Source organism: Nuphar pumila, chromosome 5 (assembly GCF_984573655.1).
Source record: "Nuphar pumila chromosome 5, dmNupPumi1.hap1.1, whole genome shotgun sequence".
In the NCBI taxonomy this organism is placed as follows: Eukaryota; Viridiplantae; Streptophyta; class Magnoliopsida; order Nymphaeales; family Nymphaeaceae; genus Nuphar; species Nuphar pumila.
Genome location: NC_143253.1, coordinates 17,508,164 through 17,569,111, shown reverse-complemented (window position 1 = coordinate 17,569,111; position 60,948 = coordinate 17,508,164). Strand labels below are relative to the sequence as shown.

Genomic DNA, 60,948 nt, shown 5'->3' with positions numbered 1-60,948 from the left:
AATTCAATCTTGATTTCAATGCAAATTTTAAAATCAATTCAAGATTTCCAAATTCAATTCCAATTTTCAAATTCCCTTCTGCTTTCAAATTTCAAGTTTGAATTCAAATCTTATTCTCAATTTCAAAATCCAATTTCAATCTTAATTTCAAAGTTTAAATTCAATTTCAATTTCCAAGTTCCAAGTTAAAATTCAATTTCAAAACCAATTCAAAGTTCCAATTTGAAATTCTATTCAATTTCCATTTCAAAATTTTATTTCAAATTTCAATTTCAAAACAATTCCAAATTCAACTCTTATTTTCAATTTACATTTTTTAAGATTTCACTTTATTTTCCAATTTCATTCTTTTCCAAATTTCATTCTCGATTTAAAATCTTTCTTCTTCAATTCAAATTTTAATCTATTTCAAATCTTTGATCTCAGTTATAGTTTCAACTTCAAAATTTCAAGTTTTCTTTTCAAAATCTCAAATTCATTCCAAATTCCAAGTTTAAATTCAAAATTCAGTTTTCAAAAACAAGTTTAACTTTTGAACCACTTCTTCAAGGATGTTTTTAAACTTATTTCAAAATTACGTGGAAAAATCCAAAATTTCTGAAACATTTCTCAAAAGTATACATCTTTACATCTTCATAAGCACAAGCATGATTCAATGTGTATCTAGGATTTCAGAATAATCACTTAGATAAATTTAGGTAAAGTAAAAGGCATTGATTCGATCTTTGGTTCAATTACCCCTCGTAAATGCGCCAGGAACAGTTGAACCTCGTACCGACAAGCGAATCCCATCTCTCCATCTTTCCTGCAAAATTCTAAAAAACAGAGGTGAGTATTTTTCAAATCTTTTTCAAATAAAGGTAAAGTGAGACCTTGCAAAAGAGTTTTCCTTCCTTCTTTCTTTCTCTTCTCTTTCTTTCTTTTCCTTTTCTCCCTTCAAAAAGGAAAAAATGACTCGAAAGGAAAAAAAAAGGAAAAGAGGAAAGATTGTTTTTTTTTGTAATGATCACAGGTTCATGTAGTTCTTATTGAGTTCATGTATGGTTGATCTTATAGTAGACCCAATTAGACCCAGATCTCAGTCTGGTTTATGGAGTTGTTATCGAGTTTGGGTATGGTTAATCTTATAGTAGACCCGATTAGACCCATGTCCAAGTCCGATTCATGTAGTTCTTATCGAGTTCGGGTATGGTTGATCTTACAGTAGACCCGATTAGACCAAGGTTTGAGTCTGGTTGTAGTTTTTATTGAGTTCAGGTATGGTTGATCTTATAGTAGACCCGATTAGACCAATGTCCAAGTCTGTTTTATGTAGTTCTTATCGAGTTCGAGTATGGTTGATCTTATAGTAGACCCGATTAGACCCAAGTCCAGACTCAATACCATACTCGAAAATCTAGTCTAAGTCTAGTTCCACTTGGGTCAAAACCAAACACGACCTGTTGACACTCCTAATTAGTAGGCGCATCAGGGGTGGTCTAGATGTCATAAAATAACAATAAACTCAATTTATCATTGTTTTAGAATACATCATGATTTTACCGGGAATCTTAACAAGGATTTATCATGCGTCATTTTTTTTTTGAGGTTTTGAGTTAATATCTAGATAATTTTATATTTGTATTTTTAAAATCAAATACTTTGTTCCTTTTTTTTCTATGTATATGTTTTAATATGTTGGGAATTTATGAAACGAGCACTGCCTAGTGATGTAAACAGTTTGGATGCAACCCTAATCCGAGTCCATTATTCAGGTTTGTTAGATAAATCTAGATGTGATTAATAATCAAATCATGGTTTGGTATTAAGTTTTGTATTCAAACCTTAATCCAAATCCAAGTAAAAACCCGATCCGATTAAGTGTAAAAACTGGGTTTTAAGCTAGTGGTATCCCGGTTTAATTTTAATTTTTTCATCATTCCTATTAGGTCAAACCATTCCTATTAGGTCAAACCCTTATGTCAGACTTGATAATACCTAGATCCTACCCGAATCCCAACCGTTTACATTCCTAGCCCCAGCTTACTCAGCCACCATCGGAACCCCGTGAGGCCATGATGGGTTCTGTTTAAACCGGTTCGGGTAAACGTACAACCCGAGGTCAACTGATCTATTTCTTAGTGGTAACCAATGAAGAAAGGGACTGTGCGATTAAAAAGAAAACCCAAAATCCAGGAGCGCCCCTGGTTGGGGACGGATTCCGCCCTTCTCCTATCCCGTTGGTTTCCTACCCAACTCCCACAGTTTTGTCCCTGCTTATTCTCAAATTACCAAACAGCCCCAAAATGTCACAATCAAGGACAAAAATAATCTTCCTTGTTAATCACCCTCACGTGCACCCCCACCGATAAGCGCGCTTTCCAAAAACAATTTTTTTTCCACAGAGAAAACTGGGGTTAGACAGATCCCTACCAGTTATACAACTATATCATTGGAATTCGAACTTGCAACGTCCCAACAGAAGGTGACGTTATGGTTTTAAAAACCTGATATACCCTTAATTTTGAAAATGTTGTCCATGTATGGATCCAAACCAGGGTAAATGCTATGCATGAAATCACAAAGTACGTTCCAAATTTGTTCTAAGATTTGATGCTTCATTTTTTGGGTTGGGCAATTCGGATCAATGCCGATAGGATGCCGTCATATTGATAAGCTTGACCCTAACCTCAAATTTTTTTTTTCGATTCAAAGCTTTCGAAGTCGATGTTCGACAAGGCCATTTATCCAAAAGTCCCATCTAATTGTTGGATTTAGTTACTAGTTTGCACTAATCTAATGATGCGATGACTTTCGGATCTTCGACCCGACAACCGCCAATGGTGTCTGCTTAAGGCTAAATCGATCATCAAATAAAGAGGAGATACTCGTGTTTAGTGTTTTTTTGTATTAAGTTGATGGATATCAAATTGTTTTCAGTAGAATCCCCCCTTCTGTCATTCATAAAAAGTGGCGGGCTATTTTCGTCAATCTCGGGTCATGGAAATTCACACGAGAGCGGTCTGTCGTCTGACCGTCAAGGGGCATTTTCAAGGCAGAAGAAAACGAGGCACATCCGTCATTTCTATAAAAGAATTACCCTGTTTCGGTAATTCGAGGTAACGTATAATCCTCTGCAACTTCGTCCTCGCGCAGAACGAACAAACGGTCGCAGAGGAAGAAGGAAAGAGGGAAAGATGACATCTTTACGACTTTATCCCTCAATTTTGCTCATTTTCCTTCCTCCTTAACAGAGTGAGTTCGGAATTCGTCACAGGTATTTGGGCAAAAGGGAAAAAAGAAAGAGAAGCAAGGGTTTTTTCTTCAAATCCCCCTCCTCTCTTCTTTCTGATTAACGGTCCTGGCAAAAACGGGATAAGAAAGGAACCCTAGTTTCGATTTTTCATCAATTTCGAGGTTTTTGGTCGAATTTCTCAGCGTAGATCGGAAGTCCGAGCTTTGAAGTGGGAAAATATCGTTTTTTTCCGAGAATTTGGGGTTTTTTCTTTCGGAATTATCTTTTAGGGGCTTCGATTTCCGGGGCTTTCCAATGGATTCCGTCCAGAGATGCAAAAGATCGGACGGGAAGCAGTGGCGCTGCTCCGAGAATGCGTTGCCGGGAAGATCGTTGTGCGAGAAGCATCACTTGCTTGCGAAGAAGAAGCGCGTAATTCCGTCCGGTGGCGATTCTGGCCGTGCCAAGCTTGAAACACTCGCGGCCAACAATAAGTCTGGATGGAAGAAGACGAAGCGGAGGAGCGCGGGATGCGAGGGGTCTTTGGTGAAGAGGAAGAAGGGGAACTTAGGTGGAGAAGTTTCGGCGGGGAATTCTGTGCAGAGGGAGAATACAGCAAGTGTTTTGACGGGGAAGAAGGTGAAGAAGGTGTTATTTAAGAGAAAAAAGTATGAGGAAGAAGAGGAAGAGGAGGAAGAGGAGGAGGCGGAGGAGGAAGATGAAAGGGCTTTAGGGAAGCGGAAACGGGATTCTGGAGGAGCGCAGAGAGTGGGAGAGAAGAGTTCGGGAAAACGGAGGACAGTTTTGAATGGTGGAAGTTCAGGAACAGACAGTCGAAAGACGGACCCAGAGATTACTAATGCTGTAAATTTTTTTTTCTTTTTTGCTTTATGTTTTCTTGTTTCATCGACTTCTGCACAGGTACTTTTCTTGATTTGCTTATTTCTTTTTTAAAAAATGAGATTTTTGCTGTTTTATTTTTTTTCGAACTTTTTTTTCCTTTTTTTCTGGCAATGAAACTAAAGATTACCTTTTGTGGTTGGTGTTCTTGTTTGTTTTCTTCATCTTTTGTTAGAATAATTCATCAATTGTTGAAGCTAGCAGTAGTTGGGGTCTTTGTATGGGTGATGGGATATCTTTTTTATTTATTTATTTGGAACTCAACTTGTGCAAAAATGAGATGTCAAGTTGAATTTATGTTTATTATCTATTGGCAAGGGTGGAACTTAAAGTCATGATCTGCTGTCATGCTTGGTTATTTTCAGTTTATGAAAGTTTGAGAGGTGGGGTTATATCTCACTAATTTTTTTATTTACAAAGCTATTGTACATTGTTTAAGATGCAATCTCATGACACACGCATTATATTCAACTGGGTTTGATAGCTTTTGTCATGAACAATATATTCTAATCGCCTTATTTCGTTGTGACTTAATTGCAGTGGACACATAATTGGCTTGGAAAATTTAGACAAAATAGTAAAATGAAGATGTACATGCCAAAGGAAAGAACTGGCCGAGAAACATGTTTTCTTCCAGACAGAGAAAACCATATATTTTTCCTTTGGAAGTTCATATTATATATTTTGGACAGAGAGAAGAATAAATTTTTTAGTATTAAAATAGTGGAAATGGTGAAGTCAAATATCTAGGATAAAAGTTTCTACTTGTTAAGTTCTTCTTAACTGGTTGGATGGTTTTCATCTCCTCACAACCAGACACTTGGTTCGACTGAGGGCAACTTTATTTAGCATCTCCAGCTAAGACCTTGGAATAGCTGGCTGAGCTTGAGACTTATCTGAGCATGTGGTTGGATTTGCATGTTTTTGATAGGCGAGTGAAATCAATTAGCAACTCACGAATCAGAGAATGTTTGTCATTTGGCTCCATTCTCTCACGTCAAGCATAGGTGAGAGAATGGGGCATGAGAAAATGACACTCATTTCTTTTGTAAATGAGAGTCCACTTCTCATTTGTCACCAGAATTGGATTCACATCTGCTCCCTTGTGATTTGATTCATAAGATTCAAAATGACATTTGATTCCGAATCAAATGTGGTGGGGTGAAGCAAACGTGCCCATAATTGGATTTTTGTGTTTTAGTTGGGAAAGGTATGGTGTTAACATTTGAAGCTTCAGACTTCACTGAAATAATTTTGTAGCATTAGAAAGTGGACGAACTTGTTCCATATATTCCTCAAATTCTTGCTTCCAACAGCTAGACAATTCTTTTTGGTGTTCTAATTGTTTTCTGTTTCTAGTCTTGCTCTGCGGAGATGAGTAGAACTATGGTCCAATCCAGACAGGTTTGAATCTGGATCCAACTTTGAGGCACAGACAATCTATTTAGGCCTGGCTCGGGCAGGTCAGATCTAATGGATAAGGGCCATATCCACTCAGTTGGGTAAAACCCTTAATATTGAATATTTTACATATAAGTGGACCGGATTTTCATTGAATTTTAGTTTGCATTAGATCTGGTTTTATAAGCACACATTTGTGTCTCGTCCATCTTGTATTTTGGACTTTTTGGTATCACACCCATTAGCTTATCAAATCTGCCTTTGGGTCCTAAGGTTGCACATACATGTACATATGCATTCTTGATTTCATTATTGTAAAAACCGCATCTACATGCTCATATTTGGTTATGTTTGTTATTGTGCATTAAATAAATGAATTTCATTTGTAGCTGATGGCTCTTTTCTTTTAGGATGTCACTGGTAAGCATAAGGAACAAAAGGGTTTGATGTGCCATCAGTGCCAGAGAAATGACAAAGGTGGTGTAGTAATTTGTTCCAGTTGCAAGAGGAAGCGCTATTGCTATTGTTGCATCGCTAAATGGTAGTTATTCATCCATGTGTAGCCTAATGATGATGATCTTATGTTGAAGTATATCAGAGAACTGAACGCTTTGTTTGTCTTCTCTATTGCTGATTACTGCCACTTTGGTCTGCAATTGTTAAGTATTTTATAAGACTTATCTGTGATACTGTTTGCAAAGGTACCCGGAGCAAACACATGAAGAGATAGAAAGTGCATGTCCAGTATGTCGTGGCAACTGCAATTGCAAAGCCTGCTTGCGTGAAAACATGGTTGTTATGGTAAATGTCACATGGAATTTGTAGTTTAACTTTCTCTTGAATTTATCTATGGAATATTGCTACACGGACCCAAATTCTGATCAAAAGTATGATAACAATCAATCTTGACTTTCATAATGATGAATATATGTCAGAAATTGTGGAACTGTAGGTTGGCTTTGAAAGAAAGAAAAAGAAGGGAAAGATTTCTCTGTGCATATGTTTTCAGATAGAACTGTAGGTTGGCTTTGAAACAAAGAAAAAAGAACAGAAAAATAACTCTGTGCATATGTTTTCAGATAATTCCAAAATCTGATCAATCAGTTCCAAATTTGGAAGTTTTCTTGCAGCCAATTTTGGTAGTTTCCCCATTTTATCCAATGAGTTTGTTATGGAGAGCCATTTTCACTTTGGTGTTTCTTTGCTTTTGTTTGGGCAGGACGAAGGCAAGGAAGATGATCCAAAGGACAGGCTACAAGAGCTTCTGTATTTGCTGCATAGAGTTATGCCAGTCCTTAAGAAAATCAACAGTGAGCAGAGCATGGAGAAAGAAATTGAAGCCAAAATACAAGGTTGGTCATTTGTATCTAATAAGATACTTCAGATACCTATTCTTTGTCGTTGCATTCTATATTCGTTTCAGTTCATAAGCAGTTCTTTTCTTTCATTTTAGGTGTTCAAATTGCAGATTTGGTTATATCAAGGTCAAAACTTGGTCGGGATGAGCGTTTATATTGGTATGTATGATGTCTAGGGTTCTAAATTCTAAGATATCTAACTTTCTTGCAATTCTTATGCATTTTAGGAGATGCAAGTGATTTCTGTAAGCGACTAGAATGCTCTAACTTGATCATGAAGGTTTTCCTGAATTTGAGAGCTTTTACATGCTGTAATGGTTTAATTGGACATGCATTACTGGGGAAGTGCCATGATAATATCCTGTTTACTCTGATGAAGCCATAAATTCCAAGCATGAAGCTCTCTTCGCTTGGTACAAGGGAATGGTACCATAGATGTCAATGTGTTGAACCTGCTGGTGTGTCATCCACATACACCACCTTGTTCTGAGAGCCATCCATCTGTAAAATGGTGACACTTGGCACCTCCTTGTGCATCTTCTGTATGGCCAGTCTTTTATATATGGTTTCTTTGGCTGCATTTATGATGTATTTCCAGGACCTCTTTTTTTTTGTGTGTGTAAAAACAGGAAGAAAAAACTAGTCATGAAACATATTGGTGGATCCTTGCATTGAAACTGCTTTATGGTATAAAAATCATCTTATTTCCCCTAGTTCATGTTATAGTTCAATGACTCTGTGTATTGGCCTATCCAACAGCGACAATTGCAATACATCCATTGACGACTTCCATAGAAGTTGTCCAAGCTGTGATTATGATCTCTGTCTCATTTGTTGCCGGGAGCTTCGGGAAGGTCGCCTGCCTGGCAGCAATGAGGTGGAATCTGCTTATCGGCAGTCTCTGGAAAGAACTCAAGGTCAAGCTACAGATGGCTCCTTAGGTATAGATAATGGTGCTCCAGTGAGAAGATTTGGATGGGAGAGCCAAGCAGTTGTTACAAAAAATGCCTGTACTGCAGAAAGCAGCTATCCTTTGTGTAACTGGAGTGCAAATGATGATGGCAGCATTCCGTGCCCCCCAAAAGAACGTGGTGGTTGTGGCTCCGCATTACTTCAACTACAGCGGAACTTCAAAGCAAATTGGGTTGTCAAGCTGTTGAGGAATGCAGAGGAACTCACAAGTCATTGTGAATTTGTAGATGATCCTGATTCATCTGAGGGTTGTCTTATGTGCCTGGTAAGCGATTCAAGTGTTGGGGATAATGGAGAGAGGCCTGCTGTAAGGCGGGCAGCATTCAGAGAGAACATCCATGACAATTTTCTGTATTGTCCAAATGTGATTGACTTGCAAGACAGTGGGATCAAACATTTTCAAAAGCATTGGTTAAGAGGTGAGCCAGTAATTGTGAGGGATGTCCATGAGAAAACAGCTGGTCTCAGTTGGGAACCAATGGTCATGTGGAGGGCTGTTAGAGAGACAGGCAGCAAAAAAAAATTCAAAGAAGAAACAAGTGCTGTGAGGGCCATTGATTGTTTGGATTGGTGCGAGGTCTGATTTTTTTTTTTGTTATTTGTTGCATGTACTTAATTTCTTGGTAAATGTTTATTTCTCAACATTGTGAATTTGGGATGCATCGTTGTTGCTGCTTTTACTCCTAAATAATTCTTTCCCTGTTATACTTATTGTAGTGATGGATTTCATTTAAAGATAATGCTATAATGAACTGATAATGTAATGTGTTCCATTGTCTTATAGTTGGTATTCTCATCATGTTTCATATTCATGTCAATTATCATCGTTCATAAATAGTGATCACATGGATGAAGGTGTTGAATGTTTAACAAAGTTTGAACTTGAGACAAATGTTAGAGAAATTTACAAAAAATCTTCTAATTTATTGGCTGTTTGCGAAAGGCCACCTAGCATTCAGTAATTACATTTAACCTTCTGCTTTTATAATTTATGTTTCAATGACATGCTTGCTCTTAAAATCGTCAAGTTGAATTTTGTTTGATCAATCACAGTGATAAAAATGCATTCATTATTGTTTTTTTACAAAAAAGATACGCTGACATTGGATGAGTTGTTGGATAGAAAAGGACAAAAATGTCATTTTTATACCTCGAGTGGGTAAAAGTAGCTTGTTGAATGTAATAACATAAATGCTGGGCAGCTTTTTTTCAATATCTGATAAGTTAGGTGGATTTTTGTGAATTACTCTTAATGTTATCTGTTGTTCAGAAGGAAGTTCTAAATTAGATTTTCTTAATCTAGGACTTCTTTTCAAGAATGTCAGATTTTGGAGTTTGAGAGAAAAATTAGAAAATACAAAATTTAGGAAGTAGCAATATTGAGAATTTGATGCCATTGATGCTATCCTGTAAATATCCTGTTACACAATGCATTTTTTGACTATCCTGTTGTGCTATGTTTAGCCAAGGCCATTAGGTATATGTGTATTTGAATTAGGATGTCATTATAATATTTTCCTATAATATGTTTAGTTTGTGTATAATGTCAAATACTGAACTTTGTAGTAGGACAATGTCATGATTCTGAATTACAGCCCTAATCAGTGGCAACATGCTCTTAATACAGAAGCATTGGAACATCCTCCCTGGGGCTGTTGACCACTCTCTTTCAGTCCCAAGTCTTTATTCTGTACCTCTCTAGAGTATGAGTTGGAGAGCTCATTCTCATTAATTAAGTGGAAAGATGTATGAATCTATTATATATGCAACACATTACCACATGAGAGAATATATATGTTGTTTGAGTTTTGACATGGCTTAGTTATATCTATTGGTAACAATATCCATAAAAATTATCATTCTAGTCCTCATGCTCTTGTCAATTCAGTAGCTAAAGATGTTTCTATTATCTTGATAATTTCTTCTAAATGTAGTTGTTCTTGACAAGGATATAAGTTGTATCTTGTTTGGCCACTCTGTAGGTTGAGATAAATATACACCAATTTTTCAAAGGCTACTTGGAAGGTCGTATGCATAAAGGTGGCTGGCCAGAGATGCTGAAGCTTAAGGATTGGCCTCCCTCAAGCTTATTTGAAGAAAGGTTGCCAAGACATTGTGCTGAGTTCATTGCAGCATTGCCATTTTATCCTTATACCCACCCAAAGTCTGGTGTCCTGAATATGGCTACAAAGCTTCCAGATGGATGCTTGAAGCCTGACTTAGGACCCAAAACTTACATTGCATATGGATCCTATGAAGAGCTTGGTAGAGGTGATTCAGTCACAAAGTTGCACTGTGATATGTCTGATGCGGTAAGCCTTTTAGTTTGAGTCCTTATTTTTGCATAAGCCAATGCTTTCTTATGGTTGCATCTAGAATTATTTGTGCACCACTTATTACGTTTGTACCATGGTAGTCATGGACATCGGTTGATGTTGACTGATATATTGGTCTTGTTTGACCTGCTCATGACCTGTCTTCACTGTTAATTTTAGGATCCATATCTACTTGGATGTTGATGTAGTTTCCATTAGCTTTAGCTTTTCAATAAAGTGAAGATGCCTGCTGTAGACCCTACATTGATGGAAGGTTTGAGATCAGCTTTGACTCCGGTGTGTGCCATAGTTGCCTGTTCTTGTTAGTAATTATTCGACATTAGTAATGTGCAGTGAAAGTCATTGTGGATGACTTGGATAATGAGATGCTTTTAAATATTTGTGGCATCTAAAGTATTCATTTAGTAGTGGATGCATTGCCTACATAAACTTCAAAATATAGAAGCTGGGCAGCAAAAGTTGGACATACACATACTTATTGGGTATGAACAATAAGATATACCCTATGGCATGTATAGAAATGCTATCTAGTCTTATGAATCCACAGAATGGCCTATAAACTTATAGAGCCTGGACAACAAAGGGTGGACATGCACCTAGATATACCCTATCATTTATAGAATTGCTATTATCCTGTCCTGATAAGTCCATAGACTGGCCTATAATAAAACAGTTATAGCTATGGAATGATAGAATGCACAAGCAACCTGAGAAAGGAAATTTCCCATACATGGAATGTAGAGGTTCCGGTTAGTGCTTTAAGTTAATAAATATATACATGTCACTTTGTTATTTCCACAAAATGTAAGGATTTTGTTAAAAGGTCAGGTTGCATTTTTCATTTAGTAGGTCACCTTTCAGTTTTGGTGAAACCAACAAACCACATTTATCAATGTGCATAAATACTTTGGTCATGAAGTTCTTTATGCTGTTGGCATTTTTTGCATACAACATAAGAAATTTCATGTCATTTGACCCAAAAAATTGTGCATAAATTTATTTAATATGCATGATGCAAATTCTGTAGCTAATTTAGATTCTTCAACAATGATACAAAGCTATGTCACATGGATACAGCTGCCAATGCGGGGATACAGTCATTTTTGTGAAGTTTTCAATATATAAGGGGACACAATACGGAGGCCAAAATGGAGTATCCATGTAACATAGGTACAAAGTGGTCTTTCAGTTATGCCAAAAAAATTCCTAGCATCTCAAGGAAATTCATGAAAGTTTTCTTTTTTATTTTATGTTTCCGAAATTATTATGTTAGACAATGCAAATATTTCAATAGGTGTTTGATGGATTTTTTAAAATTTGTTATAATCCATAAGTGATTCCTGACTGTGGGAAGTTATATATGTGTGTGCGTGCATATATATATATATATATATATATATATATATATATATATATATATATATATATATATATATATATATAAAGAGAGAGAGAGAGAGAGAGAGAGAGAGAGAGAGAGAGAGAGAGAGAGAGAGAGAGAGAGAGAGAGAGAGATGTGTATCTTCCAGACCATTTATCTCCTAGACCATCCCAGGCCCCTTTAAAAAGCATATTTGTATGTGTTTTTTGCTTAATCCAAACCTGTAGATGTGTTTATTCACTAAAAACCATGCTTTGGATTGAATCAATTTAAGAAGAATTCATGATTTTTAGTTAATCAAGTTTTTGGTTGAATATGAACTGTTGATTTTTTTTGAGTTAAAAACACATCTAAACATGAAAAAATGTTTAAACTGATACATGTTTTCTACTAAATAAAGCATAGAGATCACGTATATGGGTTTAGATTAAGCAAAAACACATGCAAGCATGTTTACTAAAGGGTCTGGGACAGTCTGGAAGCTACACATTAATATGTATGTATCATAGTCACATATATCAGTGAATTTTCAAAATATCACAATATTATTGTTGTATTTTCATCAAATGATATTATTGGTAAAATATATATCACCAATTTAATTATATTGCGATATTCTCTTGATAATATTGTGATATAATAAATTATTTTTACTGTTTTTATTTATCTTCTACATATTACATATGTTTTTCTTCTTTCTTTTACATTTTTTACTTATTTCCTTTATTATGTACGTATTTTATTGTCTAGACATGATATTTTCTTACTTATTTTTTGTTATTTTTATATATTTTATTCTTTTTTAAGCTGTGAGATTTATCACCAATCCTATAATATCATGAGAAATAGCTGATACCGATATTTGTGACAATTATATATATATATATATAGATGTGTGTGGAGAGAGAGAGAGAGAGAGAGAGAGAGAGAGAGAGAGTTGTAATCTAATGCCTTATCTTTTGGTGATTTCTTAATGTTATCTTGTAGTTGCCTGTGAGCATTTCTATTATATAGGCATTTAGTTGCCACGTTTGTGTAAAATCTCTCTTTTTTTTGGATAATCCAAGGGAACTCCCCCCCCCCCCCCCCCTGCCCACCTGGAAGTACACCCAGCTTTGACTTTACGGCAAGGGATGCCACCCATGGGTTTTAAACTTGTAACGTCCTGTAAACTTGGTGACATTCACAACTTGGTGTTTGTGTAAAATCTTTTCTTTTGGTGTATGTATGGAAAACATTCCAGGTTCTAGCTGATTATTACGTATGAGTTTCGATGCCTTATTTCTGTTGTTCACTTAATGTGATCATGTAGTTGCCTACGAGACATAACTTTTATATAGGCATTTTAGTTTGTGTAAAATTTCTTATTTTATTATATGTATGGAACGTATTCTAGGTTCTAGTTGATCATTACATGTTGAGTGTATTGTCCTGTTTTTCTTTGAGCTATAGCTTGTAATTTTTACGAAGATAAGGAACCTGCATCACATTTTCCTTGTTTTTTTTATTAGGTAAATGTTTTGACCCACACTGCTGAGGTGAAGTTGCCTGCATGGCATCAATCTAAAATAAGAAAAATGAAGGAGAAACACCATCAAGAAGACTTGGTGGAACTTTATGCAAGTCAAGGAAATGCTTTGGATGGCAGTACTGATGAAGAGAAAAAGGTAGAGCCACAAAAAGTTAAAACGCCTGTTAACTTGCCATCTTTCAAGGAAGTTATGGAGAAAAATTCTCCATCCTTGGGGTCAGATAAGCAGGAAAATGTGATGGATGTTCCTTGTTCTCTAAAATGCGAGGATCCTGTTTACGAGAGAACACAATGTCCAGAAAAGATCAATGTTGAGGTGGAAAATATCAAAATTCAGCATCATATAATGGAAAAAATTCCGTCAACGTCAAGTTGCTGCTTACAAAGTAATGGTGCATTGTCTGCAAACATTGAGAGAAAGATTGAGAATGTTCAACAAAAAATTGAGAATGGGAAAACAGAGGTAACTGTTCAGAGTTCCATTCCTGTGAATGCAAAAGTTGATATACATACAAAGAATGAGGGGCCATATAACGAGGAAAATGGAATAAGTGCATCTTGTTCTCCAAATTGTGTGGAGGCTATTTATGAGAACTTGAACTTTTCAGAAAAGAAATGTGTCATGGAAGAGAAAGTTGTAAATGTCAATTGTTATTGTAATAAAGACAAAGAGATCCAATATCCTGATTATCAACAATCTGAGATGGACGTGGAATTATCTGGTTCAAAATGTGTGGATGATGCTAAAGTGGTTCAGAAAGTGCCAGAAACCATAGATGTTGATGTGAGATCTTCTGACAAACAACAACCTTTGAGGGTTGGAAGTATGCAAAATACTAACAATGAAGAAACTAGGGATGCTTTAAGCAACAATGGAATAAGTGCCGACCCTGAAACATCACGTGGAAGGAAGTCGTGCCCAGTTTCTTCTGACAATACTAGCACTGCTGATGTAACTTTGGAACAAGGTGTTTGTAATGGGAAAATGTCTCCTCAAGGTGGTCGCAGAAACAACTCATCAAGTTCAAGCACACCAAAGGTGAAGAAAAAGGCTCTGGGAGTTGATTGTGATCCAGAGGATGCCTATGGAGGGGCTGTATGGGACATTTTCCGTAGACAAGATGTACCAACCCTGATTAGTTACTTACAAAAGCACTGGAAAGAATTTCGTCACATTAATAATCTTCCTATCAAATCTGTGAGTATTGTTATTCTTTTTTATTATGTATTTTTCTCCCCTACAATTAAGAAATCTCTAGCTTATTGTGCTTGCTTCAGGTTGTTCATCCAATTCATGATCAAACACTTTTCTTGAATGAGAGGCATAAAAGACAACTGAAAGAAGAGTTCAGTAAGTTATATGCTTTGATTTTTCTTTACTGATGCTTCAAAGCAGCCATGGTCATGTGTAACAAACGGACATTTGTTCTACAGATATTGAACCTTGGACATTTGAACAACACATTGGAGAGGCTGTGTTTATCCCAGCTGGCTGTCCTCATCAAGTGAGGAATAGGAAGGTTGGATCCCTTCCGTACTCACTTCCTCTTTCTATAATCTACAATGTCCAGCTCTTTTTTATTATAGCAGTCGATGTGACAGCATCTCTTGATGCCTTTGATGCAACTTATCAAGTTAGGAATAGGAAAGGGGCTCTTTAAACAATCAACTCTTTAGACAACTGTTAGGCTTCTGAGCTGTTTAGAATTGGTTAATGAGTTTGTGCATCAACCTTTTCAACTAATCAGATGTTACTGTTGCTTAAGTCCCTTTTTTCAGTTTAAAAGTCTCACTGCTTATGTTGAATGCTGGTTCGAAGTCCTCTTTTTCTCTAGCTTCATTACCCAGAACCGAACTTATAAACTTCAGACTTGTTGGTTCTGTATGGATTTGCATGTTTCTATCAAGTACAGCATAGAACGATCAAACCCATTCAACAGATTATCTCATCTATTTTTCTTTTCATGTGTTCAAGATTGGGTGTACTTTTTGTCAAGGATATCAATGTGCCTTGCATGAGGGTAGTTCTTTTACTCCCTTCAGTTCTCACATGGTATACAAGTGGTAGGTCTAATTCATTATGTAAATCCACATCTTTTTATATTTATTAATTTTCTTTTCAATTATCCATTATCTTTATGTTAATTTTTTCCTTTTCTCCGAAGCAATATGCTATGGTTGTTCTCAAATCTTTATAAGAACTGGGCAGTCCTCTTAATTCCTTTATTTCTCAGCTTTAGAGAGCCTCTTCCTCTATTTCTGACCTAAATTACAGAATTCCAGCCTAGCAAGCAACTGTAAGTTCACCATGGGGCCTTCCAGGACTGTCCTTGGCTAGAAGTTTTTGCTTAGCAAATTATTGGAAGTACCCATTTGTTAAGTAATCATCCCAGCCTCTTAATCATCAGCCCTTGTAAAGAGTCATCTGTTTGGTGTTTGGATAGACGATTGAGAAATAAGGTTAGAAAGTCTAGCATGATGGATGACCAACTTGGACCCTTGACAACTCCCTTTTCCATTCCAACATCTCCAACACCTTCTATTTTGGCTCATATACCTCTCAAATCATATATGCACTACCCTCAATGGTATGCATTTTTTTAACACTTTTTGCCATGTGAATATTTTAAAATTAAATTTTTTCTATTTCTTCATCCCAATTATCGCCAAAAATGCGTGGTTAATCTTTTCAAAGTTTTCTGATTCAATTATAAGTGGTATAAAAGGATAGTTGTTTGCTTTAATATTTTTTCATATACATGTCTTTAAGAAAAAACACTTTATTTTATATGTAGACTTATTTTTAAACAACAACAACAACAACTATGCCTTCATCCCAAAACAATTGGGGTCGGCGATATGAACCAAAAAAAGAAAATCATTCTGGGTCTTTCACATGAATCCTTCTCCTCCAATCATTTCTATCCAATGCCATGTCCTCGGTGAGGTTCAAAGCATTCATATCCTTTCCTATCATCTCCATCCAAGTCTTCTTAGGCCTACCCCGACCTCTTTTAACTAATATATTTTCCCATTTCTCCATCCTTCTAACTGGAGCATCATTAGGCCTTCACTGAATATGTCCAAACCACCGTAAACAATTCTCTCTCATCTTATTTTCAATGGATGCAATGCCTACCTTCTTACGTATCTCCTTGTTTCGAATCTTATCTTTTATTGTATTTCGAATCTTATCTCAACTATACTCATTTTTTGAATATGATGTCTCTTGGCAGCCCAACATTTTGTACCATGTAGTAAAGCGGGCCTAATTGTCGTCCTATAAAACTTTCCCTTCAACCGCAATGGCATTCTACGATCGCACAACACTCCAGTTGCACTTTTCCATTTCATCCACCTAACCTTTATCCTATGATTTACATCCCCATCAATTTCTTCATACTTTTGAATGATAGATCCCAAATATTTGAAACAATCATCCACCTGTATTTCTTGCTCACCAAGCTTCACTACACTCCCATCACTACTTCGTTGCTTACTAAACCGACATTCCATATATTCTGTCTTACTCTTACTCAACTTAAAACCTCTTGCTTCTAATGTCTGTCTCCATAATTCTAACTTAGCATTAACCCCAGCTCTAGACTCATCAATCAAAACAATATCATCAACAAACAACATACACCATGGCACATTTTCTTGAATTGATCTCGTAAGCTCATCCATCACTATAGCAAATAGGAAAGGGCTTAATGCAGATCCTTGATGTAACCCAACCGTTATAGGAAAATTGGTTGTCACCCCTCCGCACGTGCGAACATTGATTACTACTCCTTCGTACATATCTTTAATTATACTAATGTACTTGAGAGAAACACCTTTCTTCATCATTGTCCACCAGAGAACATCTCTAGGTACTCTATCGTATGCCTTCTCCAAATCAATAAAAACCATATGCAAATCTTTGTTCCTCTCTTTATATCTCTCAATAAGTTGTCTAAGAAGATGTATAGTTTCCATAGTTGATCTTCCAGGCATAAAACCAAATTGATTCTCCGATATCATGACAACCTTCCTCAACCTATACTCAATCACCCTCTCCTAAAGTTTCATAGTATGACTCATGAGTTTTATACCATGATAGTTTGTGCAATCTTGTATATCACCCTTATTCTTATATAGAGACTTATTTTTAAACATTTATTAATTTTATTTATTCTCATAATAAAATTTTGACATAAGCTTTACTTATAGAACCCAGCAATATGGGCATGCTGCTTACTCTTCTAGTTAACTATAAAGTGTGCGACACTCTTCACATGTTGTGTCCACCATGTCAAGTTTTTGACACGCTATAACACTACATGTCAACTGTTGGACATGCCATGGATACAATGTGTCAAATGTCAGACACACTATCAATATAGCATTCAAGTGTTGGACATGCTATTATGGTGGATGGCCACAACATGTCAAATGTTGGACAAGCTGTGGTTAGTTTATGTACATAACGTGTCAAGTGTTAAAGGCACATTGTATGTGAATGGATAGTGTATCAAGTGTTGGACACACTGCATAGAGTATGGACACTTTGTTAAAGTTACAGAAGTGTCCATATCTTAAACTTTTTTCTTGTCGCTACTCTATGATCATCAATAGTTTTGACCCCTAATCTTCAACTTTGTACCTTAACTGGACATTCACCAGAAAACCAGGTACATTTTTCTTACTTAAAAGAGAAAAAAACTTTTAAAGCCTTTGAAATTTAAAACCAAAAATCAGAATTTGATTTTTATATTTCTAAAATGTTAGCTTATTCTTTTCAATGAGAACATCAAAAAATATCCACCGTTTGTTCTAAAAGCCTAGGTTTCTTGAATAAAAAGCCAAAAGGATGAAAGAGCTAAAAGAATCCAAGGATTTGTCCTCAAAATTCTAATGATTTTCAAATGAATGATCAATGAAAAAGTTATGAACATTAAAATGAAGTATTGTTTTTTTATATATTATTTATTTTATAACTAGTTTTCAACATCCATTTTCTTGTACATACATGCAATATCCCTGTTTAAATTTTAAAGCTCATTGCGTTTGACACTTCATACTGTGTCCAGGTAACATAGCATGTTGATTATATTTTTGTTACAGTTCGTATCACTATTAAAGACAAACAATTCTGCAAGGGTAAAAAACAATTTAAAATTTTTGTGATGAAAAAAGAGAAAAAACAATTTGCAATTTGTAAATAGTAACAAAAGATTTGCCCACACAAAGTGAATTAAACTATAAAATCTTAGCTACTTTACCAAACAGGAATGTTGAACTCTTTTTAACTAAGTTATCTTTACGTGTAAAGCCATTTCCTTCTTTCCCTGTTCATCATTTTGAGTTTTTTTTCCAGTCAAATATCTCTTTTTATGTAATTACCATATGTTCTTTTCTTCCTTGCAGTCATGCATCAAGGTGGCCCTTGACTTTGTTTCACCTGAGAATGTTGAAGAATGTGTCTTGTTGACAGAGGAATTTCGCTTGCTTCCAAAAGGTCACAGAGCTAAGGAAGACAAGTTAGAGGTATTCATCAGTTATAATAACAATCATGGACTATTCCATAATGAAGCTCAGCTTATAGTATTTTTTGTTCATGGTACCTGTGATGATCTATTTATTTATGAACAGACCATAAGTTATGGCTCAGATGGTAGATATGGCAACACGTGAAGTAATGCTCACACACATGCAAAACTGTGCATCCATATCCACATGCACTTGCTCAAACAACAAGTTACCCATACTCATGCACTGTTCTCACTAACACCTTCCTGTTTTGTTCAAGTGAAAGTTCTTACCAGCAATCAGCTGACCGTATTCATATTTCCTTTTTATAAAACTCTCTAATTATATGAAATTGCTTGTTTTGCTCTAGTTGTACTTGTCTTTGCTTGCCTTTTCTTAAATGCCTTTTTTTTGCAACATATATTCTAGAATGATGTTCTGGAGTACAGAAACACAATTTTTGTTAATATGCCTTCACTCACGATCTGTCATATGGAAAATATCATATATGTCATTCCAAAAAACTGTTGTTGATGCATAAAGGATCATCAGTCCAGTTATATGGATCTGACATGCCACATGACACTTGTGCGAGATGTGATGCAATTTTATTAGAGGTTGCTCCTCATTCTGTGCCCTTAGATTGTAAAAAATGACTCTAGCTCTACACGGGACTCGGGCTTATGCATGAGCCTCTGATGGATTCTGTACATCCTTAAATAGGAGAGAGTAACTGTGTGATAGTGCTAACTAATTGGGACTATGCAAGCTCCAGTAGCTTCTTTATTCCTTTCAGCCTTCTTGACTGTTTTCTAGTAATATTTTCAGGTGAGAAAGATGACCCTGTATGGTGTAAGTGCTGCCGTTAGGGAAGCTCAGAAGCTAGTAAAAGAACTCAAGTAAGAACATATTTTCTCATTCACTTTGTTCATCTGAGTGATCTTGTTTCATGCTGTTTCTCTTGTGGTTTGTTATTTCATTTCAGCTCTTGTAAAAGTTTAGTAGTTCAGGACCTGCATAAAAAATTTAACTGTTGGGTTTGCTCACTATCAGCTTCTATGCCTTATATATTTTCTTCATCAAATTTTGTGCAATGTTTTGAATCCTGGTGAATATTTAACAATTTCTTGTATCTTATTTTAAGGGGCCTTGCGTTCAGACTTGGAAGTCCATTTTTGCCTTTTCAAAACAGAAGAGGAAAAATTAAATATTGATTTAAGCATTTTCAACAAAAACCTGATTGGGTCTGCATCTGTACCATAATTTGTGTAGGAACTGGCTTGATCATTGTCCTGTCAATAGGTCGTAGATTCTAGTCTTTTCATTTCTATTCTTCATTGTTTCTTATATTTCATTAATCTGTGTTTCAGCTTGTTAGTTGCTGTGATTTCTCTCTATTGAATATGAAGCTATTGTGAAGAAATAAGAGCCTTCAAATATGAACAAAATGTCCACCAAGGAATCCAAAATGAACAAGCACAAAGGGGGCCACTATGGGCACACTCACAAAACCCATAAAGGGCACACACAAAGGAAGGCTCAAATATAAAAATAATGATTTTATTAATTCTCACAAGTATGCAAAAAGAATACTTTCAAAGAGGGGGTTCACCCCTTTATATACAAGCCAAGAGAGCCACACATAGCTGTTGGAACTTGGAACTAGTCCAACGGTTAGATTTCTAGCCATTGAACTAGCTCCAATGTCTAGTCAACCTTGAGTTGACCAATACAAAAAACAAAGAAATAAAAATAAAATAAAAAATAAAAGTTACAAAAAAAGTTATTATGTACAATATACATATATATATATATATGCATACAAATACATATACATACATAAGTATGTATATAATATATATACATTATATATGTACATTTTAACAGCTATTTGTCTCTCAGGTTTGACATCCATATTGTTTCCTATAGAAACCTACTGTCTCTGTCTGGAATTGTGAGGTTGATCATCTATCTTACTAAATTAGATGGCTGTAGCAACTCAACCTTACCATACGGGAGAACCTGTCATTTCCTCGTGATAAGATCACATTTTCCAAGCTTTTGCAGCCATGGCAAGTCAGAGCTCTATGTCTTGTGCTGTTGCAATGATATGCTCTACTTGGCATAAGAGGCAATTCAATTTTAGGTGTCTTTGTACTGAGTTGTGGTTTTAATATCCAGTTTGGATATAAGAGTCTTACTATTGGTGTCCATGCAACTTTTTAAGCATCGAGGTATCATTAGCTTGGAAAACCCAAAAAAACAGACTGAGAGAACAAATGCTTTGCATGATTGCATCTTAATACTTGTCACGTCACCTATGAGAAGAATTACCAAGTGGCCTCTCTTTATGTGCATGTTTCTGTTTCTCATATGTACTGCTGCAAAGCAAGGCTTTAAGGGAGTCTTTTATGAATGATGAATCAACATGGTTTTTGCAAGGCATGCTAGGCCAACCTCTAGCTGAAGTATCTGACCATTTTATTTTCCAAATCATCTTCTCTTAAGTTTTCTTTTCTCTCCAAGATATCATGGACTCATTCCTGTTGGAATTAACTTATGCATTGAAAGCTCAAACTTGTGTGCAAAATCTTTTCTTTCTATTAAATCTCAAAATTCAGTTGTTACAATATCTTTGTCTGTGCAAGTGCTTTGAGCAATTTAGTTGGATTTACTTGATCTAACCCAGATAATGATAATCTTAGTGCTAATTTTATTGCTCTTAAAAGCTTGTGATTTGATGCAGATTAGATTGACAGCCTGTGGTGGGCATGTTAGCAATACCAGGAGTGGAGGCAGGTACACGTTGCTTTCACAAAGTAAACACCGTATAATTGTTTGAAACTTTTCTACATAGGCATCATTTTGTGTGCATACTAATGGGAATATCTGCTTGTGTTGCATTCCTGACATAATTCAATTGGCTGTAAGTTTGAAAAAGATAAGTGTTAACTAGTTTCATTGACGTGTTCTAAAGATTTGGAATTGTGGAACTTTGTTGGGAGGCTCTGCCAAACCAGCCATGTTCCGTCCTGAAGCAGTGTTCAAAACAACATAATTTTACAAATGTTATTATGCTTGTTACCGATTGATTTTCAGTATTGGGAATGTTAAAATATGGTGGGCAGACTCTATGTGGGCCTCCTGCTAAGTTCCAGGTGAAACTGAATTCAGGAACTGAGTAAAACTTCATCACATTTTTCATGTGAAACCTATTAATAACAGAGGTATCCTTTGTCCATATCACATCCAGCAGCATTTTAGTTGATTTTCTGCATATTATAGATGGAACTTACAATATTGATTGTTTTTGTGTTTTGTTAGTTCACTATATGTTATGATATGAAGGTTTGCTTAATTTAAAAGCAACATGCATCTTAACAGGGGAATGAAAATTGAATCACGAATTCAACATGCTTATATTTTATTTTTTTCATTTTTATTTTGCCTTTATAAAAAGCTGTTTTTTACTTTAATTACTAATGTTTAATATTTCCTGTGGTTTTTTGAGGCAATTGTCCATTTTACATTTATTTATCTGGCTTTCCTGACATGTCAATCCTCATCTTGCAGCCCTTCAGTTGAAGATGAGAAAATAGAGAGAAACCAATGAAAGGATTCATTAATGATATGCAACTTAGACAGAGATTATACTGTTGTGCAAGCAAAAAAAGGATAATTCCAACTTCTGAGAGATGTTCATCCAAGCTTAACTTTGGATTGGCAAGCCATGGACTTGTGGCCGTGACCATCTTCAGGTCGTTTGTTGACATAATGAGTAGGAGTTGATTGTGCCTTTTCTTTTTCCTTTTATTCTGTAATGTAAATGACTATTTCTAATTAGAATAAGTTAATTTTCTTGTTCAGCTGCTGTGCTGGCTGCTTTGCTGATGCGTGCATGTGATTACATAGTTATTTTCTCTTTTAGCTTCTCAAATGTCTTTATATGTGCAAGGGTTGAGGGATGGGGGGCTCTAGATGTTTGGTCTAGTGTGGTCTGTCTTTGTTGTGAGAATTGAATTGAGTATTACTTTAGAGGGCCTTTGCAGGTATTTTATTATTCTTATCAATATGAAGTCTGATAAGGTGTTTTATTCTTGTCATTTTAAAGGCTTATAATAATGCTGGTGATCTGGCTTTTAAGTGATGGGATTCTAGGTTGGATAGTTGGTTTAGAATAGTTAATTACATACAAAAGGAGAAAAAGGAAAGCAAATAACTAGCATGAACATCAATTTCATCTTTTGAGTTGTTTTTTTCTTAACCTTTTCCCTTTGATATGTCAACAGGTATTAGAGTAGTATGGTTTTATGATAAACATTGCAAGGAGAAATTTGCAATGGCTGTAGGCCACAGAGAATGCTTGTAATGGGTAAGCACAATGAGTTATTTTATTAAAGAATGGCAAATAGTATCATTGTTTGACAATTTGGCACAGCTTGAGAGGAGACTAGATGTATTGGTTTTTGTTATAGGTAATTCATAAGATTTTTTTTTAATAAAGAAAAAAAGAGTGTTTAATCAGGTAGTCAACCTCATGGGAGAATCTTAGGGAATGTGTGGCTTGAAAAGATGACTATGGCAAACTTGGAAGTAGTAGTTTTCCTCTAAAGATACTGCATTTCTGCGGCTGACTGAATCCCTTATTTAGTTTTTCAACATTAATTTATTTCTCAAAAGCATATTAGGGTGCTTACCTTCTTGGCTTCCATCTCCATCAAGAACAATGGCCTGGACATGGCCCTTCACTATAGAAAGGGGGCTGCGGCAGGGTTGCCCATTGTCCCCTCTCTTATTCAACTTAGCATATGAAGCCTTGGCGACCACATTGAGAGGATGCTTGATGTGGGTTTCACTTCAGTCTGAGGCTACAAGATTTGGAGCCACTGACCCTGCTCCAATATGCTGACAACCTGCTCATCTTTAGAACAACCTTGTTAGCCCAGATGTGTCACACATGGTTGATCATCAAAGCCTTTCAGAATGGCCGACCTTAGGGTGAGTGATGCAAAGTGTGATCTTCTCACTTTTAACATGGAAGAACAGATATCTGAAGTGGTGGAGCTCAGTTTCAGCTATTGCCATGGTCAACTGCCTATGTCCTACCTGGGAAAGTCAAAGATAGGGTGACCGCAAAATTCAGGCATGGGCTTTTCATTAGCCAGTAGAATTATGTGACCAGGTTTGTCATTATTGCTATTCCATCCTTTCTATTAGTGATCTTCAAAATCCTGAGGAAAAACAACTCAGAGGTTGACTAGGCTTATGCGAACTGTATTGGAACGTAATAGTGATCATGGGGTGCCTTGAGGTAAGTTAGGACCAGGTTACCTTACCAGTGGGGGTTTGGTGGGCTGGGTATTAATCAGTTTCAGTCACTAAATAATTCCGATGGCTAAATGGTGGCGGGCACTCTTTAAAGAGGATAGAACCTGGTAACGCCTCTTAATCAGTAAATATGACGTTAGTCACTCTCCATGGAAGTGGACCTCATCCAGCAAATGGAGGCATTGGGTCAGTTATGTTAATAGGACTTCACTTCCAGGACAGTCATTAACCTGGGAAGGAGGCACGGCTTGAGATTATGGAAGGACAAATGGTGGCTGGACCATTGCTGAGATACACCGTTTCCCTTTTTGTATGGCTAAATATAATGGTGGCAGCCAGTTGATGGTTGGCCTATTTAGTTTAGTAGAGATTTCAAAGACAAGAAGCTTGAGGAATGGCTGAAGGTGATGAATGTGCTTACCTCTTGGAAGCTGAAGGAGGGAGATCTATTTTTCTGGATGCGATCACTTGGGGGAATTTGCTATTTCTTCCTTACTGTTTGCTATTCCCACCAAAGGTTGAGCCATTTCTTAAGCACACTTTACGAGGTTTCATGCGCATACCTAAGTGCAAAGACAATCACATGGCTTGTATCCATGGACAAGATCAACACTAGTCATGTATAAGAAGTTGGTAGGCAGTCTGATTTATTTTGACTATTCCCAGGCCCGATATTATGTTTGTTGTTCATGCAGTGAGCCAATTTACGAGTTCCCTATTACTGGTTCATCTGGTTGTTGTTCTCAAGATTATTAGATACATGAGAGATACTATGCATTATTACATGTTTTTATCATCCACTTCCACTGATTGAGAGGATATTGTGATGCAGATTTTGGAGGGTCTACTAGTGGTAGACAATCCACTACTGGATTTTGTGTGTTTTTATCATGTTCAATGATTTCTTGAAAAAGTAAAACAAAAAGAGTGGTTTTATCTACAGTTAAAGAGATTAAAGATTATATGAAGGAGCCATGACTCAAGTGATGACGAAGATTATATGGATTAGATGGTTGTTGAAAGATCTTGGAGTTGATACTTAGAGTAATAGCATGACTAAGATTATATGGATTAGATGGTCGTTACAATCAGAGTGTCATCATTTAGCTAAAAATCTAAAATTTAATGAGGAACAAGCACATTGAGATACATTGTCACTTTACAAAGAGAGTCAGTATGGAATTATATCAATGGAATATAGTTCAGGGCAACAAACAACGGATATTTACCAAGAGCCTTCTTCCTTCTCATTTCAGGACATTTCTCTCCAAACTTGACATGATTCCTCTTGCATCATCCCAAGTTTGAGGGGAATGAAAGAAATGCGTCATTATGTGTATTATTTATGTTGTATAGTAGATTTGACTTTTTGACTTTCTTGTAGGTCTATTTCTGTACATTCTTTTAGTAGGGGGCCATTAGCAACATAGAAGGTCTATTCTTGTCCATTTGATATTAGTTTCTTTAGAAAGGGGGTTGACTCCCATATATGTTGTAAACCTCATTTTTAAGTGGCAGTGAATTCCCTATTGATATTGCTCTTCTTCCTGTCATTCCTCTATTATCTTGCTTGAACCCACATCCTTAAAGCTTGCTTTGCGAAAATATTTTTCGAGACTTATAATAGTGACCATATTTTGAAATTATTAGAGGCTGCAAATGGAGGAAATAACTCTTTCCACCTGCTCTTTTTGTTTCATGTTTCTGCTCTCGTGTAAAATGCTTTGTGAGTTGTCTATTGGAAATAGCTCTCTTTTGTCTTTTCAACATGATGATTCCTTTCAATGCATTTGTATGAATTCTAGCTTGGGCTTTGGTTGTCCTGAAAAATTCAGTGTGTGTGTGTGGGGGGGGGGGGGAGCAATTGTTAGCATGATCTCTCATACTCAATTTGACACTTGTTGGATTCAGGTACTCATTATTATTGCATATGCATGTGTATCTTTATCATTCCACATGCATTTGAGAAAAGATTTCGGGTTAGAAAAGTTGCGATGAAACTAATAAAAAGACACACTCATTTTATTGTTGATGATTGAATTTTTTATGACTTCTAGGGTTATTTTAGTAGAATTGATCATTGGGCATAAAAGAGCTATACAAAGATAATTCTGAAAGAATGTTGTTCATAAAGAAGGAAGCTAGAAGCAATGCAACTATGAATCTCATATAGAGTTTTATCCTGGCTTAGTATAAACACTAATTCCAATGATTAACACATGCAAACCAAGTGGATCCTGTAAGGAAATGAGAGCCTCCAACGATGTTCACCAAATCACCAAAGTGGACACACAAAAGAGCCACACCAAGGTCCACCAAAATACCAAAGTGAACACACAAGGAGCCACAAATAGGCTCACTCACAAAAGCCACTAAAGGGGCCAATACAAGAGCCTAAAACAATAATATTTTATCGATGTCAATCCATGCAAGTAGCATACAAATGAGAGGGGGTTTCACCCTTATATATACACATTGTTGAGAGCTCCAAAGAGATGTTGGAGTAGGTCCAACGACTCTAAATAGAGCAGTTGGACCTGCTCCAACGACTCTTTTTTACTAGTCAACCTTGTGTTGACTAGTCCAACAAGAACTAAAAAATAAAAATAAAAGAAACTAAAAAAACCTCACCTAGTTACACACACACACACATATACACACACACAAACATATATATATATATATATATGCATTTTAACACTTCCCCTCAAACTTACGATTGGATAACCAAAAGTTTGCCTAAGAAAAAGTGAAATCTAGGAGCAGAGAGAGGTTTGCTGAAGAAATCCACCAACTAGTATTATAAGGTAACATAAGGAAGAACGATAGTGTCACATAGATTCTCCTCTAGTGCATAGTGACAATCCATCTCAATATGTTTGGTACATTTATGAAAGGTCCGATTTTTAACAATGTAGATGAAACTTTTGTTGTCACAACACATTCGTGATGCTCTTGTAATCTGAACTCCCATATAAGCCATCAATCTTCTTAGTTAGACCACCCACCTCCATAGCGGTTGTAGCCATGACGGTATTCTGCTTCAGTCGAAGAGAATGAGACCTTCTGTTGCTTCTTACATCACCATGAGATCAACGATTCTCCTAAAAAAACACAAAAACTCATGGTTGAGTGTCGATTATTGGAATCACCTCCCTAGTCAGCATCAGTGTAAAAAGTTAATTCTAAAGTTAAAGAAGCAGATAAGAAAATGTCTCAATAAATGAAATTCTTAATATATCTAATAATGCACTAAACCTCTCCTATATGAGTAAAAGTGGGAGCATGCTGAAACTGGCTGGCTGTGTGAATTGCATGCATGATGTCAGGTCTCGTAATCGAAAGATATGACAACACTTCAATAAGTTGTCTGTATGGTGTTAGTTTTTCAAGTGGTTCTCCATCATCAATTATCATCTTAGCATTGACAACTTCGGGAGTGTCAGCCTTAGATTCCAAACCTGACAACAATATCTAAATCTAGTTTAGATTGAGTCAATAAATAACCTTTAGAAGAATAAGCAATTTCAATGCCAAAAAAATATTTTAAAAATCCCAAGTCTGTCATTTCAAAATGAGTCTTGAGAAGTTTCTTAATATGTTCAACTCCCTGTTTGTCTCCTCCGGTGGTAATCATGTCGTCCACATAGAGGAAAAGAATAATCATACTTGCATCAAAAATCCTAACAAACAAAGCTCAGTCAGTCAGACAAGATTAAAATCCAATATCAATCCTAACTTGACTAAACCTGCCAAATCACGCATTCAATATTTGTTTAAGACTATAAAGGGATTTATCCAAATAAAGAGCTTTTCTTCTAGGAATAGTTATACCTGGTGGTGCTTCTATATAAACTTCTTTAGCCAAATTCATATTAAGGAATGCATTCTTAACGTCCATCTGATATATAAGCCATCTTCTCACAGAGGCTAGGACTACCAAGGTCATAACTGTGATCATTCTAGCAACTGGGGCAAAAATTTCTTCATAATCTATTTCATATTTTTAGTAATATCCTTTGATAACTAATCTGGCTTTGTATCTTTCAAGAGTTTCGTAACTCTTGGTTTTGTTAAAATGTAAAATGTAACATATATAATATATAATATTACATTATTATTATATATATTTTTTATTTTTCTCTTTTTATTTTTTTTATTTTTATTTATTGTCTAGTTCATTTTGAACTAGACATTGTGTATTCTAGTCAAGTCCCAACTAGGACTTGACTAGGATATAGTCGTTGGACCTAGTCCAACGGCTATATTTAGAGCTGTTGGACTAGCTCCAACGACTCAAGGAGAGCTCTAAAAGAGCTCTCCTTTATCTCTCTCCCACTTGTATAAATAAGGGTGATCTCCCTCCACATTGTATCAATGCTTATTAAGCATTTCTTATAAAGAAATAAAGATTTATTATTTTAGTGTGTTCTTTCATTTTTACCCTTTTATGGGTTGTGCTTGAAGTGTCTCCAATAGACACTCTTTTGAAGGTTTCTCGTGCTTTTGTGGAAGACCACCATTTCATTACATGGTATCAGAGCCTTGAAGACCTTTAGATCTTGAAGATTCTCGCCTCGTTTTCCATGCTTCATTTGCAAAGAGTGATTTATCCTCTTGTTCGTGACTCAAGAGATCGTTTTTGGAGAAGGAAAAGCCTTTGGAGGAAGCTTGGCTATTAAATTTTGTGATTGTGCTCATTCTTCTCCTCTCTTATTTTTCTCTTTTTTCTTCTCCCATCTATTCTTTCTTTTTCTCTCTCTTGTAAAAGATTGATGGCAATGATAAGATCACCATTATACCCATGAAATTAAATGACACCAACTATATAATGTGGGCTTCAATCATGAAGCACCACATTTGGGGAAAAGGGTTGTGGGGTATAATTAGGGGTGGCAAAATCTGACACGACCCGCCATAAACATTGTGTCATAAACGTTATATTCAGGTTTGACTTAAACGGGTTCGTGTCATAAACGGGTCGACCCGCCTAACCTGTTTATTAAGCGGGTTGGGTTCATGTTAGGGGTATGCCAACCCGCCAACCCGGCTGACCCGTTTAATAAACGGGTTAGTCGGGCAGGTCAACCCGTTTACCCGAACCCATCAACCCGTTTATTTATACGTTGCAAGGAAGATAACCCAGAGTCATTGCTGTACTCGTGTGAGAGGCACACGTGATTATTTTTTTTTTTTTTGTTTTTTCTTTTTGCTTCTATTCTAAAGGTGCAGCAGAGCAACTCACCATCTGGTCTTGTCTATTTAATGGATAAGTTCTTGGCTCTCAGCTTTGAATGACATAATACCTTATGATATTTTGTGCATTGAATGTGTTTTCACATTTTCTTTCTTTTTCTCTGCATTAAGGGTACTTATGTAATTTAGTGAGTCTTGAAGGTTCAAACTTCTGAGTTTGGCGCCTAGGATCAACATCTTTTGACTGAAAGAACGTTTGACAGGGGATGGATGATGAATAGTTTGGGATTTAAATTTTGTTGGTGACAGTAATATCATTGTTTGATGCAAGGAAGACATAGGCTTTTTAGATTGGAAAGTTTGAGGCAAAAGACTGAAGCACGAGGTTGCTCTTGTCATTGAGGTTGAGTGCAATGCCATCATTGCGTGAATCTCTGATTCTTTCTTGTCCTTCAGTCTCTGGCAGAAATAATAAACTCAGGCGGCTCTGAGCATTTATGGTGACCATCTCTTGCATCATCAACCTATCTTGGTCACTATTTATTTTATTTTTTTATCTGAATGCTACTAACTTTTGCAGTGACGAAAAGGACCTACAATGTTTCATCATTACCAAAGCATTTTAACAGGCACCATTTCTTGAAAGAAGATAGAACAAAATACAGATGGAGGTGTAATCGGGTCGTGTCGACCCGACCCGTTTATTAAACGGGTTAACCGTGTCGTGTCGGGTTACCCGTTTAATAATCGTGTTCGTGTTTTCCACATCCGACCCGTTTAATAAACGGGTCGTGTTTGTGTTGAGGTATGCTGACCTGCCAACCCGCCGACCCGACCCGCCAACTCGACCCGATTGCCACCCCTAGGTATAGTAGATGGTTTCGATTCAGAACCAAAACTAATTCTCATAAAGGTTGAGAATGACAAAGAAATACCTCTCACGGAAGGAGAGAAGAATAAGGCATTGACAACTTATGAGAAAAAATGGAAAGAGCGGAGAATAGGGCATGCCAAAATTATGTCATGGCTAATTAATAGCATTGACATTAAGAAATTCTCTAGCCTTGCTAAATTCGCGCATGCCGATAAAGCTTGCGAATATCTTAAAAATATGTATTCCCTTAAAGATATTGCACATGCGTACAATTTGCAAGACAAAGTCCAAATGATGACTCAAAAGGACAAAACTATTAGAGAATATTACAATGAGTTATCCGATTTTTGGGAGGAATTGGCTCTTCTTGAGCCAAAATGACATTGTTCTAAAGATATCGAGATTCACCAAAAGCAACTCGATATAGAATATTTGTATCAATTTATAAACGGTTTAAGACCGGAATTTGAGTCGACCAAATCAGCTCTTCTAAATCGAGGAAAAATTCTCTCTATCATTGATACTATAGAGGAACTAACTATGGATGAAAACATACTTAGGAAAAATACTCTAAAACCTAAAGATGACTTCGTTGTAGCCGTGTCTAGACCAGGCAACTATGTGCACACCTATAGACCACCTCATTTTGGTAGACAAGGTGTCGATTTTGACAAAAGAAAAGTCATTTGTCATCATTGTCATGAGCTGGGGCACTATAGGCCTGAATGTCCTAAACTAAAAAGAAGAGACGAAAAAAAAGTTGCATCGGTCGGATCAGAACCAAAGATCAAGATGCACTGGTATCTATGGCTTAATTGATGAAAATTCTTCAATCTCTTCTTAAAGGAGCATCCTCCTCAACTGAAGCCTCAACTAGAGCAGGTGTTTCATCAATCTCCGATCCCGGTAACTTTCCTTGGCTCCTTGACTCTAGTGCTTCTTTTCATATGACCCAAAATGTCAATAACTTATCCGAATGTTTTAAAAGTAACTCAAGTGTGTCAACAGTTTTCACAGTTAATGGTACCTCTATTAAAATAGAAAATTTTGAAAAACTTGTTAAAACAAAGAGATTTTTTATTCCATAAGTTAGAGATATTCCTAAACTAAATTTAAACCTCTTGTCTGTTTCTCAAATATCTGATTATGGGTGTAATATCTCTTTCTCTTCTCATCGTTGTTCGATACATGATCGCCAGTCAAGGAAACTGATTGGGGAAGACCATAGAGAAGGATGACTCTATTACATGGATTTTTTGGAATTGCCTAAGAATGATTTTTGTTATAATGTTCAGAAACTAGAGTTGAATTTATGGTACAAAAGACTTGGTCATCCTCATATGTCTAAAATCCAATATTTTTCAAGTTTAGGAAAATTTTGTAATTCTAAAAGTTTTACTTGTAAAGACTGTATCCTTGGCAAAATAAAAAGATTACCATTTCATGATAGAACTTTTGTTTTCTTTAGACTACTTGAATTAATACATTCAGATGTTTGGGGCCCTACACCAATTATTTCAAAAGGTGGATGCGCATATTATGTAATTTTTGTTGATGATTTTTCTTGGATTTACTTTCTCAAGTATAAATTTGAGTTTTTTTTCATATTTCCAAACATTTCATAAAATGGTTAAAAATAAATTTTAAAACAATATTTTCATTTTTCACACTGATTCAAGGAGAGAATTTATGTCCAAAGAATTCAAAGACTATCTCAACTTACATGACATCACACATCAATGATCTTATCCACACACACCACAACAAAATGGCTTGGCCGAACGTAAACATCGACGCATCATGGAAACCACTATGACTTTATTAATAACAAATCAAGTTTCAAAATTTTTTTGGGCAGAAGTTGTACTAACTGCTACTTATTTTATTAATCGTATGCCATCTTCTTCTTTGAAAAATATAACTCCAATTGAAAAACTTGCCGACTTAGCTCCTGATTATTCTAGATTAAGAATCTTTGGATGTAAGTGTTCTATTTTTACCAACAAGAATGACAAACTCTCTCCCCGTGTGATTCCTTATGTCTTCTTAGGATATGCCGATAATAAAAAAGGCTATAGGTGTTTTGATTTTCAAAATAAAAAATTATATGTATCAGTGTTATTAAAAACGTGCCTCAAGGCGCAAAAAGCGCGCCTCGTCTCAAGGCGAGGGCCTTTGTGCCTTGAGGCATAGGTATAAAGCGCAATACCCTTGAGGCGCACGCCTTGAGTGTAACGACCCAACTCACAGTCTCCCCCAGACCGGATATCCAAGATTCTCATACTCCAGATGAGATATCCCAGAATGTATATTACACTGTTCTTATTCATTATATTTTTAATTAAGTTCATTTCTTTAAGTTTGCAACACATATGCAAAAAAATAAAGTGAAAACCCCGCATCCTCTCTTGCAGGGACCCATTCGGGACTCCAGCCCATATAAACCACTAGAACAGTGTAGTAATGTGCCAAACCATCTTATGTGGTTTAAGTGATGCATTTAAAAACATAAATAAAAGAAAACCAAACCCACGACTCTCCAGGCCGATGATGTCCATTTAGGCCATCTATGCATCGTATGTAAAAATCATAACAACTTGCAATGTATGCAGTCATACCAACATAATTCCACATGCACATTCATTCATACCATTTTAACAATGTGCATAAGCTTTCGCAGTCATATGCATGTGTAACCCTTCATGTGTAAGTGCTTTCATGTAATCACTTAACACACATGCATTCATCCATAGTTTCATAAGTATATGAGAATATTTATGCATGATTATACATGCCAATAGACTTCGATCCTATATATGCACATGCACTTACAATTTGCTATTTCATGAGCGACACATGCTTCCTGTGAGTGGTCCGCACACACAATCACTATACAATTTATTAAGATATTGCAACATTTCAGTGAACATAAGGCACACATAGATATTCAAGTTTTGTGTTCACCATGCCACATTTCATAGCAAATAAAGGAATGCACATTGAACTCAGCATATCAATTTTACCATGACAACTGAAAACACAAAACTTTTATAATCATTCAAATTCAACATCTACTATCCTTAGATTTAGTTGACTGTCCAAGACAGATCGGTTTTACCACTCTCTAAACAAAGTTGGAGGCAACAAAAATTCAGATTCCAATTGGGTTTCCAAACAGATTTCTTGTACATGCCAGAAATCAGATTTTTCTTTTTACATACCAGAAATTTAATTTCCTTTTAGAATCAGATTGAATTAAATATCTAAAACAAAACAATTGCAACAATCATTCAATTTAGTGTTAGTTGATTATTCAAGACTGGTAAATTTTGTGGTTCCAAAAGAAGTTAACATTTGGGACATCATAAATAAATTTCAATATGTTCAAACCTCCTTCGAAATATGATCCAGTGTTTATACTAATATGTTTATATACTGATATATATATATATATATATATATATATATATATATATATATATATATATATATATATATATATATATATATATATATATATTGGCTGATTTAAGAATCTATCCCGAATCTGTCAGCCCCAAAATCGGTCAGTATTACTGTTAAAATTTATCAAACTCTAGGTCAAGGAATCAAAACCATATTTTTTTTAACTAATCACATGCTTCTGAACTTGTGCATCTACATATTTCTCAAAACAACACGCGCTAAACCTAATTTTCTTTTGACAATCTCGCGCACAGAAAAAAATACAGATTTATGTGTGGTTCCTGTTCACACAGAAAAAGATGACAGGTTTGAGTGTGGTATATGTCGACACACACACAGGAAAACATATGCGTGTTCCAGCTCTCAACAACACATTTAATCAATGCTTAAGCAAATCAGCAATTTAAAATCACGTTTATGCTAACAAAAATATTTCGCCTTTGTTACATATCAGATTCTCATTAACTATTTGATTCACATGAACATTAGATTCATGTAAATCTTGAATAAGTGGAGACCCAACGTATCAGATTTAAGTAGAAACCCAAAAATTACCCAGGTTTGATACGTAACAGAACTCGTGTGAATATTATTTACCTTTTTTTTTTTTCCAGATCGAACAAGACTGATTTGATTTAGAAAAGAAAAACGCAAGTTGTACTGTAAGTCTGACAAAAATTTTAGAGAAGGAATCATAGGTTCAGATATTGACATTAAACCCAAGAAAAAGAGTTATATTAAACCTGAACCAAGTTTAGGAGATAACATATATACAATCCAGCAAAAACAAAGGAAAACACCCCTCACTTGGAAAGATCCGAAACCCCCAAATCACCGATTTGGGGTTTTAGGTTTAGGGTTGATGTAAACCCCAAATCCTACCCTCAAACCCCCACATGGAATCGAACCTATGTTCGATCCCTCACCCGAAATCCAAGAAGCACCGTACCTGTTTCCGATGGGTTTCCCGGCGATCGAAGGCTGGAGGCTGACGCTCCTCACTGCTGCCGTGATTGTTGGTGGCCGAAGTTCGCCGACGACCTCCCTGCCTCCGGCGCACGCACACAGACAGAGAGAGAGAGAGAGATGGGAGAGAGACGAGGGAGAGAGATGGGGGACTGAGTGGAGAGAGAGAGACGAGTGGAGAGGGCTCCCTCTCCACTTCCTTTTATCGGCCAAGACCCCCCCCCCTTCCATGCCGAGATGGGGGGAGGTCGGTTACGCCCTGCGTAACCCCCCTTCCCCCCTTTACTTTTCCTGTTAGGGTTTTATCAGGCAACCCTTATCGGGTGGCCCCATATCTTTAAAAAAAAAAGGCTGCTACAGGGGCACGGCTCGGGTCCGGACCCGAGACCCGTAACCCGGCCCCGATTGATATGGATCCACAAGTTGGATCCAAATGGATCCAACTGTGGATCCTCGGATAAATTTTAAAAACTTAAAATTCTATTCATTTATTGTTATTATTATTATTATTATTAAATCGGGATTTAAATCAATTAATCCTAATTACCCCCTTTATGGGTCCTAGATCCGAAATATGGATCTAGGCCCAATTTGAATTATTTTATAATAAAAATTTTGGGTTTTACATTGAGGCGAGGCACGCCTTTGACTGAGGCACACACGCCTCGATTTATTTGGTCAAATGAGGGTCAAAACCCTCATTTGACCAAAAAATTAGGGCTTAAACAAAGACCTACCGACCCCTTTATGTGTTTTTAGTTTTTTTTCTGACCTCCTATCTCCCTCTGTCTCTCATCTCCCTCTCGTTTTCGTGCGCGACAGCATAGTCTTCTTCCTCGTGTTCACACATAATGCATTTGCTGGCCACATGAATGTCTCTCTTTTTAAGGTTAAACTGGGTTGTCAAGAGAGACCAACCATGAAAACATGCGAGCTCTAGGAGAAGTAGCACTTAATAAGGCATGTTTGGAAACCACTCCATGCCAGATCTTGTCTTCAGTGCATCACACCTAGTCCACCTCTGTCTATTGGGGAGGTGACCAGTGCTCATTCAACTATCTGCCTTTCCTGGCTTCAGTAACACCATACCAAATGAAGGCCTGCATCAATTCAGAATTACAAATTCCAGTGACATGAGTATTGTTGTATTTCTGAGCAATGTATATAGAAAGAGATCCCCAGCCACACCCAATATCCAGAATCGTCTGCCCATCTTTTACATCTGCTCTCTCACAATATGTCTCCAACATTTCTCTCTTAGCTTCCTCTAATGTGTCAGACTTATTTCTGAAGTAACAACAGCTGCAAAATACAGTTCATAATATTTCAATTTGTTTAAATTGGGTCAAAAAGACCTAGTATAAGAAAGAACCAAGAGTAGCACACTTCAACAAATAGTTCTCGTGCATTCTTATATTTGGCATTCTTGGGTCCCAGCAAACAAAGTGTTCTATGTTGATTACATAGGATTTCATTTTTCAACTTAGATTTATTTGATTGATTGCATGTTTTCTGTTTTGATGAATTTTTGTATTAAGGATATTGACATAAATTTATTTATGTTAAGTTCCATAACAGGATATAGATATATTAAGCCTAATGACAGTTTTGACTTTATGTATTAAGCATATTGACAGAAAGTGATCTATGTGTTAAGTTCCAGGGCAGTTTTGATTCTTTTTAGAAAAGAATAATTCGTTTGTTTTTTGTCCACAAGGATGCTTACTGATATTCTATGCTTCAGTTCATGCGCAGATGTATGATGTTTTCAAGAAAGCATGCAGCTGTAGAAAGTGAAACGATTTTTAATTTAATGAATGCCCATGTTTTATTTTTTAGATACTTGCATAGATCAAGTTGTTGCATTAATGTTACTTTTACATGTTAATCTCATATTTTTTTTCAGTATTTATTTTAGATTTTTTATTTCATGTTGGTTGTTGCTTCATCAATAAAGATTTTTTTATTTTTTTATAATTTTAGATATTTTTTATAGTTTTTTTAAGTTTTTTTTAAAAAAAAACTTTGAGGCTTACGCTTTACGCCTCGCCTCAGATTTTGGTGGAGTGCCTCGCTACGCCTCAATGCTTTTCACAACATGGATATGTATCAAGAAATGTATCTTTCCTAGAGAAAATAAGTTTTTTTGAATTTAAAAAACCCATGGAAGTCACTGAATATTCCTTTTTAATAGATTTGACTTCAAAATCTAATAATGAATGGGATTTTGAATATGATTTTGACAATGATCAAATTCCTATTGATTTTGAACATAATGTTGACAATGAAGAGCAAACCCATAGGGATGTTAGTCTACAATATTCAAGACGTAGAGAGTCCAATCTTCCATATGAATTTGAAAAATATTCCGAAGTACCAACTAGAAGGTCATCCAAAATTTTTAAACCTCCTAGAAAATTTGTATTATACGAATCCTTTTCACCCACATAGAGGGCAATTATTGCATTAATACAATCATATATGTAGAACCATCTTCCTATTCTCAAGCCAAAAACCATATAGAATGGGTAGAAGCTATGAAGAACACATTAGAAAAGGCTAACACTTGTTCCATATCAAGTTGCTTTTGACGAAGCTCAATATCTTCGGCACAATGCCATTTGGGCTCAAGAAAAGTCAACTCTTCCAAAAGTTCGGACAACTCATTGTAGTATTCTTGAATAGTTTTATCTTTTTGAGTCATTGTCTGAACTTTGTCTTGTAAATTGCATACACGTGCAATATCTTTAAGGGAATACACGTTTTAAAGGTATTCTCAAGCCTTATCGGCATGCTCAAACTTAGCTAGACTAAAGTATTTTTTAATGTCTACACTATTGATTAGCTTTGACATAATTTTTGCATGCCCTATCCTCCACTCTTTCCATTTCTTTTCATATGTAGCTAACACCTTACTTTTCTCTTCCTCCGTTAGAGGAACATCTTTATCGCCCTCTTTCTTGGTAAGAGATAGTTTAGGTTCTGAATCGGAACCATCCACTATACCCCATAAACCTTTTCTCCAATTATGATGCTTCATAATTGAAGCCCACATTACATAGTGAGTATCATTTAGCTTCATAGGTATGATCGTGATCTTATCATTGTCATCCATCTTTTACAAGGGTAAGAGAGGAATAGATAGGAGGAGAGAGAAAAGAAAGAGAAAAAAGATTTAACAAGGGAATAAGAGAGAGGATACAAAACCAATTTTTGTAGCACAAGTCCTCATTTCTTCAAACAAATCCTCTTGAGCTAAGAACAAGGTGATGAAACACCTTTTGCAAATGAAGCACAAAAATTGAGGTGGAAGCAATTCAAGATCTAAGGTTTCCATAGCTCTGATAACATGTAATGAAATGGTGGTCTTCCACAAATGCACGAACAACTCACAAACAAGTGTCTATTGGAGACACTAAAAGCATGATCCTTGAAAGGGTATAAGTGAAAGAACACTTGAAAAATAAACAATATTTTATTCAGGCACAAAATGCTTAAGAAGCATTGTTGATTTACATTGAAGGGGTTCACCCCTATATATACAAAATAGTGGAAGAGAGAGGAGAGCTCATTTTGAGCTCTCCAAAAAAGTCGTTGGACACTAGTCCAACAACTCTTATTATGGGGCCGTTGGACTAGAGTCCAACGGCTATAGCTCAGTCAAGTTCCAACAGGAACTTGACTGGATGAATTATCTAGTTTCTATTGAACTAGATGCTAAAAGGAAAAGAAAGGAAAAATAAAAAATAATAAACGGAAAAAATATAATAATAGTATTAAATAATAATATTATTATATATATGTATTACAGTTTACATTTTAACAATTATATGGATTAGATGGTTGTTGAAAGATCTTGAAATAATACTCCATTGTATCATGAGAATCAGTGTCAACATATAGTTAAAAATCTAAAATTTAATGAGGACCAAACACATTGAGATACATTGTCCATTTACAAGGAGAGTCTGTGACGATGGAATTATATTAATGGAACATAGTTCAGAGCAACAAACAACAAATGTGTTTACCAGGAGCCTTCCTCCTTTTCACTTCTGGACATTTCTCTCCAAACCTGAGATGAGTGAAAGAAATGTGTCATTATGTATATTAATGGAACATAGTTCAGAGCAACAAACAACAAATGTGTTTACCAGGAGCCTTCCTCCTTTTCACTTCTGGACATTTCTCTCCAAACTTGAGATGAGTGAAAGAAATGTGTCATTATGTATATTATTTATATTGTATAATGGATTTGACTTTTTGCCTTGTGGGTCTATTTCTGTACATTCTTTTAGTAAGGGGGTTGTTAGCAACATAGGAGGTCTATTCCTGTCCACTTTTATTTTAGTTTCTTGAGAAAAAGGGGTTGATTCCCATATATGTTATAAACCTCATTTTTAAGTGGCATTGAATTCCCTATTGATATTGCTCTTCCTCTCTTATCTTTCTTGATCCCACATCCTTAAAGTTTGCTTTGCCAAAATAATTTTGATACTTACAATAGTGACCATATTTTGAAAGTATTAGAGGCTGCAAATGGAGAAAATCGCTCTTTCCACCTGCTCTTTTTGTTTCAAGTTTCTGCTCTCATGTAAAATGCTTTGAGTTGTCTGTTGGAACTAGCTGTCCCTTTTGTCTTTCCAACATGAAGACTTGGTTGATGCCTTTAAATGCATTTGGTTGGATCTATTTGTACTAATTCTAGTGGGTATCCTAGTGCCCGGGCTTTGGTTGCCCAAAATTATTGCAATCAAGCATCCTTTGGGTTAAGTTTTTCGTTATCTCCTGAAAAAAGGGGGAGCAATTGGTAGCATGATCTCTCATACTCATTTCAAAACTTTAGTTGGATTCACGTGCTCATGTGTATCCTTATCATTGCGCATGCATTTGAGAAAAGATTTTGAGTTAGAAAACTTGTGATGAAATTAATAAAAAGACAAACTCGTCTCATTGTTGATGATTGAATTTTGGATGACTTGTAGGGTTATTTCAGTAGAATTGGTCGTTGTTGGGTGTAAAAGAGCTCTACAAAGGTAATTCTAAATCAGTGTTGTTCGTAAAGCAGCTTTGAACCAGTGTTCACAAAGAAGGAAGCTAGAAGTAATGCAACTATGAATCTTATATAGAGTTTTGATCCTCACTTAGGATAAACATTAATTCAAATTTTTAACACATGCAAGTCAAGCGGAGCCTGCCTTGGAAAGGAAAAACTATTCCAATGAACTGGAAAGGGCCAAAAACAATTCCAGATCAACCTTGGCCACAAAGAAGGAAGTTATAAGTAATACAACTATTAATCTCATAAGGAGTTTTGATCCTAGCAGAGGTTGAATGCTGGTACCCCTGCAAGTCAAATGGGGCCTGCCCTAGAGAGGGAGGCAAATGCCAGAAACAATTGCGAATACCTCTTTTGCTGTGAGCAAAAGGAAGAATATTGAAATGAAACAAGTGCACAATCACAATGCCAACAAAGGGCTACACAAGTGCACGATCACAATATGGCCTCTAATGGACCAAATACAATCTCACAAAAGAGAACAAACTAGGTGCCTTTTATATTCACAACACGCTAAAAAAAACATATTTCAAACCTTTACAAGAGGCTCTATATCTAGAGCAAATAACATAGCAAAGAGGGCTGAATAGGACTGCCTCCAATGGTCAGAAATATGACCGTTGAGAGCAGTCCAACAACTACTTGGACTGCTTCCCAATAGTCAAACATGATAAAAATAAAAATAAAAAAAAAACAGAAAAGAACAATATAGTCCCTATTGGACTGTACAACATATATAATGACCAAAATACCCTTGATATACGTATATTGTATAAATATACGTATATCAGGTGTATATATACAATGTATTTTAACACTCCCCCTCAAACTTACGGTGAGATCACCAAAAGTTTGTTAAGAAAAAACAAAAATCGAAGTAGAGGAAGTGCTTTGGTGAAGAAGTCTGCAATCTGAAACTCGGACTGAACATATGGTAAAGTAATCGTCCCCTTTAAGTATTCTTCTTGAACATAGTGACAATCCATCTCGATATGCTTTGTTCTTTCTTGAAATGTATGGTTGCTGACTATATATATAACACTTTTGTTGTCGCAGCATAACTTTGAAGATTCTGAAATATCAACACCCATGTCTGAAAGTAAAGATCTCATTCACACAACCTCGGTTGTTGCTGTAGATATATTCAACTTCCGTGGAGGATAATGACGCTTTCTATTGTTTTTTGCATATTCAAGAAATGAGGGAATCACCTAAAAACACACAAAAACCTGTGGTTGAGTGTCGGTTATTGGGATCTCTTCCCCAGTCGAAATCAATATAAGTAATGAAATTTAAAGATGATAAAAAGGATAAAAACAACCCTTTAGATATAGTCTTCTTGATGTATCAAACTATTCTTAACACAACACTCTATGAACAGACGTAGGCGCATGTTAAAACCATGGTTTTAAAACTCGCCGAGTCAACTCATTGACTCAGCTGACTCGACTCGGCCCTCCAACGAGTCAACCTGGCAAGGCAAACTTGGCTTGCCAAGACTCGGGCTTGACTCGGACCTGACTCGGCCTGACTCGGGCGAGTTCTGGGATGTTTGAAATTTGATTTTTTATTTGAGTTGAAACAAACATGGGACAAAGTACGGTTGTTACAGACCGAACATATGTTTTGTCTGTTATGTTCTAAGGGTCTGTCCAATCTTGGACAAGCAATCAGACAGACCCTTAGGGTCTCTTGTGAGTGTGTCCTTAATGGTCCTTGTGTTGGCTGATTTGGTGCACTGATGTGCTCATTGGATTTGTGGTACGTGTGCTCTTGGATCTTCCCTGTGTGTGTGTGTTAACTTCGTAATAGGTACTAGGTATCACTATCATAGCATAATCAACTATAATATTTATCATGTATTATCAGAAGCATAAAATTAAGGAACTAAGTATATGTTGGAAACTGGTAATTGGCCTTGTGGTAGCCAGTAGCTAGAAGTCACTCAAGAGAGGATTCATAACGTTTCCATAAATTTCTACCAATAAGACAAATGTCAACAGAGCTACACATAAGTTCTTGATTGCTTGACAATGCACAGAACCATCAAAATACAAAAATCCCGCTAATTCATAAGAAACAACATTAGGAGCTAGTGTTCATAGGGAAAAGGGTTTTAGCTCTGTTTGGGAGTGAACAACCAGGATTTTATATGTTGCATCTCTTTCGAGAATTTTTGTCATGCCACTTAATTTCATATTTTTCAACTTACACCATAGTTATTCTTTAACTTACTCCATAGTCCTTTGTCTAAAAAAGAAATTTGAAGGCTATTTAGCAGGCTATCCTAGAGTTTTTTGCTACAGCATTAGTTGCTTTTAATGACCTTTGTTCATTTGTCAAGGATGTACATTTATATATGGTCACATGGACAACAAAAAGGACACATGGCATGCCAATGTTGTTCAATTTTTCATTAAGAATACTGTATAAGGGGGCATGACAGAAGGGTAACTGGTAAGTTGGGAATATTCCTGTGAGATAGTCTGGCAGAGATCAGCCTATGCATTTTTCAATGCTACTGCTCTCTATGAATGGTTTAACTAGAAAATGACAAACCCAGGAAGTAATACAAGCAAAAACCAAGCTAATTTAGTTGATGCCAATTGTTATCAGTTCAAAAGCAACCTAACAAAGAGTCACATCTCTCTCCCAGTTTCAGTGATTACATGCCTTAACACAACCCAAGGATCTCTTGTTTACTGAAAAACATGGTTTGAGACAAATTATAAAATATTTTTCTTTTAAAATAAAAAGTTAACAAAACCCGATCCGAGTCACCGAGTTGACCTGCCGAGTCACTAGTCAATAAAGAACGAGTCGAGTCACGAGTCACGGGTTTTAAAACCTTGGTTGAAACAGACTTGCAGTATGTACTGCATGCAAAATATCTGGTCTAGTAATGGCTAAGTACATTAGTGACCCGATAAGTTGCATATAAGGAGTTGGATCATCCAGTAAAACTGTCTTCAACTCTCATTTTAACATTTATTACTTCAAGAGTGTCAACATATTTTGTGTCTTTGATTCTCGATCACGCAACAATATCAACTGCAAACTTTATTTGAGTCAAAATGTATCTTCTTGGTGAGTATGCTACTTCAATACCTAGAAAATATCTCAAAAAACTAAGGTCAGTCATATAAAAAGATTTTTTAAGCATAATTTTAATTTCTTCAAATTTCTTTTGATTATTCCTAGTGACGATCATATCATCAACATACAAGAGCAAAATGATTAGCGAAGTACCTGTAGATCTTACAAAAGTGCAGTGTCAGTAAAACATGATTTAAATCCAAAATTTATCATTGTTTCACTAAACCGACCATACCATGCTTTAGGGGCTTGTTTAAGTTCATATAAAGTTTTTCGAAGACGAAGAACCATACCATTTGTATTAGTCACACTAGGGGGAGGATCCATGTAAACTTTTTCATTTAAATTTTTTATTTAAGAAAGCATTCTTGACATCTAACTGATATATAAACCATTTTCTAATGGATGCTACTGCAACTAAACACTCAACGATGGTCATGCGGGCAACTAGGGCAAAGGTTTTCTCATAATCTATACCATATTCCTGGGAGTACCCTTTTGTAACTAATCTTGCTTTATACCTTTCTTGAGATCCGGTACTCTTTGTTTTGACCTTAAATACCCATCTACATCCTATTGTCTTCTTTCCCTTAGGAAGATGTTGAACATCCCAAGTATGGGCCTTATGAAGAGCATCTAATTCTATTTTCATAGCTTCTACTCATTCTCTTATATCTTTGGCTTCTTTGTAGTTGGATGGTTCATGATATGAGTGGATTGATAGAAGACATGCCCTATAATTTGGTGAGAAGGATTCATAGGAGACAAACCTATTTGGCAGTCTAGGTATTCGTTTGGATCTTGGTTGACTGTACTTCTCAAAAGCACATGGATGTTCCCTTTATCACGTCTAGAGTATTGTATAATGTTATGTGTTGGTTCTGTTTCTTCACTTGGTTCATCATTTGACTCAACATTGTCATTATCTTCACCATCATTTTCAATATTGGATTTAGGCAATAAGTCAAACAAGAATGCATACTTGGATTCTTCCTTAGTTTTTTTAAGATCAAATTCTTTTTCTTTTTCAAGAAATGTTACATTTTTAGATGCGTAAAGTTTATCATTTTTAGAATCATAACATCGATAGCCGTTTTAATTTTTAGCATACCCGAGAAAAATACATTTAATAGCTTTAGGAGAGAGTTTGTTGTATTTTTCAAGAAGTACAAAGCACTTACATAAAAAAACTTTTAATCTTTTCAAATCAGGTAAAATCTTAAAGAGTTTCAATTGGAGATTTGTTTTCTATAATTTGAGAAGGCATTCTATTTATTAAATAAACCGTAGTGAGGTCGGCTTCGGCCCAAAACTTCTTTTGAAATAAGTAGAGTTCTAGTAGTTTTTAACAATATGAAGATGTTTTCTTTTGAAAATTTCATTTTGTTGGGGGGTCTTTGGGCAAGATTTTTTATGTAGAATATCATGGGTTTTCAGATATGATTGAAAATCATTTGAAAGAAACTCTCCCCCGAAGTTGGAGCGAAAGGTTTTAATATTTGTGTTGAATTGATTTTTAACAAGATTATGAAAATTTTTAAAACACAAAAACCCTTTAGATTTGAGTCTAAGGAAATAGATCCAAGTGTGCCTACTAAAATCATCTATGAATGTAACATAGTATGAATAACCACATTTTGATATAACGGGAGCGGGACCCCATACATCCGAATGCACTAATTGAAAATTTTCATTAGTTAAGGAAGTTCTAGATCCAAAAGGTATCATTTGCATTTTTTTAAGTATACAATTTTCACATGCGAATTATTTTTCCTTACAAATATTTTTCAAAAATGGAAAAAGAGATAGTTTGGATACATTTGGATGTCTTAGTCTTTTATGCTAAAGATCCAAATTAATTTATTGGATATGGTTACAAAAAAATTTTTTAGGTATACAAAGAGTTCATACAGTAATGGTCTCATCTTCTATGATCTTACTCAATCAGCTTTCCTGACTGGAGATCCTGCACCCAACAAGCCTTAGATGAGAAGACTACTTTACACCTATAATCGAAAATTTGAGAAATCGAAAAAAGATTTAAATCAAGCTTTAGAATAACTTTAATATTATTATTTTTTAATCATTATTAAGATTTCTTTTACTTTTAACTTTTAAAGAAGTACCATTGACGGTTGACACACATGAAAAATATGATTTAGTGCAATCAGATAGTAGGGACTCATTATGAGTCATATGAAAAAAACTCCTGAATCCAAAATCCAAGAGGACTTACCCGGAGGAGAAGAGGAATAGATGACAACATCGGATGTAGAGAGAGTGACTTTTAGTATTTGTGAAACGATCTCCGTAATTTGAGCAATTGTTAAATCATTGAAGTTGCTCACTTTCTTTGATTCTTGAAACTCTTCACTTACCGTGGCCACCTTTTTGAGTTTGGGACAATTCGGTCTTATGTATCTTGGTTCTTTATAATAGTGACAAATAATTTTTCCTCCCTTGTATCCTCATTTGTATCCTCCCCCATTATGTCCTTGTTCATTGTATCCTCCATTAAATTTTTTCTCAAAGTGGGGAGGTTTATAAGTTTTTATAAAACTTACAGGTCTTGATACATCAAGCACCTTATCACTAGATTTGTGCGTTCCAAGTGTAGTTTCTTCTTGACATATTTGGGCAAGAGCATCTCTTATAGAAGGAGCCGAGGTCTTATGAAGTAGAGAAGACCTAACTTGCTCAAATTCCGATCAAAGACCATATAAGAAAAAAAATATTTTCTCTTCAACTTGTTGTTTTCTCATCTCAATAGCAGAACCTTCCCATTTTGGTTCCAACACAACTCATCCTAAATAGGAGATAAGAGACCATAAAAATCTCTTACGCTCTTATCCCCTTGTTTGGTAGTACGTACCTTGTTTTGAAGATAATATAGTCTGACCATATCTTTTTGGATGAATGTGATCCTTAAGAAGATCCATGCATCACAAGCTTTTTTTTGAACTTGATGATGTCAGTTGCAATTTTGAACTCCATGGTATTCATAAACCATGAGAGTATTTGAGCGTTGTTGGCCCCCCAAACCTCCATTTTTGCTTGATATTTTTGCAAGGCCTTCTCATTTTTTTCTTCTGAGAGTACTTTAACTTGTTTTCCTTTTCTTTTTATTAGCTTTAGTTGAAATTCATTAGTGGTTCCACTAACAAAACTTCAAAGTTTTTTTTTCTTGATATTGTTTTCTATTGCGATAGCCCACATCAAGTAGTTGTTTTCGTTGAGCTTTTAGGAGATGACAGAGGTAGATTCTTTTTCACCCATTTTGAATAATATAACTTATTGTTGGAGAATAAAGTTTCAAAGCGAGCACACCCAAAATAATTTTCAACACTACAAGAGCCCAAGGCTCTTATACTATGAAATGAAACAAGGAGTGCACAATCATAATGCCAATAAAGGGCTACACAAGTGCACAATCACAAGATGACCTCTAATGGACCGAATACAATCTCACAAAAGCAAACAAACTTCACAAGAATACAATATAGAATAGATGCGTTTTATATTCACAACACATGCTAAAAAGCATATTTCAAACCTTTACAAGGGAGGCAGTCCAACAGTCGAACATAATAACACAGCAAAGAGGGCTGAAAAGGGAGGCAGTCCAACAAACATAATAAAAAAACAAACAAAAAAGAACAATGTAGTCCCTATTGGACTGTACAACATATACAATGACCAAAATATCCCTAATATACATATATTGTATAAATATACATATATCAGGTGTATATATTTTAACAAATATGACAAGGAGAGGCTTTTGATTTATTAAAATTTTTCTTCTCTTTGAATAGAATGAATAGAGGGAACTAGATCAAGATTCAAAATGCCCTTATGGATTTTCAACAATGTTCTAGCTGTTCATGGAACATGAAAAGCAAAGATGGTGGTTTACCGTGCCCTCTATATCACCACACCTTGACAAAATAGTATTATCTAAGGTTGCCAGACTAGGAAGCGAAAGCGGGAAACAATGGGAAGCGAGAGGCAAGAAGTGAGAAGCAAGGCATTTTAAAATTTATAGGAAGCGAGAAGCAAAATATCAATTTGGAAGCGAAACAGTAATAAAAAAGGAAGCAATATGAGAACTGAATATGAATCGAGAAACAAATAAAAACTAAAATAAAATTTAAGTTTTCTTATATTTCATGATTTTTCAGTAAAAAATTATTTTTTTGTTAAGATCTAACAATGATGGTTACCAATTTAGTGAGAAGTGAGTGAAAACGTGAGAGGAAGCACATGAAAAACATGAAAAGAAATGTGATAAAATCATATATAAAGCATTGACAATGCGTTTTGGAAGCATAGAAGAAACGTGAGGGAATCAAGATCCCCATGAAGTTTCGGAAGCAAGGAGTATCGCGCTTCCAAAGTGAGTTTTTGAGAAGTGCGCTTCCCACCTACCTAAGAAGCTTCCGGTAACTCTGGTATGATCTCATAGCCAATAATTGCTTGTACTATTTTTTTTTCTTTTTTTATAACATTAAGAAAAAGATTATTGATTTACTGCACTTGTCATTTATCTAATATATATTGTAATGCTCTTTCCATCCTAAAAACTGTCATTTTGAATGTTAAAATCATACACAATTAAAGCATTTTAGTTCTTGTGCTCTTTATATTTGTTTGGTTTCTATTCATGCTTTTTCTTTTTTGATAGTCAAGTTGCAACAGGTATACCTTTGCCAGTTCATTGAAATAAAAAACACTTGGGGCTTGTTTGTTTCATTCCATTGGAAAGGAAAGGCCATTCATGAGAATGGGCATATATTTCTAAAAAATTGTGCCAGCTCAGCCTTCCCTTGAGAATGCTTTCATAGGGGGAGGTATGAAAGGATTTGCACATGAAAAGTGGTAGGTGGTGGGAAAAACTAGGGCCCACTTGTGCCAGCATGACACCTTCCTACAATGATGATTTGATGTTTGTTTCATTGATGATGGGAAAGGAAGGGAAAGGGATGCCAGCTTAGCAATTTTCCATGAAAATTACCGTGGTTGGCAAACTCGACGAGTCTCGTGACTCTGCCGAGTTGACTTGGATCAGCCTACTACCAGGTAAAAAAAAGTGTAACTCGGTATTAACCCAGAACTGGCTGAGTTTATTGACTTGGATGACTCGGTCGAGTCACAAGTCAAAGGTGACTCGGTCGAGTTAAAACTTTGGAGCTTAAGAAAAAAAAGGTAAAGGGTGAAAGAGGAAGTTCTCATTTGAAATCCTACCCCTCTTTCTGTCGTCCATCTGCCCACTTGATCCTCACCTCAACTCATGCAATGGTTCCGACGAGGTATGTGGGCTAGGGCTCGAGGAAAACCAGAGTGACAGTGGTGAGTGCTGCAACCATGCCACCAACATCATCAGACTGGGCTGTGACTGAAGGTAGCAACAGCAGAGGCGGTTCAGCATGTGCGCGAGGAGGTTTTGGTGTTGGTGATATCATGCAAAGCATCTTCCCGTATGCCGGCATTGACCTCTCTCTCTCTCTATATATATATATTGAGGTGATGCCCAATAGGTGAGGGGTTTAGCCTGCCCCTAAAATCTGTGTAATGCAAACAATAATGGTGAGATTCCCATCTCTTTCTTCATCTGATATGCCTCTTTTCATCACAGATATACATAGTTCCACTTATCATTGTTGTCTAGAATTCCGTTTTTTCTTTTTAAAAAGAGAAGAAAATTTCAGATTTGGTTTTGCAACTTATTTTCCCCATTTTCTGTTGTCTGTTAATCTGAAGATATGTTCATACTTCATGCATCTGTTTTTCATGTTGTTATATGTTGAATTTGAGTTAAATATGAATGATATTTGGCAAAATACATGTTCTTTTATTTTATTATCGAGGTAGTTTATTTAATTTTTATAATATGACTTATAGTTCATATGTTTGCTATTTTTTTAATAAAATAAAGAAAAAAAACTTGACTTTGCATATGGCAGCTCATGCCTTGGCTTGCCATGTACTCATTTGTGTGGCTGGCCAGCTGAACCACGAGTAGCTTGTTAAGCATAAACATGTCAAGCACGAAAAAATGTGTTCGGCTTGGCTTGTGAGAATATAACGTGTAGTACTCAAGTATAACATATACCGAAAAAAGCAGCTTGTATAGTTGAATACATGACATGTAAGAGGGATTTGGGGTTCAAACTCCATTGTTTCCAACTTCAAAAGTCATGTAAACCTTTTTTACACGGCTTGGATCATCTAAAGACGAACACAAGCCCGAGCTGGGTTCAATGGTGAACAAGACAAGCTGGAATAAGCCATTTTTTGTTCATTTACAAGCCCTAGTATTGTCAGCAGTGTGGGCCCTGGGAATGATTTCTAGGATGTGGGAGTGGTGATCTCGGAGTACCATAGCATTACTATATATATATATATATATATATATATATATATATATATATATATATATATATATATATATATATATATATACCACTTGTCATGGGCCTATTTCCTTCAATGGGCTAGCGCGGTACGATGGTTCTTCTTTACCGCCGCAAGCCTACTTGTTAGCTTGCTTGTCAGTCGCGGAAGCTTGTAATCAAGAGAGCAAGAGAGAATAGAGGGAGAAGAATTGCAATCACAAGAAGCAATCACAACGAGGGCGAACAAAAGAAAGCTCAACGCATTTAATTCATTCACAATTTTGCCCGAGGGGGATTACAGTTCAAGCATACAGGCTGCCCCTTTGGGGTATATATATATATATATATATATCATGTTCCTATTTCACATGAACTTTAGAAAGTCTTGTTTCCTGTTTATATTTTCCATCACGTTTCTCGTTTTCGTTTCCCTTCTTTGCAACCTTGGTTCCATCCCTTTACTTCGAAGCAAACAGGGCCTTAGGAAGATACATAAAAGGTTTACAAATCTAACTCCCATCAATACCAATCCAAACGTTTCTCTCTCCAAATACAAGACGGACTCACTAGTGCTGGACTAGACAAACTCCTGGTGATAGAGTTGCAAAATTTAGTGCCTCTCTCAACTTGTGTTATATTAAACCGGAGTAGCACCTCGATCACATTGTGGCTGACCACTCCCACTTTACCATGCTCTTCTATATGGTCTCTATACATGATAAGTCTTGTTGGAGTTTTGTCTTAAAACTATTTAATTAAGCATTAGTTTTGTCCTTTTTTTTCTTCTTACATTTACTTAAGTTACAGAGTTTTATTAAACTTGTCAAAAGTTTAGTCCGACATTTAAGAGTTGAAGGAACTTCACATGCTTTATATACTGTAGAGATGTTTTTACGGGCAAAGCTCATCGGGGGGGGGGGGGGGGTATCAATTAAACTTTGAACTTTGGATTTGGACTTGGGCTTGGGTTTGGCTCTGCTTGACTTGGTTTGGTTTGGTCATGGTCATTGTCATTCTTGGATATTGACCTATCTTTTTGAGTTTTAGAACGTTTTTATCCTCAAGACCAAGACCGACCATTTTTAGCTTGTGACCAACCCATTTAAGAGCCTTCACCAATCGGTTTGAACCTAAGGCTCAATCAACCCAAGCTATCAGAGCCTCCTTTGACCCAGTCCAACGTTCTTGCATGGCTTCATTATTGCTCCAATGTTCCAAGATCCTCCCTCTTTATTTCAAATGGTTGACCTTTGACTTTGCCTATTTTCTAGATAGATTTGATCGTGGCCAGGTCATCTCTAATATTTTGATTACCCTTTTCGTCATTTGACTTAGCCAGTCCATAACTTCTCTTTTCCTAGCCGCTGGGGCTTTTATTGCTAGCCTATCTTTATGAGGCTGGTGGGGCTGACTCTTTATATATATACATCCCAATCCTCTCTCATTCTTATCACACACAAGCTTTCCTCTCCTCTCTCTCTCTCCCACAAGCTCCTTAGCTCATATGAGCTCTCACTTTCTCTCTCTCTCTCTTCTCAGCAGACCTTAACTTAGTCAAGGCTCCGGCTAAGTTGAGCCTAGGATCTAAGCCTAATTTAGGGTCTAAGTTTATGTTGAGCTTAGGGTCTACCTAACCTAATCAAGAGGCTATTAAAGGTGGTTCATGTTGAGTTGTTCGGTGTCACCCAATGTAGGGCATGAACTGACTTTCACGAGTAGACAAAAGCTCGATTGTATCTTGGGAGCGAGGTTGCATGAGTACTCATTGCACCAAAGACGTAGTCCTAAGCGCGTTAACTATCATTTTAAAGATAGTGTGGGGTTTGACATAGTGGGATGGAGCCTAGACTGTTTGACAAGTAGATTATGTTCAAATCCCATGGGTGTCACCCCCTGCGTAAGCTGAAGCTTGGTGACTCCATGGGGTCAAGGGGTAAGCCCTCAGAGTTTTACGCTGACATGGACAACAATCGTAAGTACGATAGGGTGAGTAAAAATAAAAAAAAAGATTTCTTTTTAATGAAAAGTTTAGATATGTGTTATTGAAAATTTTAATTACTTTATTTTCATTGTAATCAATGTAATAATAAATTTTATATAAAAAAGTATTATTCTTACTATTTATCACAATATTAATAAAAAGTAAAGTTTATGTAAACTTGTCCATATTGTCCACATTTGCACTTTGCTCTACACGCATCCACACTATATATATAGTGTGTACAAGTAATGATAGGGTGCTGGCGGAGCACCTACTCCCACCTAAATAGAAGCTTCAAAATTTCAAAAATGTTGAGTTTTTTTCATTGATCAGGCCCTATTGGTATGATTTACAATCATTATTTAGTGAAAAACATGTTTTAGTTCATGTGATTATGGCATACATGCAGCTTTGTACAAAAAATCAATGGCTCACAATGTATCAAAATTTTACGACTTAAAAACCTATTTTTATGTCCAAAAACACAATTCTTATCAAATAAACTATATTAAGTATATCTATAAGGTTTGATTGAGAAGATGCAACCTACAACTATCATTTCTAGTATGTGGGAGTAGGTGCTCCCATAGCACCGTAGCATTACTATATATGTATATGTATTACAATTCTAACTCCCACCAACACCGATATGTTTCTCTCTCCAAATACAAGATGGACTCACTACTGCTGGCCTAGATAGACTCCTAGTGATAGAGTTGCAAAATTTAGCCACTCTCTCAACTTGTGTGCTATTAAACTGCCTCGATCACATTGTGGCACCACTCCCAGTTTACCATACCATGCTCTTCGATATGGTATCTATACATGATAAATCTTGTCTGAGTTTTGTCTTAAAACTATTCAATGAACCCTTAGTTTTGTCTATTTTTTTTCTACGTTTACTCAAGTTAGTGAGTTTTATTAATCTTGTCAAAAGTTTAGTCCCACATTGAAGAGTTGAAAGAACTCACATGCTTTATATGAGCAAGGCCCATTGGGAGTATTTCAATTGAACTTTGGATTTGGACTTGGGTTTGGGTTTAGCTTGGCATGACTTGATTTGGTTTGTTCTCAAGACCAAGACCGACCCATTTAGGAGCTTTCATATTGCTCCAATGTTCCAAGATCCTCCCTCTTTATTCCAAACAGTTGCCCTTTGACTTTGCTCATCTTTTAGATAAATTTGATCATGTCTGGGTCATCTCTTTCTCATTCTTATCACACACAAACTCTCCTCTCTCTCTCCCATGAGCTTTGGCTTTCTCTCTCTCTTTTTAGTGGGTTTAAACCTTGATTTAGTCAAGGCTCTGCCTAAGTTGAGCCTAGGATCTAAGCCTAACTTAGGGCCTAAGGTTATGTTGAGCTTACGTTTTACCTTACCTAATCAAGAGGCTATTAAAAGTGGTTCATGTTGAGTTGTTCGGTCTCACCCAGTGCAGGATGTGAACTAACCTTCGCGAGTAGGCAAAAGCTTGATTGTATTTTGAGAGCGAGGTTGCATGAATACTCATTGCACTAAGGACGTGGTCTTAAGTTGGTTAACTATCACTTTAAAGATAGTATAACACGTGCTTTCAAGCACACCTTGTTGAAACTCAGTTGCCTTACCCACTAAGATAATTTCCCAACAAGTCTAACAAGGTCTCTCCATGATGATTCAATTACTGTATTACTAGATTTGTCTAGTTACACCATCACCTCTTTTCCACCAAACCTATTCTCTAGCAGCAAGACTTGAATCCCTTTAGTCCATCTTTCACTGTAAATCCCACCTGCCAGTGATGACAATATATAAATCCTAAATTCACTTTAAACCAATCTTTTGTAGATGGAATGTCTTTTTTTCCCCTCTTTTGGACAACTAGAGGAAACCACAATTATGGTTAGGATGTCCCATTATGGGCCAAGAGGTGCCATGTTGACCATGGTCCTATTTATGTGTCTGCAGTGTAAAACTCCATGAGTACTTCATTGCCAACCAGAGAGTTTCCTGTTGGCTCTGATCTTGCAACAAGGGACACACACCTTGGTCATCAAAGTTGTGATGTTCTTTAACTTGAACACCTTAAGCTGACCCACCTAGTAGCCATGGGTGTGGCACCCTCGTGGCCCTAGGGGGAAATCCATTTTTCAGCAAACCATTGATAAGAATCTAGTGGGTGCAAGTCTGGCCAACATCCAGCACTTGTTTCCTGCAACATTAAGGCATGAGTGTAATCTTCGCCATAGATTGTTAGCCTCTTTGAAAATAATCTGTTTTTGTATGTGGTGTAGGCAACATATAACAATATGTGATGCAGTCAGCCAACATTGAAAGGCTAGTTTATACAGGATCAATTCTTACCCCAATCTAACTATGGAGTTTCAGTTTACATGTTATTTCTCGAATACTTTCCTAACTATATTGACAAACAGATATTTATGAAGGATTTTGTTTGAAAAGGTTGGTTGCCAACCTTTTGACTTCACTATTGCTGCACAAGTTAAGGTTCTCGGATGGTGAAAATCTCAGACCAGATCTGCTTTTGTACATGTAAATGGATTCGAATGTCCGTCAAATTGGGATATTTGTCGGATTCAGTAGCGAAAATTCAAAACCATATCCGCATCCGATTATAATCGAATACAGTTTTGGCTTACCACCAAATGCAACTAAGTGGGATCGAATTCTGTTGTATATCTGGATATCTGATTCATTGACTACACTATGGACTTGGCCTTAAAAGTACTAAAAAAGAGTTCTGAGCAGTAACAGCCGGGCTAGGTTATCAGGCCAAGCCTGAGTTGAGCGGTTTAATTATATAACCACAGGATGGGGCCATTCAAGATCATGCCACCAATTTTGACCCAAACACGTCCAATCTGGGTCTGCCCATACGGAGCTGATTGGCTAAGTAGGGATGAAGGTCAGTTGAAGTCCTGACTGTGACCTGTCTGAGTCTGACCCATCATAGTATGTACCAGAATCCAGGTTCCTGAGCTCACAATAAAATTGAATACTTGACTTTTTCCTTTTGAAATATGCATTTTTTTTTCAAAATATAGTTTTTTTTTTGTGTTTTGAATATTTTATTCACAAAAACAAGTTTTGATGGTCTTTATAAAAGTTATTTTTTTGGATTTCAAAGTTTCATTGAAAAACATGTTTTAAACAGAGTTGCTAATTACAGTTTGCACAGAGCAGGGGATAAAAGAAAGAGTAGGACCTGACCCAGATCCGACCCTTTTACCTTGTGTGGTTTCAGCAGGGTTTTTTTTTCCATAGCAAAGCTGGGGGAAAAGGCAGTCTCCCTTGACAAAAGAAAATCAATAGACTCAAAGTTGGTGGCCTTGAAAAGGAACATGGTAAAGCAAAAGAGAGACTGCTATACAACGATTACAACAATTCTCATGGGCGTCACCACTCTGCGCAAGTCAATGCGGAGCATAAGCCCTTGGGGCAGGGGTCCTAGCCTTGGAGTTTTATGCTGCGGGCATGATGCCCGTAGGTATGGCAGGGTGTGGTTTCTTCTAGTTATAAATTAAAAAAAAAATGTCTTTAATGCCTAATGGAGGCCATGGGTCAGAAAGGATCCCAAACCGTGTTCAAATCATAACCTGGTTTAATTCAAAATTGACTTCAGCTTCTGAAAGTTATCAGAACAAAGAGACCAAAGGCAATATTCTATATGCCTTCTAGTATAAGCTCCCTGATAATGATGTTTAACTTGGTTTCTAAAAGACCAGATCTGCCAAATCACTAGGTGAATGAAACACTTGCTTCCAGCATCTTTCCATCCACTTTTAAATCGTTTTTTAAACCACCATTGAAGCTCTGCAACTAGTGTACCCGATGGAATACGATGCCCACCGAATTTATCCACGACCAAACATCATAAGGAACAAGCAATAGGGCAGGTAATAAAGAGATGAAAGACAGATTGCTCCGCCCTATTACACAAGCAAACTTCCCACTTTTGAATTCCCAACAGTCGTCAAATGCTCGAGTGTTGATTTGATTTATATGGGATAAAGGGAATGCCCTTTCCCTTATCCAAACACTACCTGACAACTAAAACTCCCTGATGTTCACAACCGGTTTGTGCCACCAGATTAACGGCAACATAGTTTTCTTTAGATAGTCAAGCTGGGGTTAGGAGGATCCTTATCAGTTTATCAATCAATCTAGTAAAAACTTTAGATCTATTGATATTTGGTACTCAATCGGGTGGTTTATCTTTCCAAGCAAATACTGAATCAATAACTGAACGGCCCAGTTTAGGGATGCAGTAAAGGTACGGATTTGGTTCGAATGTGGGTAATTATAATATCCGACTAATCGGATATACCTTAATTGGAGTCAGATTCCGATTTGGACTTGAACATGCAATAACTAGAACTGAATCTGATTCTGTCTGTGAGCATAATACCCAAATCCTAGCCAAAATCTGCAACTCTGAATCCAGTCAAAACCCAACTAAACGGGTATGGGTTGGACCCACATCCGAACTGTTGACAACACTATCCCAGTTTTGAAGAAGAGAGAGAGAGAGATTTGAAAAGAAACTAAGAATAATTTATTGAAATTTGACTCAAAACTCTCTCTAAGTGTTCCTTCAATTTTTTTTATTTTTTCTTAATTTTATGGATAATAGTTCTCTACAAAAGTTTAATCTCACATTGAAGATTGTTGAGAAAACTCGTCTTTATATAGAGGAGCACCCTAAGGGCATTAGATCTTAGGCTTGCACATCACTTTATTTCTTGAACATTGGGTTAGACTTATCTTTTTAGTACTTGGGACGGATCTAATCCTTACGTTTAAAACTGACCATTGACAAGCCTTAAAATTGTCATTGACTTTACATTAAATATATCCGGATCCGTTAGACCATGCCCAAGGTCTTAACAGTCTTATCTTTACTTTGATTGATCGTTGACTTTTGACTCAATCAAGGTCAAAATTGACCTTGCCAAGGTCATTCATGTTCATGTATTACGCCCCTCTTTGCATAACATCTGAGCCTTTATGGTTGGCTGTTTTGGCCAGTCAAGGTCCTTTATTTCTGAATGTTTGGACCCATTAAAGGCCCTTTATGGCCTTTATGAGTGGCCTTGGGCTAGGGCCTATATAAACCCCAACCCTTTGTTATTCTTCGCATCCCATCCTCATCTCCTCTCTCTCTCTCAAATGCTCTTCCACAAGCTATGTTTTCCCTCTCTCTCTCTCTCTCTTTGGTTTTAGAGATGCAGTTCGGATTCTTATCTAGAATTCAGATCCGATTATTGTTCGGATCTTTATCCAAGATTCAGATTCGGTTATTGTTCAGATCAATATCCATGATCCATATCTGGTTGCTATTTGGATCCATATCCAATTTAGATTCAGATCTAGTTCAAATCCAAATCTAGTTATTATTCAGATCTATATCCTAATTTAGTTTAGATCCAAATCTAAATCCAGTTTAGATTCAGATCTCATTCGAATCCAAATCTACTTCAGATCCAGGTCCAATTCAAATTCATATCCAAATCTAGTTCTGCCAGTTTGCATCTAGATCTAATTGTATCCTGTAACATTACTAAAGTTGTGTACGTGCTCACGGAGGACTATCTAGAAGAACAAGAGGATGAAACTGTTGTTGAAAACCGTAGAAGACTAAAGTGAAAGCAAAATGACTTTGTGTATCGTGGACACATAATGAATGCACTCTCTGACCCCCTATTCGACTTCTACTCATAAGTCAGCACTATAAAAAAAGTTTTGGAAAACCCTTGAAAGTTAGTGCAAAACAGAAGATGTAGAAAATCATAAGTTTTTGGTTAATAAGTATATAAATTTCAAATTCTTCAATGATAAGCCGCTGCTACCTCAAGTCCATGAAATGCAAATCTTGGTTAATCTGATCAAGTTTAAGGGTATGAACCTTGATGAATTATTCCAAGTGGCTACAATCATTGGTAAATTGCCCCCATCTTGGAAAGATTCATAAAGTGAATTAAAACATAAGAATGAATAGTTTACCTTAGAATAACTTATTCAACATCTTAGAATCGAGGACGAAGCTCGATTTCGAGATAAGAAAGATGTAATAAAAGAAGTTTGTGCTAAGGTAAACATAGTAGAATGAAAATTAAAGTTCAAACTCGGACTTAGGAATAAGAACAAATAATCAAAGTTCATTACTAAGAAGAAAAATAATGTTTCCTGCTATACTTGTGGAAAACTGGGTCACTATGGTAGAGAATATTGACACAAGAAGAGATTTCAAGGCAATACAGCTAGTATACCCGATGATGACCTGATGTCTGTAGTTAGTGAGATATTTATGATTAATTCTGATAAAGGGTGGTACATGGATTCTGGATCAACGATCCACCCATACAATGATAGAAGTATGTTCAAAACATACTACCACCTAGGATAATTTTTGGTAGCCACGTCCCCTAACTCCGATGACCGTGGATACCGAGTCATTGCTACTCGAGGAACGTAGTTAACAACTTGTTCATCAAAGTTTTTGTACCATCACATCCTCTCTCTTGGCAGAATCAAAGAGACGAATGAGTATGTCAGGTTCTATTTTAACTGACGACCCATTCTATATGCTTTGGTCTTTTAAACAAAATCGAGCATCTTTCCTATTAAGGTGATCATCGTCATTTATGTGATTATCTTTTAATCATCATGCATTTTCATACTATAAGGTTACCATAAACCTTCCATCCAATCATCGTAGTACTAACATGCCATGCATGTATGATAGTACCACTATAATGAGAGAGAGATCAGTTTCTCGAAAAGAAACCCTAACATTATTTAAAAATTTCAAAGTCCCGTGCTTTAGGCTGGGGAATATTCGAGTTATTTCGGATACCAAAGAGAAGGACCGGACATACGTACCACACTACAAGAAAAACGTTAATTTGCGATGAAAATAATCCGTTGCAAATTTGTGACAAATTAGCTAGAGAAAACTAGTCGTTCCTAAATTTGGAATTAGTTGCAGAATTAGCGACAGAAAATTTCTGTCTCAAAATCCGTCGCTAATTAGCGACAAAAACATTCATTCTCAAACTCCGTCGCAACTTCGCGATGGATGAGCGACAAAATTTTTTTGTCGCTAATTTGCGATGGACTCTGAGATGGAATGTTTCTGTCGCTAATCCATCGTTACTTTTCAATAAACCCCGTAAAACCCTAATACGAGCCCCTTTCTTTTCCTTTCTGTTTCATCCCTCGCATGCAGCCGCCGCCCGAGTTCTCTCCTTCACCTCCTCCTTCTTCCCTCACTCCATCTCTCTCGCAGCCGTGTGCCACCGCTGAGAGCCCCGTCTGTGGTGCCACCTCCTCCCTTTCACTTTTGCCTTTCCCCGTCTGCGGCCTCGTTGGAGCAGTGTCCTCCTTCCTTCCCCATTTTCCGATCGGCCGGAGCCGCGCCACCACCGTGACCACCATCGTCTGCACGTCGGAGATCTCCTCCCTCTCCTTCTCTACCCCTTCCCTCCCCGCTCTCAGGACCAAGCCCTCTGGCTTTCGATGCTCCATCTTCGCCACTTCGGAGAGGGCCGCGAAGGACAACACCGTGAAGTCTATGTACGCCATCACTATTATCACACATGGTAATAAAAAAGTAACAAAGCATGACAAATGCATCAGTAGGGTCAGATCCCACCTTTTGCCTTGTAAGGATCTTTTGGCTGGCGATCCTTCAGCAATGCCTGCTCTGGTGGACTAGCTATCTTCTGGCACTCACTTTTGATGGTTGCATTACAGAGAGCATGTCCATGAGTACAATTCGAGGCACTCTGTGAAACTGGTTTGACTATGTCCATGAAGTGTCATGATTCCATGAAATGTTTGAGTGTCGTGTCGTGTCAACACAGGATACACATGCTAGGGGAAGTGCCCTTGTGACATAGGTTTGTTCCAATGCAAGTTTTGTTGGTGTCCTTGTAAATTGGTTATGGGCTCTTGAATGTTTGATTGGTGCCCAAATTTCTTGATTCAAGCTTTTCTTAATGTTGTCCTGCCAAGTATTTGAGGTATTAGCTGTTGATTTCTTTGCCCTACCATGTCCATAATTGTTATCCATCTAATGGTTTGTGAAATTCATGTGTTCTTTTAATGTGTTTGACAGTAACCTGTGCATTTTGCCACTGACATGTTTTTGTTAATTGCTGAATATGTTGAACCTGCAATATTTTGCAGGTAGGGTTTTGTAAATGCTGGGGAAAGCATAATATCAGATTCAAAAATTTGTTGATAGCTATGTGAGACCAAGGCTTCTCTCATTTATAATTACTTTTTTAACTTATGGCAATTCTCATGTACATATTATAACTAATTTATTTCTTTATTACAGCGGTCACATATTTATAAGGCAATTACAAGCCCATCTGAGTCTCTTCTCAGTGAACTACAAATAGTAGAGGTATGTTCTTATGCTTTTAATGGTTTCCCTATTCTTGAAAACTGATGTCTTATCCAAGATACCCCCTTTTATGTTTCATTAAACTGTTGGGCTGCTATACTTGTGATTTGAATATTCTACCTTCTTCTTTATATGACTTAACCATGTATAATCTGATCTTTATGCATTTGTTATTCATGTGCAATGCTTCTGCATGCATCTGGATACATAGATATATATCAATCGTTCACTATAGATATATATGTTGTTGGAGATTGATATGCCTCGTATTCATAAACCAAACTTTTATTTTATGCATTTGAAGGTGATATTTTTCTTCATAAAGCAGTCTTGTTAACAGATGATGTGATAGTTGTCATAATAAGAATTCAGTTGCACTAAAACACAAAAAAGAGTGGCATGCAATAAAAAAGGTTTATGAATAGAAAAGGTGAGCTAACCTTAACCTTAGATATTTCTTAGCTTATTCAAGAGTAGATCTATTGTAGCTTTTTCTTTTATAATGCTACTGATTACTCGAATAGGTTCAGCAAAACTTGTCAGAGTAAGAATGATTAGTCAATATGTTTCATTGACATTCTGATTAAATTGCTTTTATCCTTCTTTCTCCCAGCTTCTCTGCAGTTCTTTAGCTTTTCTTGTTTAACGAGCATATCAATCATGAGTGCTGATTTTAGGCATTTCTTTTCAACTGATTGCATAACTGATGCAGGAAATGAAGCACCGATGTGATGTGAAAAGGTATGAAATCATTTGGTTATTTTGTTTATTCTATGGACTTTTTCGAACCACTATATTCTCACATAATGATCCATCCCTACAGAAATGCATATGAATATATGTTGGCTTCTCAAGGAGAAAAAAGAAGGTCTAGACATTCTAGGGAAAATGTTTTGCCTCAAAAGTTGCAAGCTGCTTTAGATGAATATGAAGATGAGGCAAATTTATTTATTTTCCGTTTGAAATCATTGAAGCAAGGACAATCCAGAAGTCTTTTGAAACAGGCTGTCTATCTAATTTTATTACATTTTTCTTTCTTGATAGCAGATGAACTTTTACAAGAAGAGTTTTAAGTTTCTAGAGTTCGTTGAGCCACGTATAAAAGTGATTACAAAGCAACAACATATCGATTATCACTTTAGTGGACTTGAGGATGACGACTCTGAAGATGGTGATGATGATGGTTCTGATGACAATGATAATGGAGAACTAAGTTCTGACTATGAGCAATTACAACATGCATCTGACACCATAATTACTACTAGGCATTCCATGGAGGTGAGAGTGCACGTGCAATTCTTTTTCTTTTTTACAGTTAAATTTTGCATTTTTGGATATGCTAAGATCAAGAGTTATGTAACTGATCCAAAACATTTTTATTTGTTAGAATATGGTTCGTGGAGGTCGTAGTGGTCGAGGACCAAGTGGAGGTTGTGGGACAACATTAGGTAGATGTCTTTGTGTTATATTTAAATATAGGCATTCATTATGTGTTTGCTTATATGTTGCTTAGAATTTCTAACTCATTGTTTTATAGATGATGTTTCGCCTGCACATGACCCACCTA

At 36.4% G+C, this 60,948-nt stretch overlaps 1 protein-coding gene across 7 annotated transcripts; it reads left to right on the top strand.

Moving 5' to 3' along the window:
- Positions 1 to 3,111: 3,111 nt before the first annotated feature.
- On the top strand, positions 3,112 to 48,201 carry LOC149836968 (lysine-specific demethylase JMJ27-like). Of its 7 annotated transcripts, none has more exons than XR_016431877.1 (14): positions 3,112 to 4,078; positions 5,926 to 6,056; positions 6,217 to 6,316; positions 6,735 to 6,867; positions 6,969 to 7,032; positions 7,633 to 8,422; positions 9,828 to 10,157; positions 13,074 to 14,291; positions 14,372 to 14,444; positions 14,528 to 14,613; positions 18,506 to 18,625; positions 19,436 to 19,506; positions 22,181 to 22,365; positions 47,290 to 48,201. XR_016431877.1 is itself a non-coding variant. In XM_090005700.1 (14 exons), the coding sequence occupies exons 1-13, from the start codon at positions 3,530 to 3,532 to the stop codon at positions 21,361 to 21,363; spliced, it is 3,675 nt and encodes a 1,224-aa protein (XP_089861826.1). In that variant the 5' UTR covers positions 3,112 to 3,529; the 3' UTR covers positions 21,364 to 21,406; positions 22,181 to 22,470. The 7 variants fall into 7 exon arrangements, 2 of the variants coding, with proteins under 2 accessions (XP_089861826.1, XP_089861825.1); XR_016431876.1 differs by lacking the exon at positions 47,290 to 48,201 and adding an exon at positions 22,897 to 23,009; XR_016431878.1 differs by lacking the exon at positions 47,290 to 48,201 and adding an exon at positions 21,354 to 21,426 and having other exon boundaries at positions 22,181 to 22,470.
- The last annotated feature ends 12,747 nt before the right edge of the window (positions 48,202 to 60,948 follow it).

Bases quoted from the DNA above. Each gene is read 5' to 3' on its own strand.
- LOC149836968 (XM_090005699.1), top strand. From the start codon at position 3,530: ATGGATTCCGTCCAGAGATGCAAAAGATCGGACGGGAAGCAGTGGCGC. The intron at 6,868-6,968 runs GTTGGTCATTTG...CTTTCATTTTAG, and splicing joins AATTGAAGCCAAAATACAAG to GTGTTCAAATTGCAGATTTG. The intron at 19,507-22,180 runs GTAAGAACATAT...CTCATCTTGCAG, and splicing joins AAGCTAGTAAAAGAACTCAA to CCCTTCAGTTGAAGATGAGA.